Source organism: Silene latifolia, chromosome 6, assembly GCF_048544455.1.
Source record: "Silene latifolia isolate original U9 population chromosome 6, ASM4854445v1, whole genome shotgun sequence".
Taxonomy (NCBI): domain Eukaryota; kingdom Viridiplantae; phylum Streptophyta; class Magnoliopsida; order Caryophyllales; family Caryophyllaceae; genus Silene; species Silene latifolia.
The window spans coordinates 109,110,043-109,182,131 of NC_133531.1; the positions used below are offsets into that span (position 1 = coordinate 109,110,043).

General features: G+C 39.8%; 2 non-coding genes across 2 annotated transcripts; both read right to left on the minus strand.

Annotated features, from left to right (window-relative positions):
- Nucleotides 1-15,104: 15,104 nt before the first annotated feature.
- On the minus strand, nt 15,105-15,211 carry LOC141588883 (small nucleolar RNA R71). The gene has a single exon (XR_012519849.1). It is a non-coding gene; the product is annotated as a small nucleolar RNA R71 (small nucleolar RNA).
- An 11,225-nt stretch (nt 15,212-26,436) lies between these two features.
- LOC141588953 (small nucleolar RNA R71) lies at nt 26,437-26,543 on the minus strand. Its single transcript, XR_012519918.1, has one exon. It is a non-coding gene; the product is annotated as a small nucleolar RNA R71 (small nucleolar RNA).
- Between the last annotated feature and the right edge of the window lie 45,546 nt (nt 26,544-72,089).

Here is a 72,089-nt window from a genome sequence, read left to right on the forward strand (position 1 = left end):
ATACAAAGTATATATGGACAAGACAAACAACCGAGACTCTAACCTCCTGGTAAGGCGACGATAATAATACGGTCCTAGTCTAAACCTGGATCCAAACTCACGGGATGGACGTCACCTGATTCGACATGCGGTGACCTATCCGCATCCAAGACTCGATACATGGCACACAACCCATAACCAAAGGTCGAGTAACCCCAAATCGGAAATATGGCACACATACCATAACCATAGGTCCGAAGAGGCAGAAGGATATCCAAATCCGGAAACATGGCACACATACCGTAACCAAAGGTCCGAAAGAGGAAATAAGGAAAGTCAAGTCATCACACAATGTAAAGCGTCACACTTAGGTCACCAATACGAGTAAGAATGATTGCACAAACATAACGTAAACAATTCATGTGAAGCATGTATAAGTATAAGAGTATAACAAATAACAGGTGCTATCTGCCAAGGTAAAACAAAGTCAAAGTCAAAATAGCTGAAAGTGTATTCTCTGCCGGTGTACTGGCTGCCGGCACACCGGAAAGGAATACATGTCAAGGTAAACATTGCTCAATGTGTGCTCTCTGCCGGTGCACCGACTGCCGGCCCACCGGCAAGGAACACATCCTATTATAAAAGACACCAAAAATTCATACACTCGCTGCCGGTTGGGTAGGCCGGCTGCCGGCCCACCGACAGGGACATACATCCTAACATATAACTTAGCAAAATCATAAGGGATTCTCTGTTTTACCTTGGCATGTATCCTCTGCCAGTGCACCGCCTGCCGGCACACCGGTAGGGAATACATGTCAAGGTAAACATTGCTCATTGTGTGCTCTCTGCCGGCCCACCGGCAGGGAATACACCCCATAATAAAAGACACCAAAAATTCATACACTCGCTGCCGGTTGGGTACGCCGGCTACCGGCTCACGGGCAGGGACATACATCCTAACATATGAACTTAGCAAAATCATAAGGGACTCTCTGCCGGTTGGTGGACCGGCTGCCGGCCCACCGGTAGAGACATACAAGGCTATTTTCCCAATTTTTCCAATTCAGAATTACAAGGTGACGCTGCCGGTTGGGGAGGCCGGCTGCCGGCCCACCGGCAGGGACTCACTGCACACCAAAACCCAACAAATAACCATCCAAAGTTCTCCAAATTCAACCATCTTAAATCCAATCATCTTATACTTCTCTAATATGATGTATACTTGGAAAAACTACCACATTCAAGATGAAACTATCATGTACGGATGATTATGAATCTTTAATACAAGACTTAGTCATGTAATTATGAGGGAATTTCAATAATACAATCTTATATTTTACCATATTATAACAAGACATAAAATTACACCTTAAACATATGAGAAATATCATACTGTAACATTCATATGTGTCTAATACTACATAATTCACACAATTTTAACATAAAAGTCGAGTAACCCATCACTGTTACCTTTTTGCACTTCAATCTTTTATTGAGTCGTCAATGATGTAGCTATCTTCCTCCGGGTTGTCTAATCTTTCCCCTAAACACAAAAATGAGAGAGTTAAGTCAAGAATCAACATCCTTGTAAGATGAGAATTTTGAAATATGAAGAAAGATGGCAACTTTCTTACTTAGAATGAAGGAGAACGAGACAAGGAGGAGAATGGCGCGAAAAGGAACGAAATTGGTGAAGAATTGAGTTAGATGATAATTTTAGAGTTGAGAGGAGATGGTTTAACAATGGTAGTGTGTTTGTTGTGAGATTTCAGAAATTAGGAGTGAAGGAGATGAAGTTGTGGGGTTTAGGTGGGGTTTTGTGAAGAGAAAAGAGAAGGAAAAAAGCCTCGGAGCCATATTAAGCCAAATAACTTAAAATGAGTCGATTTCTACTAGAATTTACGTCTCAAGCCTACTATAACTCAAGACAAAATATATTATTATCATTATCTACATTATCACTACCGTTATACGACTACGGTAATATTTTATAAAAAAAATAAGTTTTAAATTATAATTATTTAATAGAAATTACTTAAAAATTTATTTAAAATATATGAAAAACGCGGGGTGTTACAGTTGTTGTTGTATAATTGATTGTTTAATTGTCTGTGGTTCTCGAGACACGTCCTTGGCTGAGTGGAGCCACTTGCGGGAGTGGATTCACGCCCTTGATTCGCCCTCTGTGGAACTCGCCACATGAGGGGATGTGCACATTAAGGAACATGGGTTATCGCTCGGATGAGATGTGCGGGGATTTGGTGGGTACAGCTGCGGTCCCCCACTGGCGGCGTGGAATACCTGTTGCGATGGGTATTCTGCCAGGACTACACACTTTAGTCAGGTGTACGGAGTTGTAACGGAGTTTGGGTAATATGTGTGTAGTATCTTATATATTGTGTTTTGTGTAATCAGTAACTGACCCCGTTTGAATATTTTTAAAATTTTGGTGATCCATTGGGGGATGGTGAGCAGTTATTGAGTAGGCATGAGATGGATTTCGCGAGAGATAGCTGGGTTGGAGTCGTCCCAAGTCTTTAGAGTCTTCCCCTGAGTCATAAACTTAGTTTGCATTTCAGTTGTTTGGTTTTTGGGAACAATTTTTTTTGTTTTACAGTTTTGGTTTTGGATTTAATCACTTAACTCATTTACTTAATTATGTTTATTTATTGTCTATGTGATATACATTGCCTCGGGTAACCGAGATGGTAGCATTTCCATGCATTAGGTGGCCTTGGTAAGGCACCTTGGTGTATGGGGGTGTTACAAAGTGGTATTAGAGCGACGATTATGGAACTTGTAACTAATGAACCCAATGAATCTAGGGAGTCAAAATAAAATGAACCCGAGTAGGAGTTGTTAGGAGCTAATGCAAAGGCATGGGAGACGTCCTAAAGTCGTGATCTCGCCCTACAACTTTGAACCGGTCAATATTGGGTGTGTCATGGGATCACTATGGGTTTATTTAATTTATATTACATATGTATATTGGATGGTGTATTGTATGAATTGGTGGATAAATGAATGTGGAGAATGGAGGATGTAGTGGCGAAAGGTGAGTAGTTTGCATGATTATATGTTAATGTGAATAACGGATTTACATGATGAATGATTTATAATATAGCTTGTTAGAAACATGTGAATAGGATGTTGTGTTATTGCATATACATATAAATTTATATATATATATAGTTGTTGTTGTGAAATGTAGGTAAGTTGAGCATGCGAGTAGCTTATGAGTCATCATGACTCAATCGAGTGGAGGGCACTTGATCGAGTAGGTAAGGGGCTCGATCGAATGGGCAGGACTCAGTCGAGTGGGTATATAACGTTCTTGAACAAACACTGTTGTTTTAGGACACTCGATCGAGTAATATGGGCATTCGATCGAGCGAGGGCTACTCGATCGAGTAAGTGAGGGGCTCGATCGAGTGGGTTATGTAATGCTTTTTGGATAGGTTCTGGAGTCGAGGCACTCGATCGAGTAAGTGTGTAACTTGATCGAGTGACCTCAACTCGATCGAGTGGGTTGGGTGCTCGGTCGAGTATGGTCTGCACAGGTTTTATACGTGTTTAAGTTATGGGATGTATGTTTATGTTTACCTCTTCTCTTATATAGTTCAAAGATGCCGCCAAAGAGATCCGCTTTGTATGCTAGGGATGAGTTGATGAGTATAGTTGAGGTGGCCAAGATGCTTGAGCATGAAGAGGCGCTTACTGAAGTCTTGAAGAAGCTTGGGAAGGACAAAGAGGTTAGGGTAGATTTTCCTAAGATGAGTACTACCATAGCCCGTTTTAACCCAAAGGAATACATGGGTACCGGAGCGCCAATTTTGCTCGACAATTGGCATAGGAAGATGGAGAATATTCTGAATCTACTTCTGCTAGTACTATCCAGAGAGATGGACAGAAGACCTGTGGCAAGCTATTCGTGATGAACAAGAAAGCTGCTGAAGACGATGCTCACGTCATCACGGGTAACTTTCTTGTTAACGATGTTTTTACCTTTGTTTTGTTTGATTCAGGGGCATCACATTCATTTGTACCGTCGAGTCATGCCAAGATTTTAGGTTTAGGAAAGTTTGAGTCTGTAAAGGATGAAGTTTTTATACCGTCGGGTGAGTCTGTAACTTGTGGAAGGTTGTATAAGGGTTTATCCATGATAGTTGGGCAAGTTGATCTTCTAGTGGATTTGTTAGAGTTTCTTATGGATGGTTTTGAGATGATAGTTGGTATGGATTGGCTAGGTAAGTACAAGGCTAGAATAGATTGTCACCAAAACAGAATTTCTTTGAGAGGTCCTAAGGGGGTTAGTGTGTCTTATCGTGGGTTTGTTGTCAAACCGAAAGTCAAAGTGATTGCAGCGGTGACATTGAAGTCTTATATGAGGAAGGGGTGTCCTTTGATTTTATGCCATGTAAGAGACCATAGTAAGGTGAGTTCGACAGCTGATCAGATACCGGTGGTGGGAGATTTCTAGGTGTTTTTCTGGAGGAGATACCAGGTTTGCCACCAAAGAGGGATATAGATTTAAGTGTGGAACTAAAACCAGGGATGAGACCAATCTCTAAGGCCCCATACCGCATGGGTCCTAAGGAGTTGGAGGAGCTGAAGAGATAGCTGAATGATTTGATTGATAAGGGATACATTAGACCTAGTGTATCGCCATGGGGAGCACCAGTTCTGTTTGTGAAGAAGAAAGATAGGATTTTGAGGTTATGCATAGACTACATAGAGCTGAACAGGGTTACAGTAAAGAACAAGTATCCTTTGCCAAGGATAAATGATCTGTTTGACCAGTTGAGTGGGGCAGGAGTCTTTTCCAAGATTGATTTGAGACCAGGTTACCATCAGGTGAGGATTCGGGATGAGGATATACGAAAGATGGCTTTTCGATCGAGGTATGGTCACTATGTTTATGTGGTGATGCCGTTTGGGTTATCTAATGCACCATAGTGTATATGGATTTGATGAATCGGGTCTTCAGTCAGTTTTTGGATCGGTTTGTGGGGGTGTTCATACATGATAACTTAGTCTATTCTATGACTAAGGAGGAGCATGGGGAGCACTTGAGGTTGGTGTTGCAGACTTTGCTTCACAATCAACTGTATGCAAAGTTGTCTAAGTGTGAGTTCTGGCTCGAGGAAGTTGCTATTCTGGGACATGTGATTTCTAATGTGATACTACTAGTGTTTTAAGTAATTATTGTGATATCTGGAGATAAGATTGGCGTGATTGATAATCATCAAATGCTTAATTGTGTTGGATGGTGCTTAGTTATGAGGATGTTATAAGTGTTGTGGTAGTAGTTGTGGGCGAAATTCGAGACGGAGTTCATTTTAAGGGGGTAAGACTGTAATACTCCGTGTTTTGGTAATAATTTATGAAAGTAATTTATGTAATTTAATAATTGATTAAATGACATTTCTAATAATAAATACAAATAAGATGTTAATTAAATAATTAAGTAAGAAAGCGAGTTGGGAATTTAATTTAAATCTAATTAAGCCTTAGGCCGTGTGAAATATATATGGGCTGATTAAATTAGGCCTAGTATGAGTTGTAGTCGGGATTTGAAGCGGGATTTAATAATAAAATAATAAGAATAATAATATGGCAATTCCTAATAATAATTAGAAAGGGCGATAGTTTCCTAATTGGCCTCATATACTCCATAAACCTAGACTATAAATACATAATAAATATGAAAAGTAAATATTAAAAGTAGAGGAAGGAGATTTAAGAAGACGGAAGATCAATTAAGCGATAAAGGTAAGACTGTCTCATAGTTTAACGTATCGATTTTATAACTAAAATAACTCGTAATTTAGACCACCTCTAGACTAGCCGTGACCTTGACACTGACAGAGGACCACCAGGGAGTGACCGTTGATTATCGTTGACCGAGGGAGTGGAGTGTTTGCAAGAGGTTTTTGTGGTAGTTGTGTTTAGCAATTGACACGGGTTACGAACCCTTTTCCTTGACTCGTCTGACCTGGGCTTGGTGGGGCTGGGTCATGGGGTCGAGTCGACCACCGTGGGTGTTCAGGGGCAGTTAAGGGTGGTGGTTTGCGAAGGTGGTTGGCCCGAATAAGGGAAATAGGGGAGGAGCTATAGTTGTTGTTGGTGTCGGTTTTTGGTGGTTGTTGTGGTGTTGCGGATGGGTCGAGAGGAAGAGGGGCTACCACTGGAACCACCGTTGGTCAGTGGTGGTGACGGTGGTGGCCATTGGTGGTATGGTGTTGGTGTTGTGGTTGGTTATGTCGGTTTTTAGGGTAGTGTTTAGGGCGTAAGATTGTGGGGTGCTGGTGGCGGTATATCGGGTGGTTAGGGCGTGTGTGTGCGTTGGATAGCACGCTAGTGGTGGCTAGGTTGGGTGGCTCGTGGTGGCCGTGGTATGGCGGGTTGTTTACGTAGGTTTGAGCGAGTTGGTGTTGGTGTTTGTTGTTGTTGTTGAGTCGTGGGTGGTAGCTAGGGTGAGGTATGGTGGCCGTGGATGGGTTTCTGGTTGTGGTGGGTACGGTGGAGGACGATGGTGGCCTATAGTGGTGGTGGTAGTAATTTAAACGTTGAGTTTGTTTAGGTCGGGTTTTCGGTAATTATGGCGTTTGTTGTTGTGGTTGCTAGGTGTGGAAGGGAGCCGATTGGGTGTTGCTACTGGTTGTTTGGGGTGACTGGCCAGGTAAGTGACGGGCCGGATGTGGTGGTGTGTCACGGTGGTAGTCGGCTTAGTAGGCTGTCGAGATGTGTTTGTTGGTAGGGTAGACATGTATGTATGGTGTGGGTTATGTTTATGTGATTATTATATTTTGGGGTTGTGGGTTGTTTTGTTTTACGAGGTACATGGGTTGGTTATGGGTTCGGGTTTTATTTATAAAAGTCGGGTTTTTATTTGGGTGACTCGGGTTTATAATTGAATCGGGTTTTTAGTTATCATAAACCTTTAATAATTGTAATAAATAATTAGTTTGAATAATTAAATAAAAGGAATAAATAAATAAATAATTGAATTGAATTATAATATTTTGACTAGGTGACGGTTGTGAAGAATTATAATCGCATCAGATTGCTTTATTTATTGGATTGCTTGAGCTGCTTAATTGGAATTGTTTATCAGGTAGGGATAAATCCTATCCAACTCTTACTCGATAATATTTGGTTTATTGGATGGCTTATATTAAAGTAAATTGATCATATGAGAATTATATTATATATGTTGGTTTTATTATGGTGGAGTATTGTGGTAATATTAATAGATTTATTCTGGCAGACATAGTAATGTGGAGTGGTTGAATAGATTTATTCTAATAAACGATATTTATCGTGCTTACTCGAGGCAGGCCCCAGATTGGTCTGCAAGCCATCTGGTAGATATTACTCAACTATATGTTGAGGCAGACGTTACCTTTTGGTAATGTAGTGTGTGTTTACTCAGCTTCGGGTTGAAGCTGCCCTGGCCAGGGATTGGCGGGATGATTAGTATAACGAGTAGAGCTTGGCTTAAGTGTGCTAAGTAAAAGGGAGGAGAACGTTGTCAGGGGGTTGTGCAATGTAAAAGGAAATTGGATTGTTATCGTATGTTTTTCTTGTTAGTATTTATTCCTACTCAACCTCGCGGTTGACTGTGTATTCGTGAACACCTGCGGTGAACCGTTTTATGGAGAGCAGATTTAACAGGTACTAAAGGATTAGCTGACTTGGGAGCTTGTGGGAATGTGTGACCATTTGGCTAGTCTACCTAGAAGTCTAGACCACATAGTTTATTTAATCACTTTGTTTATTTCCGCTGCGAGTTGTAATTATTTTATATTAAGTTTTATTTGATTAATTTGTAATACATATGTATTCATTAAAGTTTTAATTTAAGTACTTTGGTGAGTTGGACTTTGTTATTCACTACCTCGGGAAATCGAGATGGTAACGCTCTCATTTACTTGGGAGGTCTAGCTAAAGACTCCTGAATAAATGGGGGTGTTACATCCAAGGATGGTGTAGTTGTGGATCCGACAAAGATAGAAGCAGTGTCTAAGTGGAAGCACCGAAGAATGTGGCAGAGATCGGGAGTTTCTTGGGTTTGGCAGGGTACTATCGTCGGTTCGTGAAGGACTTTTCAAAGATTGCCAGACCTATGATAACGTTGATGAGGAAAGAGAACATGTTTCGTTAGGATGAAAGTTGTGAGACGGCGTTCGAAACATTAAAGGAGCGTTTGACCACAACTCCAGTCTTAGCATTACCTGAAGGGTGTGAGAACTTTGAGGTATATACAGATGCTTCAAAAAATGGGTTAGGATGTGTGTTAATGCATAATGGGAAAGTAATTTCCTATGCTTCTAGGCGATTGAAGCCTTATGAGGAGAACTATCTGACACATTATCTAGAGTTCGGTGCAGTTGTATTTGCTCTCAAGATTTGGAGGCACTATCTTTTTGGGGCGACCTTTAAGGTGTTTTCAGATCACAAGAGTCTCAAGTACATCTTCGGTCAAAAGTAGCTGAACATGAGACAGAGGAGGTGGAGAGAGCTGATAGAGGATTATGACATGGATATTATATACCATGAAGGGAAAGCAAACGTGGTTGCTGATTCGCTGAGCTGGAAGAGTGTGTATTCTCTATGTACAGCTATGTCTTTGATTAGGTTGAGAGATTAGATAGGGAAGATGGGGATACATGTGATACAGAAAGGAGATGCTAGAGGGGACTTGACAGTGGAGCCGGATCTTTTGATGAAATTCGCAGGAAACATGCTTTGGATCCTAAGATTGAGGAGTGGAGAGCTGCGGTAGAGAAAGGGACAGTGTCTCGGTTCTCTATTCATACAGATGGGAGTGTTCGGTTTGATGGGAGATGGTGTGTTCCTAATGATGAGGAGTTGAAAAAGATAATCATGACAGAGGCTTATTGCACACCGTATTCAGTACATCCAGGTGGTGACAAGTTGTATAAAGATTTGAAGAAAACTTTCTGGTAGCCTGGGATGAAGAGGGAAACAGCTGAGTTTGTGGCTCGATGTTTGACATGTTAGAGAGTTAAGGGAGAGCAGTGACAACCACAAGGTAAGATCCAGTCTCTTGAGGTACCTGAGTAGAAATGGGAATCTATATCTATGGACTTTATAGTGGGATTACCGAGGAGCCAGCAGGGTAACAACATGATATGGGTGATAGTGGACCGTTTGACTAAGTCAGCTCACTTTGTTCCAATGAAAGATACTTGGACCATGATACAATTAGCTTTAGGTTATAGAAAGCATGTGGTTCGGTTACATGGGGTGCCTAAGGATATTGTGTCAGATCGAGATGCGATATTAATATCATAGTTTTGGCAAGAGTTGCAGGATCTGATGGGAACTACCTTAAAGATGAGTACTGCTTTTCATCCTGCGACAGATGGGAAGATAGAGAGAACTATCATGACCTTGGAGGATATGTAACGAGCTTGTGTGATGAAGTATGCGGGTAGCTGGGAGGATAGGTTGGATTTGATTGAGTTTTCCTATAACAAAAGCTACCACACGAGTATTGGGATGGTACCGTTTGAGGCTTTGTATGGGAGGAGGTGTAGGAGTCCGATTTGTTGGGATGATAGAGCTGAGGCACTGGTTTTAAGGCCAAAGATGGTATAGGAGATAATAGAACAGGTTAAGCTGATTAGACAAAAGATGAAAGCGGCCCAGGATCGACAAAAGAGTTATGCAGACCTACATCGCCATGACATAGAGTTTTAGGTTGGGGACAAGGTTCTTCTGAAAGTGTCTCCTATGCGTGAGGTTATGAGTGTTTGGTAAGAAAGGGAAGCTGAGCCAAAAGTTCATCGGACCATATGATATTTTGGATCGTGTGTAAGAGGTTGCTTACTGGTTAGCGTTACCAGCAACTTTGGATAGGGTGCATAATGTGTTTCAAGTATCTCAGTTATGGAAGTATGTGAGCGATCCTTCACATGTGCTAGAGGTGGAGAACATAGAGTTGGATGAGTCCGTGTCTTATCTTGTGGTGCCAAAAAAGATTCTTGATCGCAAGGTTCGGAAAACTAGGTCCGGGAAAACAATGTTGCTTAAGGTTATATGGTCTAATCATGAGGTTGAGGAAGCTACTTGGGAGGCGGAAGAGGCCATGATGGAACGGTATCCGTCTCTTTTTTATCAGGTATGTGTGGTTACGGGGACGTAACCATGTTTCTTTTAGGGGGGTAGAAGATGATCACATAAGGTTTTGGTATGGTTTGTTTAGTTGTGGTACAGTTAGTAGTTGTTTTGAGTCGGGTTGAGTTATGGTTGGGAGTTTTGTTTTGAGTTTTAGTTGCGTTGTTGTGTTGTGTTTGAGTTGGTATGCTTTGTTTTTTAGTATGGGTTGAACTTCGGGGATGAAGTTCTTTTTAAGGAGGGAAGACTATAATACTACGGTTTTCTATGTCTTTGGGTACTCTATTGAGTGGGGCTTACTCTGTTGAGTAAGTATGTTTAGTTTACGAAATAGTGTTCTGCTGAAGGGTAATCGATCGAGTAAGTTGGGGACTCGATCGAGTAAGGGTCACTCGATCGAGTAAGTTACTTACTCGGTCGAGTAAGTTGGTTCTACGGGTTGTTTTAGCTGGGTTTTGTTAGTAACGCGTGATCGGTATTTAAAGCTTTCTGTCACTTTCTTAAGCACTTTTATCTTTTCTAAAAACCTTTCAAGAGAGAAAACAAGTTACGTTGCTTTTGTTCTTCGCGTTGCTTTCAAATCCCAAAGGCTAAGGTTGTCGGATCATCGTGTTCTTTACGCCGTTGAGTTCGTCGTGTCGAGGGTAAGATTCTTATATAGTTTTTATATCTTTTCGTTGAGTTTGTTTAAAATCCTAATTGGGTAATTTGGAGGTTTTGGGAGTATAATGTTGTATTAGATGGTAATTGTATGGTTATGTGATTATAGGAGGTCGTTTCGTAGATGACCAATATTGAAAAGCTCCTTTGTGACGATCGTGGTGATTGGTTATTTCAGGTAGGGTTTCCCTACTCGGTTATTGGTTACAAAATTGTTGGTGGTGGTTGTGTTTATTGTTGATCTGTAACATGTTGGTTTTGTGTTGGCATTATTGTTGAATAATTGATTGTGTAATTGACTATGGTTCTCGAGGCGCGTCCTCGGCTGAGTGGAGTCACTTGCGAGAGGGCTTCACGCCTTTGATTCACTCTTGGTGGAACCCGCCATAGGAGGGGATGTGCACATTAAGGAACATGGGTTATCGCTTGGATGAGATGAGCGGGGATTTAGTGGGTACGGCTGTGATCCCCCACTGGCGGCGTGGAATACCTGTTGCTGATACCGTCGTTTTAGTATCAAAAATTAATACCTAAGTACTACTAACAGAAGTCAGCGGTAAGTAGGGTCGATCTCCACTGGGAGGCGGTCACTATCTACTTGTTAATTCTAGTTTGTCTACGGTCACAAGTGGGGGGTTTGAGTTGTTTAAACTAAACTAAATGAGATTAAAGCAAGAGAAAAGAATAACAGAGATTAACAATAAAAGAGAGAGAACTAGGAATGTTGGCTCATCAATGAATGTCAGATAATTGCAGCTAAGGTCACAGATCGGTCGCGTGTATCAATCTAAGGGGCAGCGAATATCTCCTTCCGGTCTCAATTCACCTTAAAACACTATTAGCTTAGCTTCCGCCCTCACTAAAGCATCCTAATGGTCACTGCGGGTCTCACCCCTTCAAACCTTCCGGTCTAGGTCAAGTCTTACCAAATCAATTAGCTAAATGCGTCGACTCAAACAGCTAATTACAGTTAATTGCGGTGATTAACAGCAAAGACATGATAGCAACAAAAGATCTGTAAACCTAATTAGCAAATAACTTCAACTCATTGAATCCCCTAAATCCTAGCAGGAGAATTAGCTAAACATAATAATGAATAAAGCAAAAGAGAAAGATGAAGCAAGAACAAACATAATGAAGAAATAAGGAAAAGAGAATTAATATAAAAGAGAGAGAAGAAAGGTTACAAAAGTTTAGAATCCGGCAAAAGAATAAGGTAGCAGCAGAGATTAAGAGTAAAACAGTGATTAAGAGTAAAACAGTATGATAAGGTGTTTTTAACCTAATCCCGACTTCCTTTATATAAGAAAGTCGTTATTAACATAAAATAAACCTAACACGGAATAAAAATCCCAAGTATATAAGTTAGTTACTCGATCGAGCAACTTTATATCAATTGATCGAACAAATCCAAGATACAACCTCTCGATCGAGGACTTTAGGTACTCGACCAAACACTATCAAAAATAAGCCATTCGATCGAAGACAATAACCACTCGATCGAACAAGATAGTACTCGATCGAGTACTTTCTAGCGCACAATTTCTGCTTCGCACACTGAATTTCAAACGGCCGCCATTTCTTCGTTACTTAGGAAAACAGAGCGTTTCCGGTGGAGTTGGAAAGCTAAGAGGATAAGCTTTCATCTAGAATTGAAATAACCTGAAAATCACTGCCTTAGCACTGTCGTCCCAACAAATGGGACTCCTGCATCTCCTCCCATATAAAGCCTCAAATGGCGCCATGCCAATACTAGTGTGATAGCAGTTGTTGTAGGAAAACTAAATCAAATCTAACCTCTGTTCCCAGCTACCACCAAAATCCATCACACAAGCTCGTAAGATATCCTCAAGAGTCTTGATTGTTCTCTCTGTCTGACCATCTGTTACAGGATGAAATGTTGTACTCATCTTCAATGTTGTTCCCAAAGGCTCCTGCAACTCTTTCCAAAACCTTGAGATAAACCTCGCATCCCTGTCAGATACTATGTCTTTAGGCACCCCATGTAACCTTAGCACATTCTTCCGATTGGCCATAGCTAATTGTACTTTAGTCCATGTATCTTTCATTGGCACAAAATGAGCTGACTTGGTCAGTTGATCCACTATAACCCATATCATATTGTTACCCTGCTGACTCTTCGACAAACCCACGATAAAATCCATAAAAATGGATTCCCACTTCCACTCAGGTACCTCAAGAGACTGAATCTTACCTTGTGGTCATCGCTGTTCTCCTTTAACTCTCTGGCATGTCAAACAATGGGCCACAAACTCAACTATTTCTTTCTTCATCCCAGGCCACCAGAACGTCTTCTTTAAATCCTTGTACAGCTTGTCACCACCTGGATGTACCGAATATGGTGTACAATGTGCCTCTATCATGATTGTCTTTTCAGCTCTGATGTATCACTTTTATATATATTTTTATAGCTCCTTTCATACCATTTTATATACCGTTTTCGTGCCTTTATATCATTTATATGCCTTGTTTCGATGAATTGTCGATACTACCGCTATTTTGTGTTTCAATGCAGAAATGACGCATTATGAGGATAATCAAGCTAAGATGAGCGTAGCGGAGATGGCATAGTAGAATTCACGAAGCATGGCACGAGGAACAAGGAAGCATGAAGGCTAGAGTGGAAGAAACGAAGAAACAATCTGTGAAGCTGGTTCGTCGATCGAGTCAGGGAGGGCTCGATCGAGCAATCGTCCTCGATCGAGTCACCTCAGGCTCGATCGTGGAACCTCTCTGGCAGATGACTTTCCGGATTTTCCTAAAACAGTTATTTGTATTATAAATTAGAAACTCGTCGGATATTATTAGGTTACGCTTTATTTTACTTTCATATAGCTGAATACTCTCTCTAGCTTTAATCTTTCCTTGCTACGGTACTAATCTTTCTTCAGTAATTAATCATTCAAGTTTATGTTATCCGATTATTGCTCTTATTTCATGCTTTTAATTATGTCTTCAATCATTATTATTGTTGTTATTGCTTTAGTTATGAGTAGCTAATTTCCTCATCTAGGATGAAGGGGATCTAGGTTAATTAGAAAGGGGAAATTGATTAATTGCTAGTGAAATCGCATAAATTGTCGTTTGATTATTGTTCTTCTTCTATTTAATTAACTTAGGCCTAAGTTATTAATTAGTGTAGCGAATTAATCCTTTCACCGACCGGGTTAGATTTAATATAGGTTGCGATAATCAAATAGATTGTATCTAATTATAGCGACCGCATGTTAGAATCGATCTAAAGGGCATAATAGAGTCGACCGATCTTATGAGCTTAGACAGCTTGGTAGATCTAGCAATTGATTAATAGACCCCATATAATTGACCTAGTGAACCGAAAATCCTAGACTTTTAATATCATTGTTTAAACCTCTTTTTATTGCTCGCATTTAGTTGGTTAGATAACAAACAAAACAAACCCCCCGAAAACGGTTACTTTTAGACAATTTAAATATTTACGGACTTAAATTTTACCGCCTCGCTGTGGATTCGATACATGTCTTACTGCTAGCTATCCTTGTAAGTTTTGAGATAGTTTTACTTTGATTTGGTGATACGACTTTAGCCATATCAAATTTGGCGCCGTTGCCGGGGAGGCAACAATTGTCTAGTTTGTTTGTGTTTATTTTGTCTCTTTGTTTCAGGGAACCCAGTGCCTTGAGACCGTTCTCACACTTTTCTTATTATTTCCGTGTATGCCTAGGTCTAATAGGTCCGAGGTTATTCCTTTTGATCCTGAACCAGAAAAGACTTTTCGCTACAGACGGAAATTTAATCAAGAAGTGGGTCAAGTAGAAGACTTGAGTATACTTGACATTGAGACGGCGAGCTTGGAACATTCAGCCGATCAGTCCTACACAGAATACGAACATTCTGAGGCCGAAAAAACAGTCGAAACTCTTATTCCTGAGACTACCATCATGCATACTCTAGCCAGTCATTCCGAGCCGACGTTAACTTCTATCTCACAAGGATTTAAGCTGCCCACTACTGACAATGGAACTTTTGAGATTCGGCCATCTTACATCAATTTGGTGGAACGAAACTTATTTGGAGGGGCAACTGCAGAGGACCCTGCGACACATATGTAGAAATTTGTCAGCTATTGCTGTTCTATTCCATTAACAGCTGGAGTGACACAAGATTAGATAAAACAGGTTCTTTTTGCTTTCTCTCTGAAAGATGGAGCAGCTGAGTGGCTGAGAGACTTGGATATGGAGGGTGAAGGAATTACAGACAGGAATACCCTTGCTCTTACTTTCTACAAGAGGTACTTCCCACCTCAAAAGACTAATGCACTGAGAAGTCAGATTACTAGTTTCAAGCAAGGAGCAACTGAAGATTTGAATGAAGCTTGGATTCGCTTCAAACATTTGGTCCGACCAGTTCCCCATCATGGTTTCCCTAAGTGGTTTCTTTGCAACAAGTTTTATAACGGGTTGTATGACGATCATCGTGCCCTTTTGGATTCTTCTGCTAATTGGAGGTTTCAGGACAACACCAATGATGATACCGCGTGGAAGTTAATTTATCAGATTGCCACCCATACTGCCAGGTATGAAAATCCTAGGTGAAGTACGCGAGGTACTGCTGTTTATAGTGCCCTTGCGGCACAGTTGGAGACTATTTCTGCTCAGATTGCCGAGATAAAGACTACCCAATCATTGGGTAGTAGGGAGAGAGTTCATGCTATGAGTCAGCAAGTAGAGGAGTCTTGTGCTAGATGTGGTTTAGACGGTCACTATGCAGCTGATTGCTTGAGCACATTGGAGCAGGTTAATGCCTTTCAGGCTTACAGACAAGGGGCACAAGGTACACCTTTCTCCAACTTTTATAATGAAAGAACAAAGGAGCACCCATTCCTGCAATGCTCTAGTCAGAATGTGCAAAATCCACAACAGCTGCAACCACAGAAGAATGCTTATATCCCTCCCAACAATCGTGGTAATCAACCACAAGGAGGATATCAAAGGCAAAACCAAGGAGGCCAGCAGTTTAACAATCAATATCAGCAGCCTCCTCAACAAACTCCTCAACAAGCTCCGAACAATGAGATGGCAGAGTTGCGCAATCTTTTGCAACAAACTTTGTCAATGCAGCAGAAGTAGACGGCTCAAATTTCCGAGCTGATTGCCCATAATAAGATGCTAGATAATCAAGTGGCTCAGATGGCACTTCAAAACCCATCAAAACAGGTCGTGGGTCTTCCTCCTCAAGGTAAACAAGCTCACGAACAAGCTAATGTTATTCAGCTGAGGTGCGGTACTTCTTATACAAATCCCGACCTGCAAAGCCTTGATAATGATGTGCCCATTACTGATGATGAGGTCCCTTATATGCATCCCAAAGGATTGGGAAATTTGGAGCTTAGTGATGATGAAAAAGAATCTGACAAAGTTAAAACACGAGCTGACGATAAAAGCAAAAAGGATGAAGAGGCTGAACCTGCTAAGGTTCCTCGATCGAGTCAGCCCAGGCTTGATCGAGGCACCTCCTTGCCAGACAACGGTGTTTCAAAACTTGATTCTAAGGTCAATCAAGCCGAGCCCATTACTATTGCACTACCTTTTCCTCATCGGCAACAAAAATCCAAGCTGGATAAGCAGTTCGGTAAGTTTATAGAGGTCCTGAAGAATCTACAGGTAAGTGTTCCCTTCACTGAATTAATTACTCAAGTGCCGGCTTATGCAAAGTTCATGAAGGAGATTTTGACAAGGAAGAGATCCTTTGATGCGGTGGAAACTATTGCTTACACTCAAAAGTGCAGTGCCATTTTGCCAATCAATTCACCACCTAAATTAAAGGACCCAGGAAGTTTCTCTATCCCTTGTCATATTGGTCATCTTGCTATTAGTAAAGCTCTTTGTGATTTAGGAGCTAGCATCAGCGTTATGCCTTATTCTATTTGTAAGAAATTAAATATGGGTTCGTTGACAGTTACTAATATGACACTACAGATGGCCAATAGATCTGTTAAACACCCATTGGGGGTGTTGGAGGATATTCCCGTTCGTATTGGGAAATTTTGCATCCCTGTTGATTTTGTTATCTTAGACATGGCTTAGGACAACCAAATCCCTATCATTTTGGACATACCGTTCCTTCACACTGCGGGGGCGGTTATAGATGTTAGGCAAGGGAGATTCACTCTACCTGTAGGGGATGATACAATTGTCTTTAACTTGGAAAAAGCATTGAAACATCCCATGATAGAAGAAACTTGTCATAGTATAGATGTTGTTGATTTTGCTATTGATGAGTGTCTTCTTATGTGTTTGGACAGGGATCCTCTGGAGATTGCCCTGGTTTCGGTTTTAGCTGATCAGACGGGTTCATGGAGTCCAGAAGTTCATGAGATAAAGAGGCTTCTAACTGTAAAGGAAAGCTCCCATCAAAAGGTATATAGTTTGGGTAACACACCACTGGTAACTGAGGTAAAGAAACCTGAACTAAAGCCCCTTACCTCTCATCTTAAGTACGAATTTCTTGATGACTGTGAAATGAACCCAGTGATTGTCAATGCTAGCCTAACTGAAGGTCAACTTTCTGCTTTGTTGACTATTTTGAGAACTCATAAAAAGGCCATTGGGTATAGCATTGATGATCTAAAGGGTATTAGTCCTAACTTTTGTATGAACCGTATTCATTTGGAAGAAGGCCACAAGCCTAGTGCACAGGGTCAGAGACGACTAAATCCTCAAATGCAGGAGGTGGTAAGAAAAGAGGTACAGAAATTACTAGATGCTAGTATTATCTTCTCTATACCTGATTCTAAATGGGTCAGTCCTGTCCAAGTTGTACCTTAGAAGGGAGGTACTACAGTAGTAAAAAATGATAAGAATGAATTGATTGCTACTAGACTTGTTACAGGGTGGAGGATGTGCATTAACTATAGGAAGTTGAACACGACCACTAAGAAAGACCATTTCCCACTTCCTTACATTGACCAAATGTTAGAGAGATTAGCATGTCATAGTTATTTCTGTTACCTAGATGGCTACTCCGGTTTCATTCAGATACCCATTCATCCTGACGATCAGGAAAAGACCACTTTCACATGTCCATATGGTGTATTTGCCTTTAGGAGGATGCCTTTTGGTTTATGTAATGCTCCTGCTACTTTTCAGCGTTATATGATGGCCATATTTTCTGATTACATAGAGTCTATCATGGAAGTCTTTATGAATGATTTCAGTGTATATGGTACTGATTTTGATGTTTGCTTGAGAAACTTGACTAAAGTTTTGCAGCATTGTGAGGAGAGCAACCTTGTTCTCAACTGGGAGAAGTGCCACTTCATGGTCACTGAAGGGGTGGTATTCAGTCACTTGGTGTCAGGTAAGGGTATTCAAGTGGACAAAGCTAAGGTTGAGTCAATTGAGCAACTCCCGTACCCGGTTAATGTTAAAAGCGTGCGTAGTTTTCTTGGTCATGCGGGATTCTATAGCCGCTTTATTAAGGATTTATCTAAAATTGCTCAACCACTAACTCGGCTACTCCATAAAGATACACCTTTTGTGTTTACTGACGAGTGTGTTAAGTCCTTTGACAGGATTAAACAAGCTCTTATCTCAGCTCCCATAATCTGATCTCCGGATTGGAGCCTTCCTTTTGAGATTATGTGCGATGCCAGTGATTATGCAGTTGGAGCTGTTTTGGGGCATCGAAAGGACAAGGTGTTACATGCCATTTAATATGCAAGCAAGACCTTTAATGATGCGCAAATCAACTATGCTACTACGGAGAAGGAGCTTCTTGCAGTTGTCTATTCTTTAGACAAATTTAGAGCTTATCTTGTTGGTTCTAAAGTTATTGTTCATACTGACCATGCAGCTTTGAAATATCTTTTAACCAAACAAGAGGCTAAGCCACGACTTATTAGATGGATTTTATTGCTACAAGAGTTTGATTTAGAAATTCGTGATAAGTCTGGTGCTGAGAATGTTGTTGCAGATCATTTGTCTAGGCTGAGATTTGCAGGAAGAGAGATCTTGCCCATTGATGACTCTTTTCCAGATGACCAACTTCTAGCTGTAGTTGCAAATACTCCATGGTTTGAAGACTATGCCAATTATTTGGTAGGAGGTATGCTTCCTCCTGATTTATCCTATCAGCAGAAGAAGAGATTTTTGCATGATGTGAAGTGGTATTTCTAGGACGATCCATATCTGTTCCGAGAGTGCGCAGACGGTATCTACAGACGATGTATTCCAGAGGGGGGTACATGCCATCCTTTCTCATTGTCACTCTTCTTCTTATGGCGGTCATCATGGTCCTTCTAGGACATTTGCTAAGGTAATGCAATCGGGTTTTTATTGGCCTACTATCTTAAAGGATGCTACTACTTTTGTCCGTTCTCGTGATGCATGTCAAAGGATGGGCAATATCTCGCAAAGGCATGAGATTCCTCAAACTGGAATCTTCGAGGTGGAGATTTTTGATGTTTGGGGCATTGACTACCAAGGGCCATTCCCTACTTCTCATGTGAATCAGTATATATTAGTAGCTGAAGATTATGTTTCTAAATGGGTGGAGGCAATTGCCACTCCCACTTGTGATGCTAAATCTGTTGTTAAGATGTTTCAGAAGATTATCTTTCCACGGTTTGGAGTGCCTCGCGCGGTGATCAGTGATGGAGGCAAGCATTTCAATGAGCGTCACCTTAATTCTATTTTGAAGAAATATGGTGTTACACACCGCAGAGGATTGGCTTATCATCCTCAAACCAGTAGACAAGTAGAGATTTCTAACAAGGAGCTGAAACAGATCTTGGAAAAGGTAGTAAGAAAGAACAGAAAGGATTGGAGTCGGAAGCTAGATGACACTTTGTGGCCTTACCGTACTGTATTCATGACACCAATTGGAGCATCACCTTGCCGTCTAGTCTATGGCAAATCTTGCCATTTACCTGTGGAGCTTTAGTACAAGGCTATGTGGGCCATAAAGGAGCTGAATATGGATCACTCACTCGCGGGTGAGAAACAACTGATGCAGTTAAATGAGCTTGATGAGTTTCAACTACATGCCTATGATAGTGCTCGAGTGTACAAGGAACGAACGAAGAAGTGGCATGACAAGCATATTTTGCCAAGGGAATTTCATGTTGGTGAGAAAGTTCTCTTATTTAACTCTCGTTTGTGTTTGCTTCCAGGTAAGCTGAAGAGTAGATGGCCTGGACCGTTCACTGTAACTGATGTGAACAAATATGGGTCAGTTACACTACAAACTGACAAAGGACAAACCTTCAAAGTGAATGGGCAATGATTGAAAATCTACTATGAAGGAGCATATGTTGGGGTAATAGAGGCTCTCGACCTCTTTGCCATTGATTCTTCTTGCTGATGAAGAATTACGGTCATGCGGGACCCCGCAAAAACCAGTGCTACCGAGAGGCAGCTCGGATATTGTAATTTATTAATTTGTAAATTAGGATTTAAATTTAAAAGTATTACATTTATTTTCATTGAACTTTGAGAGATGAGAGGAGGGAACTTGATATGCTTTCAAGTATTTTGTGCAGATTTGACGGAATTTGAAGTTAGGAATAACGAAGAACGAAAAAGGGCGCCAACAGAAGGTTCCTCGATCGAGTCAGGCTGGGCTCGATCGAGCCACTAATGTGCTCGATCGAGTGCAAGTGAGGCTCGATCAAGGCACCAAGATGGGAATTAAATCAAGTTTAGAGCGAAAGTTGGCTAGTCCTGATTTTGGCTCCTCGATCGAGTCACCTCAGGCTCGATCGAGGCACTTAACTGAACCGGGTTCCGCGTCTTTTTCAAAGCCGGTTTTTTCTATTATTTGTTCTTAATTCTTCAAATTTCTTTCTTTCCTCCGTCATATTTCGTGCATCCCAACTGCAATACCCCTCTTTCTCTCTTAATCCTTTATCATTCATCATCAAATCTCGCATATAACTTGTTTTTATTTGCTTATTAAGTGTTTAAATCAATCTCTTGTGCTTATTTTTTCAATTTCATTGCTCTATTTGCTAAGGTAAGTCCCGATTTGCTCTCTTTTGTCCCAGAAAAATCTGAAATTTCTTGCTTAAAACTTGAGTTTATTGCTTTGAATCTTCCATTGCTCATATACAATTGCTATTTCCTTGCTTTTTAGCCCTTTATTTGTTGAATTTCATGCCTAATTTGCTAATTTGGGAATTAGAGTTCTTCAAAATCCGGGTTGAAATTATGCATTAAATTGGTTAAAAATTGTGTTCTTATGCTTGGAATCTTCATTATTTGATATATAATCATGATCCCCTAACTTTTTGGATGGTTTAATTGTGATTTTGAGTCTTAAAAATTGATTTTTCAACCCATATTTGCCAAAAAAAAAGGGACTGTTTTTTGTCTTATGATTGGGGTATGATTGTGTACTTGTTTATTTTGCAGAAAATGTCGTCTACTAGGCAAGGAAACAAGAGGACACGGGAAAGGAATGCTCCCATTCGTCAACCCGAGGTGATACCCGAGGTAGTGGAGTCTTCCGAGGAGGAGGACTTATCTCCTTTTGATGATTATCCTTTTGTTGAGTTCCGTGACAAGGAACAAAGGGACAGGTTCGAATTTTTAATGACCAAATCCATGAGTGCTACTAGATGTGTGGATAGGAAAATTTTACGAACCTTGAATATTGATGATACTATGGATGGCATGTTCGTTGAGATTGGTTTACAGGGTCTTTTTCTGCTTCATGAGTTGTCTTACCCTGCTCTGACCCTTGAGTTTTTGAGCTCATTTGCCTACTTCCCCAGTGACCACCTTATTAGGTTCAGGTTGCTTAATATAGAACGTTCTAACATGCTAGTGGGATGTCTGCCATCCGATATTTTCCCTTATTTACTGTATGCAGATGCAGATGTCAGTAGTATGTCTTTGTTGGATGTCTAACATGTCTGTCCTCAATTGTTTCTACGGTTTTTGAGCTATTTACTTTATGGGCGGCACGACAAGAGCAAGGCCTCTACCATTGAGGTCTTGATTCTTGCTAGTTACCTGAACCCTTATCAGGAGAGGACATTCCAGTTTTCTCCCCCTGCTCTTGTGTGCTCAGTCTTTGACCGTATGATCGGGCGATATGGGGATCTTGATTGTGGTGCCCTCGTCACTAGGATTGCTCGGACTGTGTGTTATTTTCGAGGAGGTGACCCCTACGAGCCTATGGATGACCATGAGCCCCTAGCTGATGATGACCATTTGCGTTATGATATCTCTTACATTGACATTAGGAAAGAGAAGGGCCATTACTAGAAGGTCCAGGGTCAGTTTTACATGCTTTTGCCTTGTGACCGCTTGCTGGCTGTAGACCCTCTTGAGGAGAGTACAGATAGGGAGAGACCCCCACCTGTCACTTATCTGATCCCACAGGACCTCTTCGTCACTTTTTCAAGTTCCAGTACTACTACTACCACTGGTGGGCGCCGGAGACGTCGTCAGCCTGCCACCCACTTACCTGGCTCTTTCCAGCCTACTCCTACTCCTCCACCTCCTACAGCTTATCCTACTCAGGGCTATAATTTGGACCCAGTCATTGCACGAGAGGTGAGGATTCATGAGGGCATCAACACCGTATTGACTGAGCGGCGTATGTGGGAACAGATGGAGGCTATGACTCTTGCTTTGGGGGGACAGTACACGGACGTTTCTCCTAGCTATTACACCACTCCCGGTGATGATAGCCGTGTATTCCACCTTTATGGAGTGACTCCTTCTGAGTTTGGACAGTTTAGTACTGATTATGGTGCTTTGGGTTATCCTTTCTACACTCCAGTCCGTCCCCATCAGCCTTCTTCTATTTTTCCTGAGGATATCGGTGTCCCTTTATCACCGCGAGGACAGCTTGGTCAGTTTGGAGCTTCTACTTCCGGTACTACTATCCCGGGAGGTGACCGCTCTAAAAGTCTTGCTAGACGAGCAGGCCGTTCTAGAGGCCGTGGTACTCCCGCTCCTGATCATGAGCTGCTGTCTTTGTATGCTGAGATTGATGATTTTGATGATGATGATGGAGTAGTGACAGCTGGTCACTACATCCCTCTCTTTCCAGCTGATTTGGGGGAGGCTACTGCATTACTGCTGGTATTATCTTTCCTGTTTTTTGTTTTATTACATTTTTTATTTTCCCCTCTTCCCTTTGTTAGTTGTGTCCCATAGGTTGCTGGATTTCTGTGTGATTGCTATGCTGTAGGCGTCACAATGAGGACACTGTGACATTTAGTTTTGGGAGAGAGTATTTATTTATTTCTGTTGTGTGTTTATTTTATTGTTGTGTGTGGAAAAAAAAATCCAAAAAAATTGAAAAATTTATAAAATACAAAAACATGTTTTATTTTGAGTCGAGTCTTGGTGAATTGTGTAGCAATGATGATAATTTGCTTTGTCTTTGCATTTGAGTCCCATCTAGTTGTCCATGTACATTGTTTTGACCTGTTAGCTATGATGAACAAAGCTCTTTACTCAAGTCTTGACAGTCACAATATGCCTTATGCCGAGTAAATTTGACTTTATTTTGTTGGTAAACCACTTATATTTCTGATGTTTTCAGAGCTTCCTAGGCCGGGAACATTAATAAACCGGTCTCATTATTATTTAGGCTGAAGAGTGTGGTCTCCTTGTGGAATATGTAACATCAAACTGCATAAGTGTGACATTAGTTTCTTAGCTTTTTGCGCGTTCATATGATTGAGTACATGAGGAAAGGCGGTTCTTTTTGTTCAAATATGCCATACATTACCCAGTTTTTGTTAGCCCGTTTGAACCATGTAGCCATTTTATGCCCTATTTCTTAGCTACATTCCAGAATTTTCCTATCTTTTTCGGGACAGTCGCAGTTGCTTGAGTCTTTATTATTATAGCTGCTTTGGTTGGGTTGGGACTTTTATTGTCATGTGGGTAGTAGTTACCTTTTTGTAGCAATTGTGTGACCTTCTGTGTTGAAAAAGAGAAATATTATGAAGCAATGAAAAAGAAAAAAAAATTCGAAAAAAGCACAGAAAGAAAAAAAAGAAGGAAAAGAAAAGAAGAGAAAAAATGCTTGCTTCATTAAGTTTTGTTAGAAGGTCGTGAGTGGTAATTACTGGAGTCTAATGCACATTTGGAGAGCCTTTTCATTCTCTCATATGTTGTCAAAGTTGAGATAATTTCTCCAGTTGGATGATTGTTGTATTTATTATTAGATTTTGTTATTGGTTTAGCGCCGCGACTACCGTCTTAGCCTCACATACCCATACGTGCTTTTGCACAAGCCACTTCTATACCCATGCCACTTTACCACCATTCTGTCCTTGATGTATGTACTTGGTCTGTTTTGTGAATGCGCACTAGTTGGAGAATCTTCTATCACATTAGATTGCATGCATATTTTATAAGTTGACTGAGTGTCTTTATTCTTTCTATCTCACATATATCTCACCCCTTATGAGTGCATGAGTGAAACCGCGAATCCAACAAAATTGTCTTGCAAGGTTGAAAAGCATTTGGCTGAGTCTGGGTATCATGTCACATTTTCAGTAAGAGCTGCGTTAGTCTATCACTCGTGCCTTTAAATTTGTTTTATTGGCACAATTCTTGGTCATTACTTTGTTATAGATGTGGGTAGCTGGGATTTGTATGTAACTAGACATTTTCTCTGAGTTATTCATTCACCATATGTTTGTTGTCCTTTATTTGGTCTGATTGCTTTGCTTGAGGACAAGCAAAGGGTTGGTTTGGGGGAGTTTGATGTATCACTTTTATATATATTTTTATAGCTCCTTTCATACCATTTTATATACCGTTTTCGTGCCTTTATATCATTTATATGCCTTGTTTCGATGAATTGTCGATACTGCCGCTATTTTGTGTTTCAATGCAGAAATGACGCATTATGAGGATAATCAAGCTAAGATGAGCATAGCGGAGATGGCATAGTAGAATACCAGAAGCATGGCACGAGGAACAAGGAAGCATGAAGGCTAGAAGTGGAAGAAACGAAGAAACAGTCTGTGAAGTTGGTTCCTCGTCGAGTCAGGGAGGGCTCGATCGAGCAATCGTCCTCGATCGAGTCACCTCAGGCTCGATCGAGGAACCTCTCTGGCAGATGACATTCCGGATTTTCCTAAAACAATTATTTGTATTATAAATTAGAAACTCGTCGGATATTATTAGGTTACGCTTTATTTTACTTTCATATAGCTGAATACTCTCTCTAGCTTTAATCTTTCCTTGCTACGGTACTAATCTTTCTTCAGTAATTAATCATTCAAGTTTATGTTATCCGATTATTGCTCTTATTTCATGCTTTTAATTATGTCTTCAATCATTATTATTGTTGTTATTGCTTTAGTTATGAGTAATTAATTTCCTCATCTAGGATGAAGGGGATCTAGATTAATTAGAAAGGGGAAATTGATTAATTGCTAGTGAAATCGCATAAGTTGTCGTTTGATTATTGTTCTTCTTCTAGATAATTAACTTAGGCCTAAGTTATTAATTAGTGTAGCGAATTAATCCTTTCACCGACCGGCTTAGAATTAATATAGGCAGCGATAATCAAATAGATTGTATATAATTATAGCGACTGCATGTTAGAATCGATCTAAAGGGCATAATAGAGTCGACCGATCTTATGACCTTAGACAGCTTGGTAGATCTAGCAATTGATTATAGACCCCATATAATTGACCTAGTGAACCGGAAATCCTAGACTTTTAATATCATTGTTTAAACCTCTTTTTATTGCTCGCATTTAGTTGGTTAGATAACAAACAAAACAAACCCCCAGAAAACGGTTACTTTTAGACAATTTAAATATTTACAGACTTAACTTTTACCGCCTCCCTGTGGATTCGATAACTGTCTTAATGCTAGCTATTCTTGTTATTTTTGAGATAGTTTTACTTTGATTTGGTGATACGACTTTAGCCATATCAAATTTGGCGCCGTTGCCGGGGAGGCAACAATTGTTTAGTTTGTTTGTGTTTATTTTGTCTTTTTGTCTCAGGGAACCCAGTGCCTTGAGACCGTTCTCACACTTTTCTTGTTAGTTCCGTGCATGCCCAGGTCTAATAGGTCCAAAGTTATTCCTTTTGATCCTAAACCAGAAAACACTTTTGGCTACAGACGGAAATTTAATCAAGAAGTGGGTCAAGTAGAAGACTTGAGTATAGTTGACATTGAGACTGCGAGCTTAGAACATTCGGCCGATCAGTCCTGCACAGAGGACGAACACTCCGAGGCCGAAAACCAAGTCGAAACTTTTATTCCTGAGACTATCATCATGCCTACTCTAGCCAGGCACTCCGAGCCGACCTTAGCTTCTATCCCACAAGGATTCAAGCTGCCCACTACTGACAATGGAACTTTTGAGATTCGGCCATCTTACATTAATTTGGTGGAACGAAACTTATTTAGTGGGGCAGCTGGTGAGGACCCTGCGACGCATAAGGAGAAATTTGCCACCTATTGCTGTTCTATTCCATTAACAGCTGGAGTGACATAAGATCAGATAAAACAGGTTGTTTTTCCTTTCTCTCTGAAAGATGGAGCAGCTGAGTGGCTGAGAGACTTGGATATGGAGGGTGAAGGAATTACAGACTGGAATACCCTTGCTCTTGCTTTCTACAAAAGGTACTTCCCACCTCAAAAGACTAATGCACTGAGAAGTCAGATTACTAGTTTCAAGCAAGGAGCAACTGAAGATTTGAATGAAGCTTGGATTGGCTTCAAATGTTTGGTCCGATCAGTTCCCCATCATGGTTTCCCTAAGTGGTTTCTTTGCAACCAGTTTTATAACGGGTTGTATGACGATCATCGTGCCCTTTTGGATTCTTCTGCTAATGGGAGGTTTCAGGACAACACCAATGATGGTATCCATACCTCGACGTAAAAGCTATCTTTGGTATGTCCTCCTCTCTAATCTTCACCTGATGGTGTCCCGATCTCAAATCAATCTTGGAAAAGACTGATGCACCACTCAATTAATCAAACAGGTCATCTATCCTTGGCAAAGGATACATGTTCTTCACCGTCGCTCGGTTCAGCTCCTTATAATCTATGCACAACCTCAAACTCCCATCTTTCTTTTTCACGAAAAGAACTGGTGCTCTCCACGGTGATACACTAGGTCTAATGTATCCCTTCTCTATCAGATCATTTAACTGCTTCATGAGATCCTTCAACTCCTTAGGACCCATTCGGTACGGTGCCTTAGAGATTGGCCCCGTCCCCGGTTTCAGTTCAACACTGAAACCTATCTCCCTCTTCGGTGGCAACCCCGGAATCTCCTCTGTAAAAACATCTGAAAACTCCCCCACCACTTGTATCTGATCAACTGTCGGACTCTCTATCTGGTCATCTCTCACATGGCACAAGATCATCGGGCACCCCTTCCTCAGATAGGACTTCAAGGTCACCGCTGCAATCAATTAACTTTGGGTTTGACAACAAACCCTCGATAAGACACACTAATGCCCTTAGGGCCTCTCAGAGACACTTTATTTTGATGACAGTCTATCTTAGCTTTGTACTTTCCTAACCAATCCATCCCGACTATCATCTCAAAACCGTCTAAAGGAAACTCTAGCAAGTCTACAGGTAGATTGACTTGCCCAACTATCATGGAAACATCCCTATACAACCTCCCACGTGATACAGACTCTCCTGAAGGTATAAATCCTTTCTCACTTACAGACTCAAGCTCTCTCAAACCCAACTGTTTAACATGACTCGAAGATACAAACGACTGAGACGCCCCCGAATCAAACAAAACAAAGGTGTAAACACCATTAACAATAAAAGTACCAGTGATAACGTGTGCGTCGTCCTCAGCTGCTTGTTTTTCCATCATAAAAAGCTTTCCACTGGTCTTCTGCCCACCTCCTTGGACAATACTGGCTGACGTAGTCGGCTTAGCACCCGGCCCCTGGTTGTTGTTAGTGTTCGTAGCTGGCTTCTGATAAGAATTACCGCCATTGCGGTTACCTCCCCTGTTGCTGCTCTGACCTCCCTGGTTGTTCCATGACCCAGCCGGTATGTTGCTCGCAAAACTATGTGCCGGACCCTGAGAAAAGCTTCCCTGTCCCGGCCTCTGGTAACCCTCGCTCACCGCACTGGTGCACTCATGTCTCTTGTGGCCTACACCGCCACAGTTAAAACAGGTCATCCCCCTGCTGCTACTACTGTTCCCACAGCCACGCCCATAAGAAGCCCCTGTACTAAACCCCGAGCCAGATGAATATGCTCTAGCCTGAGTGTGGTTGCCCTTCTTGTAGTTAGATTGGCCACCACCCTCGCTCTCAGCCTTTCTTTTCTCAGCACCTCTATGTCGGGTTATCTGTACCAGCCTCTCAGCTCTCCCAGCCCTCGCATATGCTTCCTTAACATCTCTAAGGATCCCCACGGGTAAGTTCTCCATTATCTTGGGGGTAAACCCCTTCTCAAACCTCAGAGCTAGGTTCTCATCACTCAATCCCATATCCTCAGCATACCTAGCCTTCTCATTAAACTATTTGTAGTACTCAGCCACCGACATCTCAGATGTCATCTTGAACCCACCAAATTCCTCCCTCAGCTTACTCCTCACATGCTGCGGCACGAAATCCCTCTTCATAGCTTTTCTAAACTCTTCCTAAGGAATAGCAGGCAGCCCCTGCTTCGCATACATATCTCTAGCATTCACCTTTACCTTATCCCACCACTCTCTTGTTGCCTCCCTCAAGTAGAACGCAGCTTGTTCTACCCTCATCTCATCCGGACAATGCACCAAATCCAGAATGTTCTCCATATCTTTGTGCCAATTGTCTAGAAGAATTGGCTCCCCGGTCCTCTTGTACTCTTTCGGGTTAAACCTCGCTATGCAGAGACTGATCTTAGAATGATCAACCTCCTTATCCTTCCCCACTCTCTTTAGCGCTTCCGTAAGAGCATCTTAGTGCTCCAACATCTTAACTATGTCATCAATGTTCATGCTCTCAGCTCTAGCATACAAGGCGGTTTTCTTTGGCGGTATCTTGAAACTATATGAGAAAAGGTAGATATAAACATACATACTATAACCCAGAACACGAATACAGCCTGCACAAACCCCACTCGATCGAGTACCAAAACCCACTCGATCGAGTTGAGGTTACTCGATCGAGTGCCCAACATACTCCATCGAGTGCCCGGACCCCAGACCCCAAATAGACCTTCTGATCTCAAACATACTCGACCGAGCTGACAAACCACTCGATCAAGTGACCCCTACTCGATCGAGTGCCCCTATGTACTCGATCGAGTACCCAAAAACATGGTTCTGACCATAAAACATCAAACTATCCACTCGATCGAGTTAAACCCACACGATCGAGGACCTCACCTACTCGATCGAGTGGCCCCCACTCGACCGCGTCATGCTGACTCATATACACTACCAGCATGTTATCTCACCTAACCCAACGTACTATGCAATCTTCATAATCTCAGCATTATAATTATAACTAAGCATGCAAATCTACGCAATTTCTCATATAATCATTAAAACAATCTACTTCATGTCATCAAAATGCCACATTATAAACACTCAACATGCTTCTTCATTCAATTCAACATATAAACACATCTCTTCAACTTTTAACCGTACTTTCAATTCTCCACTTCCAACATCCAACAATTCACAACCCATACCGTTATATAAACATACGAACTAAAAGAGAACACATACGACCTTGCCACATACCCCCCATGTGACCGGTTCAAAATTGCAGGGCGAGTTCACGACTTTAGGACGTCTCCCAAGCCTTTGCATTAGCTCCTACAACTTTTACCTTGGATTCATTTTAATTGACTCCCTAGGTTCATTAGATTCATTAGTTACAAGTTTCAGGATCGTCGCTCTGATACCACTTTGTGACACCCCCATACTCCAAGTGCCTTACCAGGACCACTCAGATATAAAGATGTCACCATCTCGGTTTCCCGAGGCAATGATCATCATAAGACAATAACGAAACAATATTTAAATAGTATAAAGTTAAGTGATTACAATCCGAAAACAAAATTGATAAAATGTGAATACATGTTCTCCAAAAACCAAATGTCTAAAAGCTAAACATAATGTCTGACAACAGCGGAAGACTCTTCTAACTGCAAGTGATGACTCATCCCAGCTAGCCCATAAGCACCATATCAAACCTGCTCAACAACTGCCCACCATCCCCGAATGGATCACCACCGTTTTATAAAACAAAGACGGGGTCAGTACTAATCACACAATTATATAATCACAATAAGACAGAAGTCAACACAAGTCAATCGTCACATAACCCAAACTCCATAATCAACTCCTCATCGCAACAGGTTACTCCTCACCGCCAGTGGGGGACCGCAGCCGTTCCCACCTAAGCCTCGCTCATCTCCATTGAGCGATAAACCCAAATCCATTAATGTGCACATTCCTTCTGTAGAGGGTTCCACAGAAGGCGAATAATGGGCATGAAGCCACTCCCGTAAGTGACTCCACTCAGCCAGGGACGCACCCCGAAGAATACAGACAGATACAAACAACAACAACCAACAATGATAAAACCCCAACCGTCACAATATCAATATAATAATTTAATAACAATCACAATCAACACCAAACCACATTATGTGACTAATACTAAGTAGGGAAACCCTACCTGGAATGCAACACAAGCAGACGGTCTCAACAGCTGTATCAAAACCTCTCTTCTACGAATCCCCCTCCTAACATACAATCATATAATTACTAACAATCACAATAACTAACAAAAACCCTCAATCCCCCAAATTAGGGTTTAAACAAACTTAACTAACTACTATAAAATTGGTACGTAGATCTTACCCTCGACGCAAGGATCACAAGGATGTAAAGAACGATGAAATCCGACCTCTCAAGCTCCGGGATTTGTCAATAACACGGATGATGCGAAGAACGTAGGTTGAATCTCCTTTTTAATGTTATTAGGTTAGTAAAAGTGATTTATGAAGATGACGGAAAGAATTATATATTAATCCGTGTTATTAACAAAACCCGTCGAATTAATACCCGCTAACCGAGCTACTCTATCGAGTGACACTTACTCGATCGAGCACCCAGGCTACTCGATCGAGTACCCTACAGACAGAATACTGTTTCTAAAAATAAAAACACCCTTACTCGACAGAGTAAGGCCCACTCGATAGAGTACCCAGAGACTCATAAAACCGTAGTATTACAATCGACCTTGCAAGACTTTTAATGATGGACTCTCACGGGTCACTCTTCTCTCATGAAGCAAAGGGTAAGCATATGAATGTAAGAGAGAAAGAAAAATAGTCTCTCACCTAAACTACGACCCACATAAACATACATGAAGCTAATATGATAAACAATTCTAGCTACCGTACACATACATTCCAACCAAACAAGGTCCGTCATAGCAGAGAGCTTACAAAATTTATGGGAAAGTGAGGTAATGGGTAAGAAAAGGCAAAACATTTTTGGTAATGTACGGTAATAAGCCAACCTAGCTACCTAAATAGAACCAAACGAACCATATCTGATTCTTAATCTATCAAAACTAAGTACAATGCCCTTGATTGGCAACAAACTCACCAAACCGATTAATATCAACTCCACATAAAATATAAATAAAGCATAGGAGTAAAACTGTCAACAATCAAACATCTTTTTTTTTCTTTTTCTTTTTCTTTTTCTTTTTTCTCGGTTTCTTTTTTATTTTGATTCACGTTTTTTCTTCATTTTTCAATTCTTTTTTTTCTTTTTTTTTTCATCGTCCTCCTTCCTTTTCACAAATTACCAACTCCAAGTAATGCAATACAAACCAAACTTGGCACAATAAACTATATACCGCAAAACATACACTAAATAGCTTGACAAGGCAGGCTAAATTTGGATGTAGTTAAGGGTCAAAAGGCAAATTTGGCTAAATGTGGAGTTTAATGGGTAAAAATAAAAGAAAAGGGAATGTAAGCACCTCCCTGCATGTGATACCAACCACTAACCCGAATGTATGTAGGCAAAAAGCAATTGAATTTCATGTATGTGCAAATTAATGATACATGTTATGCAAGGAGTAACTACTCACAAAACTACATGGAACTGGTCATAAATGACACCAGTTTATTGAGCTCTAAAACTTAGAAATTATAAGTAGCGTGCCAAAAATTTCAGGTCAAGTCTATATGTTCAGCTAAATTTCAACATTAACTCGCAGATATGCAGAAGACGAAGCTAAAGATATTAATTTGTGCAAGTCTTAAGCAAAAAGACAAATGTAGTGCAATGTCATCATTGAAATCTACCGTCCCGACTTAACCTATATGCAGAATAAACGTTAATTTTTTTGATGTTTTGAAATTTTTCTATTTTTATGAGATTTTTAATTTTATAAACATAAACAACAATGCATACAGAAATTAAACGTGATAACAGAAATGAAATAAAAAAATAAATGCAGACACAGATATGGATACATAACCTCCTCAAACCAAACCGTACAATGCCCCCATTGTACCCAAAAACAAGGAAAGGAAATGCAAACTAAAAAAGGAGAGAGTAAAGATATGGAAAACTCACAAGAATACGTGAAGTAGGGACCTCCCCAAACCAGCCAGCAACATAGGAGCTCACAAACAACTTCAAAGCGGCGTCATTGGAAACATTACAAAACAAGCCTACTCGTGGTACTTCGATCGAGAAGATAGAATACTCGATCGAGTACAATCAGCTACCAAAGTGTTCGATCGAGGAGAACTGGTTACTCGATCGATATATCTGTTTCTGTAGGTGTTCGATCGAGGAATAGGTGTGTTCGATCAAACGGATTAAGCACTCGATCGAGTAAAAAGAATACTCGATCAAGTGGTACCTGCAGACAAATGATGACCAAAAACCAATTCTAAATCGTTAACAGTTTATGGTTCGAAAACCAATTATTACACACACAACAAAAATTAAAATATAAATCAACTAAAAATTTAAACTCCGGGTTGCCTCCCGGACAGCACTAGTTTCAAACAGGTCCCAGCTCGACCTTCTTTTCTTCATCCAATTGTTCCAATTGGTCACAATCAAAGCAACTCAAAGCACGCAGCAACCGATCAAATAACTGTGCATGTGCTACACAAAACTGTAAGTAGCACCATAATAAAGAAAGAGCATATGAAAGCAATATAAAATACCGTCTCAGTCTAACAAATTTTCGATGACAAATATGGTGAAACTTTATAAGCTTATTCATCCAACTGGGAGGGGGTGGAGTATTGAAATATATAGCATAAGTCATACGAGGTAATATACTTTTAGTCATAGCAATAATCATGAAATCATATTTAATTACCTCAGGTTGGTCGCTCCTAACGTCGGAATCATTGATAGAAGAATGTATTACCTCTTCCGTGCTAAAAGCATTCCCTGACTTAGCTACCCTATCATTCTCCTCCTCTGTGGGTTCTATCCCGTAAATTGCAGCCTCTAAAGCATCCAACTCGGCTTTGAAAATGGGGGATTCACCATAACCATTGTCTTCGTCCATGTCGTCATCCAAAACGGACCAAAGTGACATAGCAATGCTCTCCGTGGCCATATCACTCGATCGAGAATGCATATTGTTCGATCTAGGAGTTTCTTCATCAGCAGTACTCGATCGAATAGTGTGGGGTGTTCGATCGAGGTCTTCCTCATACAAACCGTTCGATCGAGTGGTTAGTTCTACTCGATCAAATTCCTCCTCATAGAATTCACTCGATCGAACATGGTTGGCCGTTCGATCGAGCATTTGATGCCGAACCGTAGTGAAGTGATTGAGAAATGCTTCGTGCTCTTCAATTTCCGAGTCGTACAAATCTTCGTCATCAATAGGTAGCTCAGGTCCTTCGTAGGAAGTACCGCTCTTGGTACAAATAGCAAGTACCTCCTCTGAATGCCTGTTGTCCATCTCGGCAGCTAATTGAGCTATTTCAGATTCAAATAGCTTGACACGAGCTTCCCTAGCTTTATCAGATTCTTGCACTAGAAGTTCAAGTGCCTTCACTAAGGATTTCAATTCAGCAACCTCTTCATTCTCTTCAACGGGAGGAAGGGTTTGTTGTTGCGGGGGCCAGGTAAACAGAGACTTTTGATAGCCTCGTTGCTGAAGCGGATGTGGTGGCACATATGCAAAGGAATGAGTAGCTTGCCTATGCTGCCTAAACGCATAGACTTCATCGTTCTCCACTAGACAGATAACAGCATTGTGCCCCGCAGCACCATATCTCTCACAATAGACCACCTGTCGTGCTATAGGATGGAACATAGGTGGAAGATCAAAGGTACTAAAGCCTTCCCTTTGATGATCTTTTACCTAGAAATGTCTAGGTAGGACCTATCAAAACAACACTAGAGAAAAAGATAAGAACTGCCTCAAGAATAAATTCCTTGAGGCTAAAGACAGACAAAAATAAAAAAGTAAATAAAATAGTTGCCTCTCCGGCAACGGCGCCAAAATTTGATACCGTCGTTTTAGTATCAAAAACAAATACCTAAGTACTACTAACAGAAGTCAGCGGTAAGTAGGGTCAATCTCCACAGGGAGACGGTCACTATCTACTTGTTAATTCTAGTCTATCTACGGTCACAATTGGGGGTTTGAGTTGTTTAAACCAAACTAAATGAGATTAAAGCAAGAGAAAAGAATAAGAGAGATTAACAATAAAAGAGAGAGAACTAGGATTGTCGGGTCATCAATGAATGTCAAATAATTGCAGCTAAGGTCACAGATCTGTCGCGTGTATCAGCCTAAGGGGCAGCGAATATCTCCTGCCGGTCTCAATTCACCCTAAAATACCATTAGCTTAGCTTCCGCCCTTACTAAAGCATCCTAATGTTCACTGCGGGTCTCACCCCTTCCAACCTTTCGGTCTAGGTCAAGGCTTACCAAATCAATTAGCTAAATGCGTCGACTCAAACAGCTGATTACAGTTAATTGCAGTGATTAACAACAAAGACATGATAGCAACAAAAGATCTGTAAACCTAATTAGAAACTAACATCAACTCATTAAATCCCCAAATCCTAGCAGGAGAATTAGCTGAATATTATAATGAATAAAGTAAAAGAGAGAGATGAAGAAAGAACAAACATAATGAAGAAATAAGCAAAAGAGAATTAATATAAAAGAGAGAGAAGAAAGGTTACAAAAGTTTAGAATCCGGCAAAAGAACAAGGTAGCAGTAGAGATTAAGAGTAAAACAGTGATTTAAGAGTAAAACAGTATGATAAGGTGTGTTTAACCTAATACCGACTTCCTTTATATAAGGAAGTGATTATTAACATAAAATAAACCTAACACGGAATCAAAATCCCGAGTATATAAGCTAGTCACTCGATCGAGCAACTTTATATCACTCGATCGAACAAATCCAAGTTAAAACCTCTCGATCGAGGACTTTAGGTACTCGATCGAACACTATCAAAAATAAGTTATTCGATCGAAGACAATAACCACTCGACCGAACAAGATATTACTCGATTGAGTACTTTCCAGCGCACAATTCCTACTTCGCGCACTGAATTTCAAACGGCCGCCATTTCTTCGTTACTTGGGAAAATAGAGCGTTTCCGATGTCATTGGAAAGATAAGAGGACTTTCATCTCCAATTGGAATAACCTGAAAATCTGTTGTAGAACTCGAGATATGGGCTTCAAAGTAGGCACTAGTAATTTGAAGTTCTTCCTTTGCTCGCCTAGCTTCCTTACTTCTATGCGCATCACAATTAGTAGTTTCCAAGCTCCGACTCAGCTCATCTCCTAAATACATGCATAGGGACATGTATTAAGCTTTATTATGATCCTCTTTGGTTCATTCCTGTAAATAAGACAAGAGAAAAAAAAGTAAACAATCCGGGGGACATTTGTAGCTAAACACTACTAAATATGCATAAAGATGCGTGCAAATATGGTACAATAAGTCTATATAAAATGCACGCATCAATTGCAATGGGTATTCTGGCAGGACTACACTTGTGGAGGTTTAACGGAGTTTGAGTAATGTGTGTACGGTAACTTACGTATTGTGTTTTGTACAATCAGTAACTTGCCCCGTTTAAATGTTTTGAAAACTGTGGTGATCCATTCGGGGATGGTTAGCAGTTATTGAGCAGGTATAAGACGGGTTGCGCGAGGGATAGATGGGATGGAGTCATCATAAGTGTTTAGAGTCTTCCGCTGTGTCATAAACTTAGTTTGTTTTTCAGTTGTTTGGTTTTTGGGAACAATTGTTTTGTTGTACAGTTTTGGTTTTGGATTGTAATCACTTAACTCATTTACTTAACTAAGTATGTTTCTTTATTGTCTATTTGATATACATTGCCTCGGGTAACCGAGATGGTAGCATTTCCATACATTAGGTGGCCTTGGTAAGGCACCTTGGTGTATGGGGTTGTTACACGTCCGCCTCGATAGCGACCTCTACTAATGATCAGGAAAGTCGTTTATATTCGATATGCCGTTAGTTGTATGCATGAAATGTAACATCCACGGGTTAATCCTAGCAAGTGAGATTCGACTATGTCGGTAAACACATAATTTAGCATTAATTGGATCGAAGTAGGAATTTAGATTCATTACATGTGAATGCCAAGTAAGTAAATCATAAAAGAAAAATATGAAATAAATACATTACAATTAATAAATTACAATCGATTACAATGAATTAAATTGAATTTACGTCATAAATATGCTCAAAAGAGACTTGAAAAGAAAATAAAAGTAAAAAAAGAAAATAAAATATGAAATATATGGCGAATTATAAACGATAATATGAATAAAATTCGATTAGAAACCTACGTCAAAACGAGAAAGACTTCAGTGGCAGAAACCAACCCAGAATAGGCGCTGCATCTGGTGCGTCCCCTGGAAGAGGCACATCAGTTCATGCGGCTGTTCTAGAGCTGGGTTCTGACTGTAAAAGTCAAACCCGCGGATTAGTTATCATTAGTTGTTTGATTTATGTTGATTTATTGATATATGACTCGAATCAAAGCGATTTAGTCAGATTATATATACTATTATCATCACAAGTCAGATTAAAGAACATGATTAGATAAATTATTACGGCGATTTATATAATTATAATTATACGATGTCGGGTTTATAAAGATCAAAGCTTTGAATATGAAAATGAACGAAAACGAAATTAGAGTAACGAAACTGCAAAATGGGGAACTATGTACAAAAGACGTATGGGAGAATCGAACCTTTGAAATCCGGGTTTGAATAAGAGGACAAAAACCCCCCAAATATTGAATTATAAGGGATTTAAGTCGAAAAAAGGTGAAAAAATATTTATGAAAAACTAATTTGAAAATTACTAGATGAAACAAGAAGAAAAAACAACGAAGAAAGAAAACAAAAGGCGAAAGAAGCAAAAACCCGAGGAAGAAGAAGTGCAGCAGCTGAAGGCAGCCTCTGGAAGAGACGCAGCAGATGTTGCGGCCTTTCCAGAAGATGCATCGGTTGATGCAATTCTTCCCCACGTCAGTTCCTTGCTATTTCCGTCAAAAGGTTTTAAAAAAAGCAATTTTAAAGATGGTTTGAGCAAACTTGTGATATAAATCCTTACATATGATATATATACAGAAAATAAAATAAATAAAATTGGGATTTACACCCTCAGACTTACATGTTCAATGAAGCGAGATTAATTAAGTAGTCGTTTAGTGATTGCTCGACTCGATGTAGGAATGAAAGTGCCCTTAAAAAAGGATTTAAAAACAAATTGATTAGATTGAATAGGTGGAGTTGGTCAAATTGGTCGGTCTATCAAGCATGTAGGCGTCGATAAGCAAGAACGCGGTCCTAGAATGCAACGGGAGAAGAGAAGGGCGGACACTCGCATGAGAAATATGTAAGGTGGAGGCCTCTATTGATACTAATCACGTGGCGGAATTTAGGTAAAAGTCGGATTAGGAAAGAAATCCGGAAAGATTCGCGAAACTGGGGAAAAATCAGGCCAAGAAGAGGTGCAGCAAGAACTGCGATCCTTCCAAGAGGCACAGCTCCTACTGCGTTTTATCTTCGATGGTGTCCTCCTGAGCAAGAATGATTTCCACGGTTAAATTAAGAATTAGGGAAGATGTATGCTTCCTATTTCGTAAAGAATATATTTTTCGAGATTTAATCATAAAAGATAAACTTAAGAATAAAACTCTAGAATATTCTAGAACATTCCTACTTGGCTTAAGACGGTTTTAGAAAATGGAAACGATTTTTGACCCAGACTCCATATGTACTCTAGTTAGTGTCAAAATGACCGTATCGGCGCGTAGATGACGACCATGAGGTTGACTCGACTGTTTAAGCTATCACCTATCCACGAACTTAAGAAATGTCATAAATCGCTCCGCGCGATTAAACATGCGGCCCAATCATCATTGGGATTTTAGCGGAAGGTGTAGAAACACGCTATCTACACACCCTTATATTGAGGCAACCGGGCCCAAGCCTGGACTAGAGGTCAGTCCTGGAGATAGAATCCGGCGCCGGGTCAGAACTTGGAAAAGTACTCATATATCAATGCCTGGAGTATTGGTAGACACCCACTAACACCAGTACTATCTCGGCGCGATGCCATCCCTAAATGTCGGTACAAGTAAGCCAAACAAGCGGCACCCCAAGCATCGGAATCAACCTGATCAAGACTATCAAGCAAGGACAACAACTGAGCATTCACCCTGTCACCGCTCTTATCCATGGAAAGTGTATGTCCCAATAAATCAAGAGGTGAGCCCAAAATGAGTCATGCTCGTTGCCTCGCTCAACAACATTCCTCAGCTCTGTCGTAAGTAAACCACCATTCTTATAGTGTGGTGGTACCACCTCAGACTCAAAAACTCCATAAAACCTAGCAATCTTTGTAATCCCATAAACCAAGGTGCCTTACCAAAACCACCTAATGCATGAGAGTGCTACCATCTCGGTTACCCGAGAATGAATATCAAATAGATCATAGTAGAACGTACTTTAAATAGATAGTTTAAATGAATACATCAAAAACCAAAAACTATAAAGTAAGATACAACTGTTCCAAATTCAAAAACCAACTAAAGTAAATCAAAATGTTTGACAACACAACGGAATACTTCTAAACGACTCGTGATGACTCAAGGCCAGCTATCCCCCGCGCATCCATATCATACCTGCTCAATAACTGCTCAGTGTTGAATGGATCACCACAGTTTTTAAAACAATTAAACAATGTCAATTACTGCATACACGATATAAGATAATACAACAACAACAACAACAACAACAACAACAACAACAACAACAACAACAACAACAACAACAACAACAACAACAACAACAACAACAACAACAACAACAACAACAACAACAACAACAACAACAACAACAACAACAACAACAACAACAACAACAACAACAACAACAACAACAACAACAACAACAACAACAACAACAACAACAACAACAACAACAACAACAACAACAACAACAACAACAACAACAACAACAACAACAACAACAACAACAACAACAACAACAACAACAACAACAACAACAACAACAACAACAACAACAACAACAACAACAACAACAACAACAACAACAACAACAACAATACAAATAATCCTCCAACACCGTCACATCACCAAACACCTGACTAGCCTGAAGGTCTACTCCTGCCAAATTAGGGCCGCAACCATTAATCTACACCGCCAGTGGGAGATTTCAGCCGTTCCCACCTAAGCCCCGCTCATCTAAACCGAGCGCAAACCCATGTTCCTTAATGTGCACATCCCCTCTTGTGGCGGGTTCCACAAGGGGCAAATCAAGGGCGTGAAGCCACTCCCGCAACTGACTCCACTCAGGCGAGGGCGCACCTCGCAAACCACAGACAACACAACAACCAACTAAAACATAAACAATTACCAATTCAAATACGATATAGATAAATGCCATTAATCAACAACCAATCAACTATCTCATAACATGTAAACAATAACTGAGTAGAAAACCCTACCTGGAAATGCAATCACCACAATCGTCACAACAGAAGATCAGAAATGTTCCTCTACGAAATGACCTCCTTTCAATCATACAATCATACAATCACCAACTAATGCCAACAATAACCCAAAACCCCCAAATTACCCAATTAGGATTTAAAATAAAATCAACGAAACAATATAAAAAATGTACTAAGATCTTACCCCCAATGCGATGGTCTCAACGGCCTAAAGAACTCTGGATTCCGACGACTCGAGCCTTTGGATTTTATAGCAATGTGAGAGAGAAGAGCTACATAACTTTGTCTTTTGTGTGAAATATTTAGAATACGGTAAAAACTAAAAAGAAACTGACGAAAAGTGTTTTTATACCATTCTCGCGTTGCTATCAAAACCCACCCAAAAACCCGACAAAACCCACGCACTCGATCGAGTAAGTGAGTTACTCGATCAAGTGGCCCCTACTCGATTGAGTTGCCCCTACTCTATCGAGTACCCAACAGACAGAACACTGTCTAGAACGCCAACACACACTTACTCGATAGAGTACCTAACATCACATAAAACCGTAGTATTACAGTCTTCCCTCCTTAAAAATGAACTTAATCCCCGAAGTTTAAACTCATACACAAAAACAAACTTACCAACTCAACTACGACACAACAACGCAACAAAAACTCAAAAACAAAACCCAACCACAACTCATACCGACTCAAACAAACCACTAACAGAACGAAAACCAACATAGAACCATACCAAAACCTTATGTGATCATCTCCTTGTTGGAGCTTGTGTCCTCCACAGTTAGTGTGATAACGTATATAAATCTCTTACAGGTTCACAAGGGTATACTTAGTATTTTTATCAGTTGATTAACGTTTATTAATAACGGTTGGCTTGCTAGAAGTGTGACGTTATTATCATACTGATGGCGGTGATCAACGGGTCCCTAAAAGTCACACCTAAAGGCTGTGTTTGAGAGATGTGATTATATGAAAATATAATCACATTGATGCCTTATATGACTAAAAGGTTAGTTCATGTATTTGACTAAAAGGTTAGCCAATGTGATGATGAGACGATTATTTAATACAATTAAATAATATTAGCTGAGACGAATTAATTATTAATTCGTAAATTGAATATAAACTGTTATATTTAATTATTATATATAATGTTAGCTTAAACGAATTAAGATGTTAATTCGTAATTAAACGTAAACGGTTATATTTAATAAGCAAATTATAAATATGCGATATTTATAGTTAATGTATATATTATACGATATTGTCATAATATATGATGTCGGACCGGTATTAAGTGTGTGGACTTATTAATACAGGACGACATAAATGACAATTGATCAATAATACACATTATATACATTTATGACAACAACCTAAAATAAGAAGATTTCCTCCTTATTTTTATGGTTGGTAAAAACCGAAAAAGAGGAAAAAGAGGAGAAAAATATCTCCCCTAATTCCTCTCCTTGGACGGTTAAAAGAGGAAGAGGAGATCATTTTTACTCACTTCCTTTTTGACCTAATCTTATCATCACAAAACCCTAAAAATAATTAGAGAAATTAGGGATCTCATTCTAGCAAAAAGAGAGGCATTTCTCAAAGCATTTTGGGTGCAACAATTAGGAGAATATCGATCTCGATATTTGTTCTTAGGCCAAATTGCTAGGACCAAAGGTTGATTCTAATCTCTACTCATTTTGTTTATGCAATTTCGTTTATGACTAGCAATTTCATAATTATAATTCCAATATAATCCAAATTTCTTGATGAAGTATACCGATATTTCCCACAAGTGGTATCAGAGCCAGGTTACGAAATTATTTTATATGATTTTCATAAATGAATTTAAACAAAATTTTGAGAAAAAGAAAAAAAAAGGTTCGGCCGTTTTTAAAAAAAAAATTCTGCCGAGACAAAAAAAATTTTTGATGTTTTGTTTCCATTTGATTTATTGATATTGTTGTTTTAACATGTTAAGATGATAATATGATAAATTTGTAGATGTTTTGATTTAATGAGAATTAAATTAAAATGTAAATGGAAATCGTTTTGATTAATGATGTTCATTTGTTTTTGCTATATAGTTTTGGCATACAAGTCAACTTAATAATGTTCAAATCAATTGTGATGATCGGTTTAATCATGATTTAGATATTCATTTTAAGAGGATAAATTGAATCGTCTAGTTTGATCTATGTTTAAATTAAATGTTGATGTTTATGTCAATCTTGTTATAGTAGCAACTTTAAACAAATTGTTCACATTAAAAGGGTTGTTTTTTTAGTAAAAAAAAAAAAAAAAAAAAAAAAAAAAAAAAAAAACTTTTTTCTTTTTTTTTTTCAGTTTTGCCGAGAGTTTTTTTTTTAAGAAAAAAAAAACTGTTTTTTTTCGTTTTTAGGGTAATGCCGAGAGCATTGGAAAAAACCTGTTTTTCTTTTTTTTAGTGAATGACGAGGGCAATTATAAAAAAAAAATTGTTTATTTTTGGCCAATAATTATTATACATTAAATTTATAATGTATGATTGTTTGTTGTGAAAAAGTTCACAAATTATAGATACCCAATTATTTTAAAGAGGTTTAAAATAATGTTGGATTAATTCATATCACTAGCTAATGTGAATTAAGATTGGAATTATTGTGAGTAATTGAGGAATTGTCACATAATTTTGATAATTATAAAATAGGTGGTTTGGATAAATTACTCTACATAATTAAGGAATTATGTCTTTAATGGTTAATTTATAGTTGATGCATTTTTATTTAGTTGTATGAATTGTTGAATGGTTTAATTTACGTATTTTTGCAATCGGTTGTAATTTTATATTACTTAGTGTGGCCTTAGTTAATTATGTTTTCGTAATGATGGAAACATAAAATTTTAATGTAATTTTGAGATCTCGAATCTCCTTTTGGTTTTCTTTAGTATTATGTTTTTGAAATTAGAATGTAAATAGGTTTATTTTGTAATTTTAATTGTAATTTTGAGAAGACTAAAGATGGAGATTGGATTGCTCACTCCCGCTACATGGACCAAGATGGAACATCAAGAAAGGCTTCTCGGGTCCTAGGAAGGATTCCAAAGTTGTATTTATGTTCATTTTGGTGGATAGGCCACACTAGGACTTTATTTTGTTTTACGTTTTTCATTCTCGTTGCTTTTCATTTGCATGATAATTAGTGCATCATATTCCGCCTAAACCAAACCACCTACTAATATGCATGAAAATTGACTCATATAGATTGAATGTTAGGTATCATGGACATAAAGATGTCACACAATTTTAAGCCATCATCTTAGTTTATTCATGCTCGCATACTAGATATTAGTTCACTTAAAATGAATTAAGATAAAGTTGATGGGATCTTCCTCTATAACTAAAATTGAGACTAGTCTTTATAGGCCAAACAACTATGAATCCCTTCTTCGTCGGTAGGCATATAGGACCTTACTCTCCATATGACCTCTTCTACGTAGGGTAAGTAGTTTGTGTTGACTTATTTTACCTCAACATTATAATCCGAAGAGTTTCTCATGATTATGATGGACTATAGATAAAATTTACAAAAATTTATCAACCAAGAATTCTAACAGTAAAATTAGCCAAGAGGTTGGCTTATCAATTTACAGATAATTGAGTCTTGGGATCATTTATATAATTCTTGAGGGAGGTCAATTGTATAAATGCTTATGTCTTCGCTTTTAACAGTTTTGCATTAGACTTAAATCATAACGATGAGTATCCTTATTATATTTTTCTTCTTTTCACAGTGTAGAATTCGTTTTATATTGATAATACTGCTTACAACAAATGGCTGGAAATAATGATATACCTATGCCAAGTGCCACACTTGCACGCGAATCCTGGCTCAAAACTTTCATGGACCAGATGAATCAGTCCACACGACTGAAGAATGACGGGTCCAACTTTGCGGACTGGGAGGCATCATTACGGAATGCTGCCATTGCTGACGGTAAGCTCAAGTACTTGACTAAGCTAATACCGCCAAACCCAGGCCCCAATGCTAGAGCTAAAGAGTCACTTGCTTATAGTGACTTCGTCATGGAAGCTGGTGCGATAAAGAACGTACTCATTTTTGCAATGGAAACCAATTTGCAAAGACGCTTCATTGCCCAAGGTGCAAACAAGATTTACACCACGCTCACTAATGAGTTCTCAAAAGCACCGAGAATCGTTACTTATGAGCATACCTGTCGCTTCTTTGATGCGAAACTCCAGAAGGGCCAACCGGTTAGCCCACACATTCTTAACATGATTGAGAATGTCGAGAAACTGGAAGCACTTGATTGCAAAATCAGTGAGAGCATAGTCATTGATCGTATGCTTCATTCACTTCATGATGGTTTTGCCCTCTTCAGGGCAAATTACTACATGAATGACATGAAGAAAAGTCCTCATGAGCTACACTCACTTCTCGTACAGACCGAGAATGATATGAAATTGAGTGGGAGCATGAAGCAAGATGTTCTCATGATTTCCAACAAGAATAAGGGTAAGGGCAAAGCTCACGGCGACCTAACTGTAGGAAAGCCAAAGTTTAAGAAGTCAGGAAATGGTAAGAGTGGGCCTGGTGAGACTAGTGGCTTACAAGGCAAGGCAAAGAGCAAGGGCGGTGACGTTGAGTGCCACCATTGTCACAAGACTGGGCATTGGAGGAGGACCTGTCCCGTGTACCGTGAGGACATAAAAGCAGGCCGCGTCACTCCTGTTGGTATGTCATCTTATATTCATATGATTGAGATTAACCATGCAAGTTTCGGAACTTGGGTACTTGATACTGGTTGTGGTTCTCATCTGTGTAATCATTTGCAGGGCCTAAAAAACATCACACCTCTCGCAAAGGGTGATATGGACCTGCGAGTCGGGAATGGAGCAAGAGTTGCTGCAGTCTCAAAGGGAACATACGTAATCCAGCTCCCGAGTGATTTTGAGTTATATTTATATAATCATTACTATGTACATTTATCCGAGAACATTATTTCTGTTTCCGTACTTGATAAAGACGGTTGTTCATTTTCAATAAAGGACAATAGCTGTATTTTCTCTTTTAATGAAATGGTTTATGGCAAAGCAGTTTCCATGAATGGAATTTATATCTTAGATCAAACCACAGATAAATTACATGTGAATAATAAGAAATTAAAGGTTGGTGACAAAGATCAAACTTATCTATGGCATTGTCGAATGGGACACATAAATGAAAAACGTGTAAAGAAACTCATCGAGAATGGGACTATCCCCATATTCGATTTTTTTTCATTTGGCACGTGTGAATCATGTCTTATCGGCAAAATGACTCGAATTTCCTTCAAAGGTGTTGGAATGCGCGCTAATGACCTATTAGGACTCATACATACTGATGTATGTGGACCTATGTCAATCACCGTAACAGACGGCTATAGATATTTTATCACTTTCACGGATGATTTGAGTAGATACGGATATGTCTACTTAATGAAGCATAAAAGTGAGTCTTTTGAAAAATTCAAAGAATACCAGAATAAGGTTGAGAACCAACTGGGAAGAAAGGTTAAAGTACTACGTTCAGATCGTGGTGGCGAATATCTTTCAAATGAGTTTGATCAACACCTTAAAGACTGTGGAATAGTTTTACAGTTAACTCCACCTGGAACACCTCAATTAAATGGTGTGTCCGAACGGAGAAATCGAACACTACTTGATATGGTTCGATCCATGATGAGTCACACGGTAGTACCTGATTCATTATGGGGTTTTGCTCTTTTGTCACTTTGTTCTTATACTTAACCGAAGTCCGTCTAAAGCTGTCGACAAGACTCCATATGAAATGTGGAAGGGAACGGTCCCTAACTTGTCCTTTATTCGGGTTTGGGGCTGCGAGGCTTATGTCAAGTGGAGATACGAGGATAAGCTCGGCCCGCGGTCAGTCAAGACGTACTTTATAGGTTATCCAAAAGGAATGTTTGGTCATTACTTCAATTAGCCTACCGAACATCGAGTTTTTGTTGCGGCAAGTGCAAAGTTTTTAGAGAAAGAATTTCTCGAGAACAAGTCAAGTAATAGAACCTTCGAACTGTCAAAGATTCAAGAACCAACAACCGAGGAACAGATGGAGGAAGATGTTTCTTCAACTAATGATACGGTTAACATTCCTCAGGAACCTAGGAGGTCAGGTAGAGTCTCTAATCCTCCAGACAGATACATTGGTATGGTCGAGGAAAATGATATTTTTCTCCTAGAGAGTAATGAACCCGCTACCTATAAAGATGCCATGACCTGTTCCGACTCTAAGCTATGGCTTGAAGCCATGCAATCCGAGATGGACTCCATGTATGAGAATGACGTATGGGATCTTGTTGATTTACCTAACAAGGTACGACCTCTTTAGTGCAAATGGCTTTACAAAATAAAGCATTCTGTAGACGGGCAACCAGATACCTATAAGGCACGACTAGTGGCAAAAGGTTTCACTCAAGTGCACGGATTGCGTTATGATGAAATTTTTGCACCCGTAGTTATGCTGCGTTCCATTCGGATAATCTTAGCGATTGCCGCTTTTCATGACTATGAAATTTGGCAGATGGATGTGAAAACCGCCTTCTTAAACGGTTATTTGGAGGAGGAGTTGTACATCGTGCAACCCGAAGGTTTCATAGATCCTGAAAATCCTAAGAAAGTATACAAGCTTAAACGTTCCATTTATGGACTTAAGCAAGCTTCTCGGAGTTGGAATCATCGTTTCGACCAGGTGATAAAAGAGTATGGTTTCACTCGATCGGTGAGGAACCCTGCTTATATATCAAGTCGAGTGGGAGCAAGATTGTTTTCTTGATATTGTATGTCGATGACATACTCTTGATTGGGAATGACATTCCTCTCTTATCTTCGGTAAAAGGATGGTTGAAGAACCATTTCCAGATGAAAGATCTGGGTGAGGCACAACGCATATTGAGAATCCGTATCTATCGAGATAGAACACGACGGATGTTGTCACTGAGTCAGGAGTCTTATTTAGATAAGATTCTTGAAAGGTTCAGCATGACCAACACCAAGAAGAGGAACCTTCCAATGACTTCCGGGATGCATTTGAGCAAATCTCAGTCACCCACGACACCGGAAGGGGTTGAACGCATGAGTTGTGTTCCTTATGCATCAGCCATAGGATCAATCATGTATGCCATGATATGCACACGTCCAGACGTGGCATATGCATTGAGTATGACGAGTCGTTACCAAAACAATCCAGGTGAAACACACTGGATCTCTGTTAAAAACATCCTTAAGTACCTACGGAGGACTAAGGATTGGGTATTGACTTATGGAGGATATACTAAGCTTTGTGCAATCGATTACGCAGATACTAGCTTCCAAACGGATCAAGATGATTCGAAATCTCAATCTGGATTCGTCTTTACTCTTAATGATGCTGCGGTCAGCTGGAAGAGTTCCAAACAGGAAGTTGTAGCAGATTCTACTACTGAATCCGAGTACTATGCCGCTTCAGAAGCAGCAAAGGAAGCTATATGGATGCGTCAATTCTTACAAGGACTAACCATAGTTCCTAGTTCGAATGACCCAATCACCATCTATTGTGACAATAGAGGTGCCATCTTCCATGCCAAGGAGCCTAAGTCTTGTTGGAGCTTGTGTCCTCCACAGTTAGTGTGATTACGTATATAAATCTCTTATAGGTTCACAAGGGTATACTTAGTATTTTATCAGTTGATTAACGTTTACTTAATAACGGTTGGCTTGCTAGAAGTTTGACGTTATTATCATATTGATGGCGGTGATCAACTGGTCCCTAAAAGTCACACCTAAAGGATGTGTTTGAGATATGTGATTATTCACATTGATGCCTTATATGACTAAAAGGTTAGTCCATGTATTTGACTAAACAGTTAGTCAATGTGATGATGAGACGATTATTTAATACAATTAAATAATATTAGTGAGACAATTAATTTAATTAAGTAAATTGAATATAAACTGTTATATTTAATTAATGTATATAATGTTAGCTTAAACGAATTAAGATGTTAATTCGTAATTAAAAGTAATCGGTTATATTTAATTAGAGAATTATAAATATGCGATATTTATAGTTAATGTATATATTATACGATATTGTCATAATAAATGTTGAGAGACCTGTATTAATAAATCGACTGCAAACTGTTATGTGTGGACTTATTAATACATGTCGACATAATTGACAATTGATAAGATATACACACATTTTATACATTGAGATAACAACCAAAAATAAGAGGATTTTATCCTTATTTGTTTTTGGTTACTCGGTCAAATAAAAAAGAAAAGGAAAAAAAATATCTCCCATTTATTCACTCCCATTTACACGGTTTTAAGGGGAGAGGGGAATCATTTTTTTCTAACCTAATTTTTGACCTAATTCTCACATCACACAAAAACCTAAAAATTAGAAAGTAGGGTTCATCTTTTCTAGCAAAAGAGAGGCATTTCTCATAGCATTTTGGGTGCAACAATTAGGAGAATATCGATTTCGATATTGTTCTTAGGCCAAATTGCTAGGACCAAAGGTTAATTCTAAATCTCTATTCTTTTGTTTATGCAATTCGTTTATGACTAGTAATTTCATATATCATAATTCGTTATAATTCGAATTTTTCTTGATGAAATATACCGATATTTCCTACAAGTGGTATCAGAGCTAGACTACGAAATTATTTTATATGATTTTCATAAATGAATTAAACAAAAAAAACTTCGAGAAAAAAAAAACATTCGGCCGTTTCAATTTTTTTTTTTGCCGAGAGGATTTTTTGTTTTTTGATGTTTTGTTTCATTTTGATTTATTCATATTGTTGTTTTAATTTGTTAAGATGATAATATGATAAATTTGTAGATGTTTTGATTTAATAAGAATTAAATTGAAATGTAAATGGAAATTGTTTTTGATTAATGATGATTATTTGTTTTTGCTATATAGTTTTTGGCTCACATGATGTTAAATTGTTGTTTAAGATCGTGATTCATTAATTTAAATGTTGATGATTATGCCAATCTTGTTCTAGTAGCAACATTAAACAAATTTGTTCATTTTTAAAAGGGTTGTTTTTCTCGAAAAATAGAAAAAAAAAAACTGTTTTTTTTTTTGGGCATGAATGTCGTGAGCTATTAAAAAAAAGCATTTATTATGAATTTTTGGCTGAAAGCCGTGGACAAAAAAAAAAAAAAAAAAAAAAAACGGTTGTTTTTCAATTTTTTTTTTGGAATGCCGAGTGCATATTTTTAAAAAGAAAGGAAAAAAAATTTTTTTTTTTGGCCAATAATCATTATACATTATTTCAATAATGTATGATTGTTAGTTGTGAAAAAGTTCACAAATTTAAAATACCTAATTATTTTAAAGAGGTTTAAAATAATGTTAGATTAATTCATATTACAAGTTAATATGTATTAAGATTGGAATTATTGTGAGTAATTGAGGAATTGTCACATAATTTTGATAATTATAAAATAGGTGGTTTGGATAAATTACTCTACATAATTAAGGAATTATGTCTTGAATGATTAATTTATAGTTGATGCATTTTTATTTAGTTGAATGTTTTGTTGAATGGTTTATTTACGTATTTTCGCAATCGGTTGTAATTTGTAATACCTAGTGTGGCCTTAGTTAATTATGTTTTCGTAATGATGGAAACATAATTTTTATGTAATTTTGAGATCTCGAATCTCCTTTAATTTTCTTTAGTATGATGTTTTTGAAATTAGAATGTAAATAGGTTTATTATGTAATTTATTTATTGTAATTTTGAGAAGACTAAAGATGGAGATTGGATTGCTCACTCCCGCTACATGGACCAAGATGGAGCATCAAGAGAAGCTTCTCGGGTCCTAGAAAGGATTCCAAAGTTGTATTTATGTTCATTTTGGTAGATAGGCCACACTAGGACTTTGTTTTACGTTTTTTATTCTTATTGCTTTTCTTCACATGATAGTTAGTGCATCATATTCCGCCTAAACCAAACTACCTACTACTTATATGCATGAAAATTGACTCATATAGTTTGGATGTTAGTTTTCATAGACATACAGATGTCACACAATTTTAAGCCATCATCTTGGTTTATTCATTCTCGCATGCTAGATATTAGTTCACTTAAAATGAATTAAAATAAAGTTGATGTGATCTTCCTCTAAAACTGAAATTGAGACTAGTCTTTATAGGCCAAACAGCTATGAATCCCTTCTTCGCCGGTAGGCATATAGGACCTTACTCTCCATATGACCCCTTCTACGTTGGGTAAGTAGTTTGTGTTGACTTAGTTTACCTCAACATTATAATCCGAAGAGTTTCTCGAGATTGTGATGGACTATAGATAGAATTTACAGAAATTTATCAACCAATAATTCTAAAAGTAGAATTAGCCAAAAGGTTGGCTTATCAATTTACAGATAATTGAGTCTTGGGATCATTTATATAATTATTAATGAAGGTAAATTTTATAAATGCTTGAGTCTTCGCGTTATAACAGTATTGCATTCGACTTAAATCATAACGATGCGTATGCTTATTATATTTTTTACTTTTCGCAGTGTAGAATTCGTTTTATATTGATAATACTGCTTACAACAAATGGCTGGAAATAATGATATCCCTATGCCAAGTGCCACACTTGGACGCGAGTCCTGGCTGAAAGCTTTCATGGACCACATGAATCAGTTCACACGACTGAAGAATGACGGGTCCAACTTTGCGGACTGGGAGGCATCATTACGGAATGCTGCCATTGCTGACGGTAAGCTCAAGTACTTAACTGAGCCAATACCGCCAAACCCAGGCCCCAATGCAAGAGCTAACGAGTCAATTGCTTATAGTGACTTCGTTATGGAAGCGGGTGCGATAAAGAACGTACTCATTTTTGCAATGGAAACCAATTTGCAAAGACGCTTCATTGCCTAAGGTGAAAACAAGATTTTCACCACGCTCACTAATGAGTTCTCAAAAGCATCGAGAATCGTTACTTATGAGCATACTTGTCGCTTCTTTGATGAGAAACTCCAGAAGGGCCAACCGGTTAGCCCACACATCCTTAACATGATTGAGAATGTCGAGAAACTGAAGGCACTTGATTGCAAAATCAGTGAGAGCATAGTCATTGACCGTATGCTTCATTCACTTCATGATGGTTTTGCCCTTTTCAGGGCAAATTACTACATGAATGACATGAAGAAAAGTCTTCATGAGCTACACTCACTTCTTGTACAGACCGAGAAGGGTATAAAATTGAGTGGGAGCATGAAGCAAGATGTTCTCATGATTTCCAACAAGAATAAGGGTAAGGGCAAAGCTCCCGGCGACCTAACTGTAGGAAAGCAAAAGTTTAAAAAGTCAGGAAACGGAAAGAGTGGGCCTGGTGAGACTAGTGGCTCACAAGGCAAGGCAAAGAGCAAGGACGGTAACGTTGAATGCCACCATTGTCACAAGACTGGACATTGGAGGAGGAACTGTCCCGTGTACCGCGAGGACATAAAAGCAGGCCGCGTCACTCCTGTTTGTATGTCATCTTATATTCATATGATTGAGATTAACCATGCAAGTTTCGGAACATGGGTACTTAATACTGGTTGTGGTTCTCATCTGTGTAATCATTTGCAGGGCCTAAAAAACATCACACCTCTCACAATGGGTGATGTGGACCTGCGAGTCGGGAATGGAGCAAGAGTTGCTGCAGTCTCAAAGGGAACATATGTAATCCAGCTCCCGAGTGGTTTTGAGTTATATTTATATAACTGTTACTATGTACCCAGTTTATCTAAGAACATTATTTCTGTTTCCGTACTTGATAAAGACGGTTTTTCATTTTCAATAAAGGACAATAGCTGTATTTTCTTTTTTAATGAAGTGGTTTATGGCAAAGCAGTTTCCATGAATGGAATTTATATCTTAGATCAAACCATAGATATATTACAAGTGAATAATAAGAAATTAAAGGTTGGTGACAAAGATCAATCTTATCTATGGCATTGTCGAATGGGACACATAAATGAAAAACGTGTAAAGAAACTCATTGAGAATGGGACTATTCCCACATTTGATTTCTCATCTTTTGGCACGTGTGAATCATGTCTTATCGGCAAAATGACTCGAATTTCCTTCAAAGGTGTTGGAATACGCGCTAGTGACCTATTAGGACTCATACATACTGATGTATGTGGACCTATGTCAATCACAGCAAGAGATGGCTATAGATATTTTATCACTTTCACGGACGATTTGAGTAGATACGGATATGTCTACTTAATGAAGCATAAAAGTGAGTCCTTTGAAAAATTCAAGGAATACCAGAATAAGGTTGAGAACCAACTGGGAACAAAGGTTAAAGCACGCCGTTCAGATCGGGGTGGTGAATATCTTTCAAATGAGTTTGATCAACACCTTAAAGACTGTGGAATAGTTTTACAGTTAACTCCACCTGGAACACCTCAATTAAACGGTGTGTCCGAACGGAGATATCAAACACTACTTGATATGGTTCGATCCATGATGAGTCACATGGTAGTACCTGATTGATTATGGGGTTTTTCGCTTTTGTCAGCTGCTCTTATACTTAACCGAAGTCCGTCTAAAGCTGACGACAAGACTCCATATGAAATGTAGAAGGGAACGGTCCCTAACTTGTCCTTTATTCGGGTTTGGGGCTGCGAGGTTTATGTCAAGTGGAGACACGAGGATAAGCTCGGCCCGCAATCGGTCAAGACATACTTTATAGGTTATCCAAAAGGAATGTTTGGTCATTACTTCTATTCGCCTACCGAACATCGAGTTTTTGTTGCGGCTAGTGCGAAGTTCTTAGAGAAAGAATTTCTCGAGAACAAGTCAAGTAATAGAACCTTCGAGCTGTCGGAGATTCAAGAACCAACAACCGAGGAACAGATGGAGGAAGTTGTTCCTTTAACTGATGATACGGTTAATATTCCTCAGGAACCTAGGAGGTCGGGTAGAGTCTCTAATCCTCCAGACAGATACATTGGTATGGTTGAGGAGAATGACGTTTTGCTCCTAGAGAGTAATGAACCCGCTACCTATAAAGGTGCCATGACCTGTTCCGACGCTAAGCTATGGCTTGAAGCAATGCAATCCAAGATGGACTCCATGTATGAGAATGACGTATGGGATCTTGTTGATTTACCTAACAAGGTACGACCTCTTCAGTGCAAATGGCTTTACAAAATAAATCATTCTGTAGATGGGCAACCAGATACCAATAAGGCACGACTAGAGGCAAAAGGTTTCACTCAAGTGCACTGATTGCATTATGATGAAATTTTTGCACCCGTAGTTATGTTATGTTCCATTCAGATAATCTTAGCGATTGCCGCTTTTCATGACTATGAAATTTGGCAGATGGATGTGAAAACTGCCTTCTTAAAGGGTTATTTGGAGGAGGAATTGTACATGGTACAACCCGAAAGTTTCATAGATCTTGAAAATCCTAAGAAAGTGTGCAAGCTTAAGCGTTCCATTTATGGACTTAAGCAAGCTTCTCGGAGTTGGAATCATCGTTTCGACCAGGTCATAAAAGAGTATGGTTTCACTCGATCGGTCGAGGAACCATGCTTATATATCAAGTCGAGTGGGAGAAAGATTGTTTTCTTAATATGTCGATGACATACTCTTGATTGGTAATGACATTCCTCTCTTATCTTCGGTTAAAGGATGGTTGAAGAACCATTTCCAGATGAAAGATCTGGGTGAGGCACAACGCATATTGGGAATCCGTATCTATCGAGATAGATCACAACGGATGTTATCACTGAGTCAGGAGTCTTATTTAGATAAGATTCTTGAAAGGTTCAGCATGACCAACTCCAAGAAGGGGAACCTTCCAATGACGTCTGGGATGCATTTGAGCAAGTCTCAGTCACCCAAGATACCTGAAGGGGTTGAACGCATGAGTCGTGTTCCTTATGCATCAGTAATAGGATCAATCATGTATGCCATGATATGCACACGTCCAGACGTGGCATATGCATTGAGTATGACGAGTCGGTACCAAGGCAATCCAGGTGAAACACACTAGATAGCTGGTAAAAACATCCTTAAGTACCTACGGAGGACTAAGGATTGGGTATTAACTTATGGTGGAGATACTAAGCTATGTGCAATCAGTTACGCAGATGCTAGCTTCCAAACAGATCGAGATGATTCGAAATCTCAGTCTGGATTCGTATTTACTCTTAATGGTGCTGCGGTCAGCTGGAAGAGTTTCAAACAGGAAGTTATAACAGATTATACTACTGAATCCGAGTACTATGCCGCTTTAGAAGCAGCAAAGGAAGCTATATGGATGCGTCAATTCTTACAAGGACTAACCATAGTTCCTAGTTCGAATGACCCAATCACTATCTATTGTGAGAATTAGCGTGCCATCTTCCAGGCTAAGGAGCCTAAGTCTAGCAACAAGTCTAGACATGTACATCGGAAGGCTCACCTGATCCGTGATTACGTGGAGCAAGATGAGATAGTGATTGAAAAGATTGCTTCGAATGACAACATCACGGACCCTCTCACTAAACCACTGAAATATGATAAGTATGAAGGGCACGTTATTTCTGTGGGAATTAAACGTGTTCCTGAGTTATAGTAGTTGATTATGGATTCGATACATTATCTTTTTCATATACTATTTATAACTTCATCGTATTATTTCATATTTTGTTTTTCATGTGGATTGTACGACAACATTGAACGCCACAAAGTGAAATGAATTACATTATATTTGTTTTGGTCCGTAATCGCCTACATGAGCTGATAACTCTGGCAATTATTTTGTGAAGTTGATTGATGGTGGGTTCAACGAGCCATAAGTCAAACGGTTGGCTGATCGATCACAGATGCGAGTTATAACGATACCTCGTAAGACAATTGTGACAACGTAATGGAGTCCTAAATGTTTAAAAACATTCGGTGCCAGGTCGTGGATTGGACGTCCATTGTGTTCCTAGAGTCGATTCTTTTGACTATCGACCGTCTCTTGAGATTAAGGTCGTTTTTGGGTGACTTTGGTTTCTTTCTCATGGTCGACCGTAACAGAGGCAAAGCGATTTTTACCGGGTCATTTCATACTTGTGCTTATATCTCAGGGATTCGAGTTGAAGAAAATATCCAACCTTTATCGGGTTTAGTTTATTCTCAGGGCCACTCGAGGAGTTGTAACTGAAATGAATGGCCATGCTCGAATGAAGATTCGTTTATCAGTTAAGTTACTCTCTAGTCGGGAAAACCACTCTTGATATTGAACACTTGTAAAATACGACCTTTGTGAATACGGATTTTGCAAATTGTTTTACATTGAGTGGGAGAAACTTTAGGATATGAGAATCGGTTATCGCACATACACTTGTGAGGACAATTGGGAGATTGTTGGAGCTTGTGTCTTCCACAGTTAGTGTGATAACGTATATAAATCTCTTATAGGTTCACAAGGGTATACTTAGTATTTTATCGGTTGATTAACGTTTACTTAATAACGGTTGGCTTGCTAGAAGTTTGACGTTATTATCATACTGATGGCGGTGATCAACTGGTCCCTAAAAGTCACACCTAAAGGATGTGTTTGAGAGATGTGATTATTCACATTGATGCCTTATATGACTAATGACACGTCTGTCGCGTACCTGTCAAAAATAAAACCTAACGGTCTCAACTAAATATGTAGTAGGCGGCATGAGTATCGAATCCACCGGGAGGAATGTAACTACAGCTATCTATTTCTAATTCTAAGGTAACAATTGGGTTGATTAATTTTTGGTTCTAAACTACGGAGTAAAAGGAAGAGAAATAAGGGCAGAGCAGTAAGACAAGAAAATGATTTTAAACTATCAAATAGAGAGGGGCATGTCGGGAACTCGGTTCACTACGGTAGTTTAACAACTTAGCAGTAAATGACTCAGACGAACTAACTGTGAGACGGACATTAGAAGGTCCTTTCGGTCCACTTCCCACCCTAAAATACCACTAACTTAACTTTCGTCCTCATTAGGGTAGTCTATCTGTTTATAGCGAGGCCTATTTAATCCAATCTTTCGATCCAGGGTTAATTGTAGCCAGTTTAATAGGTGACATAGAAGCGTGCACTCAACTAGGTCGGTGATTACAGTTATATTGCTATAGTGACAGAATCTCTTAAATAATTCGTCTAATTCATTCACTACGTCGTCATTATTCTACCGCAGATCCCCTAATCCCAACATGAAGAGGTTTAGCTACTCATATTCATAACTAATCTAACAAAGACATAAAATTCCAAAGAAGACATAACGAAATAATAATTATAGAGCGCAATAACAGAAATTAGGGTAAGAAATAATGATAACATAAACAAGAATTAAGAGCAACAAAAGGTTAATTATTATTAAGAGAAGGAGGAGATTACAATCTGAGCAATCCGGCGTAAAGAACGACGAAATCCGAGTGCAATAATCCCCAAGTGAAAGCAACGTAAAAGTAACAGTAGGTTTTTCTAATATGAATGATAGTAAAAGAGATAGTCTAAGAGTCAAAAGAGATATCTAATTAACCTAGTAATGCTCGGTTAAATAGGAAAAGTCTAAGTGTTTATGCGGAAAATACTAAAACACGGACTAATTAAAGCCCACAGACGAAATCTTCTCGATCGAGTAGGCAAACCCACTCGATCGACCACGTTCTTCAAAGTCCCTCGATCGACCAACGGGGTTCTCGATCGAGGACTTGATCAAAGCGACTTACTCGATCGAGTAAGGAGTAACTCGATCGAGGACTTGGGCAGCTTTGGGACCACTCGATCGTCCTATAACTGCTCGATAGACCACCTGTTAACTCGATAGACCACTTGGGTCTTCAATTCAGCTCACGTCTTCACCCAAATGCTTCGTAATGCGTGCAACGACACTTCAAGTGCAGATCTCACTGGGGACAATCCCGTCTCCTCTAAATGCATGCAAAAAGGACGAAATGGAGCATGGTTTCGCTTCTTTCGCGATTATCCCTACAAAAAGGACAAAATACACCAAAGTAGCCAATTCGGGGCAAAATACTATAAAAACAGTACATAAATGCATGGAAATACGTGCTGAAATAGGCCAAAAAGACTATACATTAGGCACGTATCAAATCTCCCCAAACCAAACCTTTACTCGCCCTCGAGTAAACTCAAAATTAAACTAATGGAACGGAAATGATAACTCAGAGCTAGCCTAACTTGTCTACTTGAACCACTTTAATGCAACAAAAATCAACATTAAAGCTAGACAAATAATACGCAAACGAATTATAAGTCGTTCGTAAATAAAGCTGACCTATCGACCTTGCAAAACCAATAAAACCGGACTCTCACGTGGTCACTCTTCTCTCATGAAGCAAAGGGCAAATGTTATATGTAAAAGAGAGAAGAAAAACAGTCACTCACCTAACTGCGACCTACATAGCATGCATGCAACAAAAATGAAAGACAATTCAAGTACTAATGCACACACTCCAACCAATAATGTCCGTCACAGCCGAGGGTTTGCAAATAATATGGGAATAGTGAGGTTCAGGTGAGAAAAAGGCAAAACAAGTTATGGAAATGTGGAGGTAAAAGCGTCAAGCTAGTTCCTAACAGGACCATAATAAACCATCCGGATCTCAAACTGACTGAAAGACTAACACAGGTGCCCTTCACTTGGCACAAAACTCACTAGACTGGAAGCACAATCTCCTCAAAAAATATGGGATAAAAAGGAGGAGTCAGACGGTCACAAAGTTCCCTTTTTTAAACACATCGTCCGAATCAATCCTAATCAAGCAACCAACCCTCTTGTCGATTGTACATCTTCAAACATCTTCTCAACTCTGACAAGAGGGGACGACATCTTACACAACTTTTCTTTCTTTTCTTTTGTTCACTGTACACGTGAATTTCACATTTTTTTTTTTTTCATATTTTTTTTCTTTTTCTTTTTTTTTTTCTTACTTCACGTTTTTTTTCTCTTTTTTTTTCAATACTTTTCTTCTTTTCACTTCCTCCTTCCCTAATTCAAACACCGACTCCAAACGAGAATTACGGACCAACTGCAATGACAACATACCACAAAAGGACAGACTAACTAGCTTGACTAGGCAGGCTTAGTTTGGAATGTAGCTAATGGGTCAAAAAGGCAAGTTTTGGTCAATGTGGAGCTAAATGGGTGAAAGATATAAAGAAAGGGGGAATTTGCAAGACCCTCCCTGCATGTGACACCAACCGCAGACCCGAATATGTGCATTTGACAAGAAATTGAATGTCATAAATGTGCAAAATGGACGAACATGCTATGCAAGGAGTACTACTCTCAAAATTCCTAATGAACTGGTCATGAATGTCACCGATTATGGCTCTAAAACTCGAGAATTTTTAAGTAGTTTGCCGCTTTATAGGTCAAGTCTAAACAATGTCGACTTATATTTGAACAGAAATTCGTAGATTATGCGTATGACAAAGCTAAAAACCATCAATTAAAGTGCAAGGCTCAAGTAATATGACAAGCTATAGTGCAATTTCATCACGGAAATCTACCGTTCCGACTCAACCTAAATGCAGAAATAAACGTGAAAATTTTTTTTTGAATTTTTTCTATTTCTTTATTTTTGATTTTTGATTTTTGAAAATAAACAACAAATGCAAACTGAGAAATGAAACGTGAATGCAAAACAAATGCAGATGCAGACTCAAAAGGATGCAATACCCTCCCCAAACCAAAACGGACAACGCCCTCGTTGTCCTCCAGCATACACCAGCAGAAAAATGGGGGATGGGGGTATACAACCAATAAAATAAAAATAAAGGAGACGAAAATAAAAGAGTAAGAAGACATACAAAACACGAACTTCCCCAAACCAAACCAAAATCGGGAAGTGAGTAGACCAGTAGCTACTCGTCGTCGGCACCGCCGTCTCTCAGGTACTCCGACTCAACAAAACAGTCTCCCCAAACCAGCAACAAACAAGGGGGAGACTCAGTCGTCACCTCCAACCAGGTCCTCCGGATCGGGTACGAACGGAGGGTCACTCTGCTCCTCTCTGGCAGCTCTCGCTGCTGACTGCTCTGCCCGTAGCCGCACCTCTCGTGCTACCGCTGTCTCCTCCGGCTCCTCCTCTGAGTCAGAAGAAGACGGAGGGTACCCGTCCGCTGGGTATCGGTAGAAGGAAGGATGCGGCCACCCCTCTGGAATCGGTCGCCGGGCTCGGATATGGAACTCGTAAAGCGGGAATACAGCTAAAGCCATATCCCGCCTCATCTCAGTAAGGTACCTGCACATATCCTCGGGCGCCTCTAAAGCAGGAGGGCAGACAAAATTGGCCGGAAAAGCCGAACCAGAAGGAGGGTCAAGTGGGGGTGGAGTGAGTGAGGGTGTAGGCTGAGGCATGGGTGTCGGTCCAGCCTGGGCCTGAGTCGGGGCCTGGGAGCTAGAAGACGCTCCGGCCTCCCGCTTCCTCTTCTTAGTGGAAGAAGAGGGAGGGGTGAAGGTAAGGTGGTAGGTAGGTGGAGGTGGCCTCGCTCCCTCAGCAGCAGTAGGGAGCGGTAAAAGTGGCGGAAGGGTAGAGCACGGCAAGGTAACAGACGTGGAACCACAGATCTTCCACGTCCTCGCACTCCCCTTCACCTTTGGGAACCAGGTCAAGACAGCCATGGCATCGAGGTCAAGGTAAGCCACCTCATCAGGTGCATGAGTGAAGGAAGTCGGTCAGGGGTAAAGGTGGCGGGCGATCCTAGTAACAAGCCCGCCACGGACAACAATGCGGTCTTGACCCGAGTCCCAATACCGTTCCAATGCTGAGCTACCGGATAGGCAATGTTTAGAACAAACGGGGAGCGGAGTCAATGTTGAGGTCCCCCGCGAGAATCGCTAGCTCAGTGTTGGTCACGTTATTGGGCTCGGGGCGCCCAAAAATGGTCTCTCCTAACGGACGCAAGTAATAACGGGCGCGGTAAGTGAACGTGAGCTCCCTTCCGTGAGTGGAAGGGAGTGTGAGACAGAGCAGCCCAGAGTGGCTGAAGGAGGTCTCGAGGTGGGGCAGTGAGGCCGTCACTAACTAGGCCTAAAACCTGCCCAAACTGAGCCAAAGTCCAGTGATGCGACTCGTTGCGAGTCGAAAGTAAATACGAGAACCGGAGTGGTCAGCGGCGTAAGAGTCGGTGTCAAAGGAATAGGAGCTAAAGAACTCGTACGTAAGGGTACGAATGGTAGCCTCCTGCATGGTAATCAAACCCGACATACCCGTCCCGTTCAACAAACTACAGACCTCCTCGTAAATGCCTAAGGTCTCTAGGTCAGTCCGCGCAAGGAAACGGGTAGAGGAGAGGGGGCAACGAAGTAAAGAAACTAACCGTGTCCGGTGAGCCTCCGAAGTGAAACGTACCGTGGGCATCTTCGGTACAGTGCGATAGCGCCCTCTCCCGTAACAAACAAACCTCGGACGGGTGGAAGTGAGGGCTAGGCGGCTAGCTTTGGGTGGGTCCTCGGTGGCACCATACCAAGTGCGGAAAACGGGGCTGAAGCCGCAGCCAGCAAAGAGAAAGGCCTGGGAGTGATGGCTGGTGAGGCTCGAACCGAGCTCCCTTGTGCTAGCCGCGAGTAAAACCGTCCCTGCGCACTGAGACAAGTAGAACCGGTCTTTGCGGTGGTAACCAAGGCGAGCTAGTGGCAACGCGGGGCCACTTGCTCGCTCACGAAGAGCCGGAGGACGTGCTAGTAGAAGACAGGGAACTCGCGTCCATCCCGCAAAGTGTCAAAGGGCATGAATAAGAGACGATCTTTTACTAACCGTGGTTAAAATGGAGCGTTAACCAAAGCATGTGACAAAGAAAAGAAAAGCCCTATCGCCGAAACAATCGACGTACAAAGATACAAAACCAAGCAATTCCTCAAAAATTTTCGAAAAACAGAATGTGAGTGGTGATAATATGATGAAACGGTGATCGCAAAAGGGTGAAAACAAAGATGAAAACCGAAAATGGGGGCATGTATCACTCCGGCAATGAGAATAACCATTCACAAGTGCAAGATTCCCAAAGAATTCACAAAGATATAGAGGCGATAGGGGACGGGAAAGCGATTAACAGCGGTTAATAACAAGAATAAGAAGGCGATAACCGCAATTACAAAGCAAAGCAACCGTCGACAAATCGAAATTTCCGACTCACAGGAACCCTAATCGCAAAAATCGCGCAAGATTCGAATTTAATATGTAGAAACAAGATGAGGAATTGCGAAAACATCATCAATAAGCTAATCAAGGGCAAATAAACACAATAAAATCGAAACAAGTCGACTATACATGGAATTCTCGAGCCCTAATTTAAATCACCTCATAAAATTTCGAAATAATTGAAGATAAAATGCAAAGAGGTTGAATGAACACTTACTTGATGATGATTGACCTACAAATTAGCAATTAAACTCCAAACAACACGCAACAAAGGCGGATTTTCAATTGGAAAACCGCAAACCCTAATTCCCTTAGAAAACCGAGAAAATGAGCATAAAAGAGGGGGAAAATAAGGGGGTATTGAAGATTAATTAGCTAGCAATAGAATGTAGGTGATGGATTTGATAAATTTGGGCAAGAAATGGGGATTTGGGGAAAATCAATCGCACAAAGGGAGAGGTTAGACGGAATTAGGGGTTAAATGAAATAGAATTAGAAAAGTAAAGAGTTTTAAGAGAGAAAACTCCCGTTTACTGTTCACTTCACTCGATCGAGTGATTTTAAGTCACTCGATCGAGGTCTTTGCTGTTCCCTTTGCTCGATCGAGTAAAGGACCCCTCGATCGACCTGGTTCCTTTTGGTCTTCCTTGATCGAGTAAGCAGCTAGCTCGATCGACCCAATTACCATTCGATCGAGTACAAAAAGTACTCGATCGAAGACTTCCTCGTATACATTCCTTTGAATTTCCGTCTTTACTCCCTCGAAATGCGTGCATTTCCCCAAACCTGCATAAAACACGTCCCAAAATACCAAATATGCAGAACACAGTCTATAGTCTTATTCTACGCTAAAAAGAATGTCTAAGCTAATTGTCCTAATTAAAAACGTAAATAAACCAATTCAAAGGAAATTCAAAACTTGTCTATTACACTTGTTACACGGGGCATTTCCCCGTTTAATTCCCATTAGCTTTCAGTAGCCCCTTCGTTGGCTTCTGACTGGAGGACGTCACTTCAGCGATACTGACCGTCCTCTTTGACTTCCAAGAGCTTGAATTACTGTTTGCGAGAGGAGGAGGAATATAATTCCAATCTACGTAGGTGCGAACTGTCTTCGTTCTCGCCCCTGCGTCAGCTTCCTTAGCCTTCTTGGCTCCAGTTTGATTGACAATGGTTCCACCCTGTCCTTTGACTGCTCCTTTCTTGCCTTCATCTGTACCTGCAGTAAGGACAACAGACGAATTTTCCTCCTTGTTGCTCTCAACCTGAGGCGGAGGGTTAGCAATAATAGCAATATTCTCCAAACTTTCATCTGGGGTGTCAATAAGAGGGTCAACAGAAGAGAGGGCATTGCAAGGCTGAGCTTGCATGGGAGCCCTCCGGAATTGGGACTGACGAAAAGTCAACTCCTCATCCCCTACCTGGAAGGTCAAAGTCTTCCCCCCGACATCTATCACTGCTCGGGCAGTGGACAAAAATGGTCTCCCTAAAATGATAGGGGTGTGCACATCTTCGGGGATATCTAGGACGACAAAATCGACGGGAATAAAGAACTTCCCGATCCTAACAGGTACGTCCTCTGCTACTCCTAGTGGCCGTGATAGACTACGGTCGGCCATCTGGACAGTCATATTGGTGCAACTCAGCTTGGTCACACCAAGTCTCTTAGCTAGAGACAAAGGTAGAACACTTACGCTAGCGCCTAAATCGCATAGCGCATTATCAATCAACTGCATTCCTATGTGACAAGGGATCGAAAAGCTACCCGGGTCTGATTGCTTAAGAGGTAGCTTATTTTGAGATAAGGGTGACCCCACCTCCGTCAGAGCTACAGTCTCATTATCATTTATACTCCTCTTACGACCTAAAATTTCTTTCATAAATCGTAAATAAGAAGGTACCTTAGTAAGCAATTCAGTGAACGGTACGGAAACCTCCAAACTCTTCAAAAGCTCAACAAATTTGCTGAACTGTTGATTAATCTTGGTATTCTGCAGCCGCCTCGGGAAGGGAACCGTGATTGGGATTTCAAGTCCCTTGTTCCTCGCTTCCAAAGTATCTTCCGGAGCGAGTTCAGTATCCTTCGGACGCTTCTTACCTCTCGAACGAGGTCTTTCTGGTAATTCATCGCTTAAACGAGCACTAGCAGGCTCTCGAATAAGCTTCCCGTCATCAATGTTACTCGATCGAGCAGTGTGGTCACTCGATCGAGCTCCTTCTTCAGCAACATCAGTCGATCGAGCAACATCCCCACTCGATCGACCAACCTCGTCTTCCTTTCCATTCGATCGAGCACTGTGCTCACTCGATCGACCAGCTTCCTTACCAATTCCACTCGATCGAGCACCAATCTGCAGTCGATCGAGTAATTCCTGTGTCGTAGGTCCTTTTCTCTGAACAGAACACTGTTCATCATCAGTAACAGCTTCCCCCGGGTCTGATTTCTTCATTTCTGGTCCTTCGTAAGAGAGACCGCTTCTCAACTCTATCAAATGCACCCGTAGTTATGTTATGTTCCATTCAGATAATCTTAGCGATTGCCGCTTTTCATGACTATGAAATTTGGCAGATGGATGTGAAAACTGCCTTCTTAAAGGGTTATTTGGAGGAGGAATTGTACATGGTACAACCCGAAAGTTTCATAGATCTTGAAAATCCTAAGAAAGTGTGCAAGCTTAAGCGTTCCATTTATGGACTTAAGCAAGCTTCTCGGAGTTGGAATCATCGTTTCGACCAGGTCATAAAAGAGTATGGTTTCACTCGATCGGTCGAGGAACCATGCTTATATATCAAGTCGAGTGGGAGAAAGATTGTTTTCTTAATATGTCGATGACATACTCTTGATTGGTAATGACATTCCTCTCTTATCTTCGGTTAAAGGATGGTTGAAGAACCATTTCCAGATGAAAGATCTGGGTGAGGCACAACGCATATTGGGAATCCGTATCTATCGAGATAGATCACAACGGATGTTATCACTTTGAGTCGAGTCTTATTTAGATAAGATTCTTGAAAGGTTCAAAGATGACCAACTCCAAGAAGGGGAACCTTCCAATGACGTCCTGGATGCATTTGAGCAAGTCTCAGTCACCCAAGATACACGAAGGGGTTGAACGCATGAGTCGTGTTCCTTATGCATCGATAATAGGATCAATCATGTATGCCATGATATGCACACGCCCGGAGGCGTGGCATATGCATTGAGTATGACGAGTCGGTACCAAGGCAATCCAGGTGAAACACACTAGATAGCTGGTAAAAACATCCTTAAGTACCTACGGAGGACTAAGGATTGGGTATTAACTTATGGTGGAGATACTAAGCTATGTGCATCGATTCTGCAGATGCTAGCTTCCAAATAGATCGAGATGATTCGAAATCTCAGTCTGGATTCGTATTTACTCTTAATGGTGCTGCGGTCAGCTGGAAGAGTTTCAAACAGGAAGTTATAACAGATTATACTACTGAATCCGAGTACTATGCCGCTTTAGAAGCAGCAAAGGAAGCTATATGGATGCGTCAATTCTTACAAGGACTAACCATAGTTCCTAGTTCGAATGACCCAATCACTATCTATTGTGAGAATTAGCGTGCCATCTTCCAGGCTAAGGAGCCTAAGTCTAGCAACAAGTCTAGACATGTACATCGGAAGGCTCACCTGATCCGTGATTACGTGGAGCAAGATGAGATAGTGATTGAAAAGATTGCTTCGAATGACAACATCACGGACCCTCTCACTAAACCACTGAAATATGATAAGTATGAAGGGCACGTTATTTCTGTGGGAATTAAACGTGTTCCTGAGTTATAGTAGTTGATTATGGATTCGATACATTATCTTTTTCATATACTATTTATAACTTCATCGTATTATTTCATATTTTGTTTTTCATGTGGATTGTACGACAACATTGAACGCCACAAAGTGAAATGAATTACATTATATTTGTTTTGGTCCGTAATCGCCTACATGAGCTGATAACTCTGGCAATTATTTTGTGAAGTTGATTGATGGTGGGTTCAACGAGCCATAAGTCAAACGGTTGGCTGATCGATCACAGATGCGAGTTATAACGATACCTCGTAAGACAATTGTGACAACGTAATGGAGTCCTAAATGTTTAAAAACATTCGGTGCCAGGTCGTGGATTGGACGTCCATTGTGTTCCTAGAGTCGATTCTTTTGACTATCGACTGTCTCTTGAGATTAAGGCAGTTTTTGGGTGACTTTGGTTTCTTTCTCATGGTCGACCGTAACAGGAGGCAAAGCAGATTTTTACTGGGTCATTTCATACTGTGCTTATATCTGCAGGATTCGAGTTGAAGAAAATATCCAACCTTTATCAGGTTTAGTTTATTCTCAGGGCCACTCGAGGAGTTGTAACTGAAATGAATGGCCATGCTCGAATGAAGATTCGTTTATCAGTTAAGTTACTCTCTAGTCGGGAAAACCACTCTTGATATTGAACACTTGTAAAATACGACCTTTGTGAATACGGATTTTGCAAATTGTTTTACATTGAGTGGGAGAAACTTTAGGATATGAGAATCGGTTATCGCACATACACTTGTGAGGACAATTGGGAGATTGTTGGAGCTTGTGTCTTCCACAGTTAGTGTGATAACGTATATAAATATCTTATAGGTTCACAAGGGTATACTTAGTATTTTATCAGTTGATTAACATTTACTTAATAACGGTTGGCTTGCTAGAAGTTTGACGTTATTATCATACTGATGGCGGTGATCAACTGGTCCCTAAAAGTCACACCTAAAGGATGTGTTTGAGAGATGTGATTATTCACATTGATGCCTTATATGACTAATGACACGTCTGTCGCGTACCTGTCAAAAATAAAACCTAACGGTCTCAACTAAATATGTAGTAGAGGCAGTCGAGTATCGAATCCACAGGGAGGAATGTAACTACAGCTATCTATTTCTAATTCTAAGGTAACAATTGGGTTGATTAATTTTTGGTTCTAAACTACGGAGTAAAAGGAAGAGAAATAAGGGCAGAGCAGTAAGACAAGAAAATGATTTTAAACTATCAAATAGAGAGGGGCATGTCGGGAACTCGGTTCACTACGGTAGTTTAACAACTTAGCAGTAAATGACTCAGACGAACTAACTGTGAGACGGACATTAGAAGGTCCTTTCGGTCCACTTCCCACCCTAAAATACCACTAACTTAACTTTCGTCCTCATTAGGGTAGTCTACTGTTTATAGCAGGCCTATTTAATCCAATCTTTCGATCCAGGGTTAATTGTAGCCAGTTTAATAGGTGACATAGAAGCGTGCACTCAACTAGGTCGGTGATTACAGTTATATTGCTATAGTGACAGAATCTCTTAAATAATTCGTCTAATTCATTCACTACGTCGTCATTATTCTACCGCAGATCCCCTAATCCCAACATGAAGAGGTTTAGCTACTCATATTCATAACTAATCTAACAGCACATAAAATTCCAGCAGAAGACATAACGAAATAATAATTATAGAGCGCAATAACAGAAATTAGGGTAAGAAATAATGATAACATAAACAAGAATTAAGAGCAACAAAAGGTTAATTATTATTAAGAGAAGGAGGAGATTACAATCTGAGCAATCCGGCGTAAAGAACGACGAAATCCGAGTGCAATAATCCCCAAGTGAAAGCAACGTAAAAGTAACAGTAGGTTTTTCTAATATGAATGATAGTAAAAGAGATAGTCTAAGAGTCAAAAGAGATATCTAATTAACCTAGTAATGCTCGGTTAAATAGGAAAAGTCTAAGTGTTTATGCGGAAAATACTAAAACACGGACTAATTAAAGCCCACAGACGAAATCTTCTCGATCGAGTAGGCAAACCCACTCGATCGACCACGTTCTTCAGCAGAAGTCCCTCGATCGACCAACAGGGTTCTCGATCGAGGACTTGATCAAAGGCAGCTTACTCGATCGAGTAAGGAGTAACTCGATCGAGGACTTGGGCAGCTTTGGGACCACTCGATCGTCCTATAACTGCTCGATAGACCACCTGTTAACTCGATAGACCACTTGGGTCTTCAATTCAGCTCACGTCTTCACCCAAATGCTTCGTAATGCGTGCAACGACACTTCAAGTGCAGCATCTCACTCTGGGACAATCCCGTCTCCTCTAAATGCATGCAAAAAGGACGAAATGGAGCATGGTTTCGCTTCTTTCGCGATTATCCCTACAAAAAGGACAAAATACACCAAAGTAGCCAATTCGGGGCAAAATACTATAAAAACAGTACATAAATGCATGGAAATACGTGCTGAAATAGGCCAAAAAGACTATACATTAGGCACGTATCAACTAAAAGGTTAGTCCATATATTTGACTAAACAGTTAGTCAATGTGATGATGAGACGAATATTTAATACAATTAAATAATATTAGCTCAGACGAATTAACTGTTAATTCGTAAATTGAATATAAACTGTTATATTTAATTAATGTATATAATGTTAGCTTAAACGAATTAAGATGTTAATTCGTAATTAAACGTAATCGGTTATATTTAATTAGCAAATTATAAATATGCGATATTTATAGATAATGTATATATTATACGATATTGTCATAATAAATGTTGATAGACCGGTATTAATAAATCGACTGCAAACTGTTATGTGTGGACTTATTAATACATGTCGACATAATTGACAATTGATAAGATATACACACATTTTATACATTGAGATAACAACCAAAAATAAGAGGATTTTATCCTTATTTGTTTTTGGTTACTCGGTCAAATAAAAAAGAAAAGGAAAAAAAAATATCTCCCATTTATTCACTCCCATTTACACGGTTTTAAGGGGAGAGGGGAATCATTTTTTTCTAACCTAATTTTTGACCTAATTCTCACATCACACAAAAACCTAAAAATTAGAAATTAGGGTTCATCTTTTCTAGCAAAAGAGAGGCATTTCTCATAGCATTTTGGGTGCAACAATTAGGAGAATATGGATTTCGATATTGTTCTTAGGCCAAATTGCTAGGACCAAAGGTTAATTCTAAATCTCTATTCTTTTGTTTATGCAATTCGTTTATGACTAGTAATTTCATATATTATAATTCGTTATAATCCGAATTTTTCTTGATGAAATATACCGATATTTCCTACAAGTCTAGCAACAAGTCTAGACATGTACATCGGAAGGCTCACCTGACCCGTGATTACGTGGAGCAAGAGGAGATAGTGATTGACAAGATTGCTTCAGATGACAACATCGCGGACCCTCTCACTAAAACATTGAAATATGATAAGCATGAAGGCACGTTGTTTCCATGGGAATTAAACGTGTTCCTAAGTTATACTAGTTACTTATGAATTCGATACGTTTTCTTTTCATATGCTATTTATAACTTCATCGTTTTATTTCATATTTTGTTTTTCATGTGGATTGTACGACAACATTGAATGCCACAAAGTGAATTGAACTACATTATATTTGTTTTGGTCCGTAATCACCTACATGAGCTGATAACTCTGGCTATTATATTGTGAAGTTGATTGATGGTGGGTTCAACGAGCCATAAGTCAAACGGTTGGTTGATCGATCACAGATGCGAGTTATAACGATACCTCGTAGGACATTATGACAACGTAATGGAGTCCTAAATTTTTAAAAACATTCGGTGCCAGGTCGTGGATTGGACTTCCATTGTGTTCCTAGAGTTGATTCTTTTGACTATCGACTGTCTCTTGAGATTAAGGCAGTTTTTGGGTGACTTTGGTTTCTTTCTCATGGTCGACCGTAACAGGAGACTAAGCAGATTTTCACTGGGTCATTTCATACTGTGCTTATATCTGCAGGATTCGAGTTGAAGAAAATATCCAACCTTTATCAGGTTTAGTTATTTCTCAGGGCCACTCGAGAAGTTGTAACTGAAATGCATGGCCATGCTCGAATGATGATTCGTTTATCAGTTAAGTTACTCTCTAGTCGGGAAAACCACTCTTGATATTGATCACTTGTAAAATACGACCTTTGTGAATACGGAATTTGCAAATTGTTTTACATTGAGTGGGAGAAATTTTAGGATATGAGAATCCGTTATCGCACACACACTTGTGAGGACAAGTGGGAGTTTGTTGGAGTTTGTGTCCTCCACAGTTAGTGTGATAACATATATAAATCTCGTGTAGGTTCACAAGGGTATACTTAGTATTTTTATCAGTTGATTAAGGTTTATTAATAACGGTTGGCTTGCTAGAAGTTTGACGTTATTATCATACTGATGGCGGTGATCAACTGGTCCCTAAAAGTCACACCTAAAGGATGTGTTTGAGAGATGTGATTATATGAAAATATAATCACATTGATGCCTTATATGACTAAAAGGTTAGTTCATGTATTTGACTAAAAGGTTAGTCAATGCGATGATGAGACGATTATTTAATACAATTAAATAATATTAGCTGAGACGAATTAATTGTTAATTCGTAAATTGAATATAAACTGTTATATTTAATTATTGTATATAATGTTAGCTTAAATGAATTAAGATGTTAATTCGTAATTAAACGTAAACGGTTATATTTAATAAGCAAATTATAAATATTTGATATTTATAGTTAATGTATATATTATACAATATTGTCATAATATATGATGACGGACCGGTATTAAGTGTGTGGACTTATTAATACAGGACGACATAAATGACAATTGATAAATAATACACATTATATACATTTATGACAACAACCTAAAATAAGAAGATTTCCTCCTTATTTTTGTGGTTGGTAAAAACCGAAAAAGAGGAAAAAGAGGAGAAAAATATCTCCCCTAATTCCTCTCCTTGGACGATTAAAAGAGGAAGAGGAGATCATTTTTACTCACTTCCTTTTTGACCTAATTGTATCATCACAAAACCCTAAAAATAATTAGAGAAATTAGGAATCTCATTCTAGCAAAAAGAGAGGCATTTCTCAAAGCATTTTGGGTGCAACAATTAGGAGAATATCGATCTCGATATTTGTTCTTAGGCCAAATTGCTAGGACCAAAGGTTGATTCTAATCTCTACTCATTTTGTTTATGCAATTTCGTTTATGACTAGCAATTTCATAATTATAATTTCGTTATAATCCAAATTTCTTGATGAAGTATGTCGATATTTCCCACACTCCTACCCCCGTAAAAGAAACATGGTTACGTCCCCGTAACCACACATACCTGATAAAAAAAGAGATGGATACCGTTCCTTCATAACCTCTTCCGCCTCCCAAGCTGCTTCCTCAACATTGTGATTAGACCATAGAACCTTGAGTAACATGGTTTCCCCGGATCTCGTATTGCGAACCTTGCGATCAAGAATCTGTTTAGGCACCTCTAGGACAAGGATTCATCCAACTCGATATTCTGCACCTCTAACACATTGGAAGGATCATTCATATACTTCCATAACTAAGACACATAGAACACATTATATAGACGATCCAAAGCTGGTGGCAAAGCTAACCGATAAGCAACCTCTCCCACACGATCCAAAATCTTATACGATCCAATGAACTTTTGGGTTAACTTCCTTTTATTGCCAAACCGCATAAGCCCACGCATAGGTGACACTCTCAAAAGAACCTTATCCCCAACCTGAAACTCGATGTCCCGACGACGATGTAAGTCCGCATAGCTCTTTTGTCGATCCTAGGCCGATTTCATCTTTTACCGAATCAGTTTCACTTGCTCTATCATCTCTTGTACCATCTGAGGTCCTAAAACCATTGCCTTAGCCCTATCATCCCATCAAATAGGACTCCTACACCTCTTCCCATACAACGCCTCAAACGGAGCCATCCCAATACACAAATGGTAGCTATTGTTGTAAGAACAGTCGATCAAATCCAACCTATCTTCTCAACTACCACCAAACTCCATCACACAAGCTCTCAACATATCTTCCAAATTCTTGATAGTTCTCTCTGTCTCTCCATCTGTTGTAGGATAAAACGCAGTACTCATTTTCAAGGTAGTTCCCATCAACTCCTGCAACTCTTGCCAAAACCAACAAATAAACCTCGCATCCCGATCTGACATAATGTCCTTTGGTACCCCATGTAAACTGACCACATGTTTTCTGTAGCCATTAGCCAACTGCACCTTACTACATGTGTCTTTCATTGGAATAAAGTGAGCTGACTTAGTCAAAAGGTCAAATATCAACCATATCATGTTATTACCTTGCTGGCTCCTCGGTAGTCCCACTATGAAATACATGGAGATAGACTCCCATTTCCACTCAGGTAAGAAGTTATTCGGGTGGGGTATTCCCTTGAAAAGGTCCATTGATAGGCTTAAATCTGACTAGTGCTTAAAGGGATTGAAAGTACTACTCATATTAATAAAGTACACTTTCTTTTCTGGTTATCAATGCGAAAGGACTCCACAGTTAAGACTGCTTAGCTGAGAGTAGTCTTTGAATGGGTAACCTCCTGGGAAGGTACCAGGGATGCACATGAGTGAGGACAAACTACGCTGGAAAGGACCCGTGTTGATTCGTGGGCCATGTACACAGTTTGGCAAGCTACCGTGAGTGACCACTCTCGACCCTAGGTTTGGGCTGGGTGTTACATCAAGCGACTGATTCTTACCTTGTTGTCGTCGCTACTCCCCGTTAACCCTCTAACATGTCAAACACCTAGCCACGAACTCAGTTGTCTCCCTTTTCATCCCTGGCCACCAAAAATTCTTCTTCAGATCTCTATAAAGCTTGTCACCACCCGGATGCATCGAATACGGTGTGCAATGAGCCTCTGTCATGATTACCTTTTTAAACTCATCATCCCTAGGTACACACCACCTTCTACTAAACCGAACACTTCCATCAGAATGAATAGAGAACCGAGACACTGCCCCTTTCTCTACTCCAACCCTTTACTCCAGAATCTTTGAATCAAGAACCTGCTTCCTACGAATGTCATCATAAAGATCTGGATCCACTATCAAGTCTCCCCTAGCATCCCCTTTTTAAATCACATGTATCCCCATCTTACCCACCTCATCTCTCAACCTCATCAATGACATAGTTGTGCATAGAGAATGC